This window comes from Leucopleurus acutus, assembly GCF_964270905.1.
Source record: "Leucopleurus acutus genome assembly, chromosome: 3".
Classification (NCBI taxonomy): Eukaryota; Metazoa; Chordata; class Mammalia; order Artiodactyla; family Delphinidae; genus Leucopleurus; species Leucopleurus acutus.
Genome location: NC_139145.1, coordinates 106,615,930 through 106,688,018, shown reverse-complemented (window position 1 = coordinate 106,688,018; position 72,089 = coordinate 106,615,930). Strand labels below are relative to the sequence as shown.

The 72,089-nt window shown below is 36.2% G+C and overlaps 1 pseudogene across 1 annotated transcript; it reads left to right on the top strand.

Moving 5' to 3' along the window:
• The first annotated feature begins 42,400 nt into the window (after window positions 1–42,400).
• LOC309959320 (large ribosomal subunit protein uL30-like) lies at window positions 42,401–43,477 on the top strand (annotated as a pseudogene). Its single transcript has 2 exons — window positions 42,401–42,465; window positions 42,813–43,477. The product of its transcript is annotated as a large ribosomal subunit protein uL30-like (transcript).
• Window positions 43,478–72,089: the final 28,612 nt, after the last annotated feature.

Genomic DNA, 72,089 nt, shown 5'->3' with positions numbered 1-72,089 from the left:
TTTCTAAGAATATGTCCATTTCTTCCCGGTTGTCCATTTTATTGGCATACAGTTGCTTGTGGTAGTCTCTTAGGATGCTTTGTATTTCTGCGGTGTCTGCTGTAACTTCTCCTTTTTCATTTCTACTTTTATTGATTAGAGTCCTCTCCCTCTTTTTCTTGATGAGTTTGGCTAATGGTTTATGCATTTTGTTTATCTTCTCAAAGAACCAGCTTTTAGTTTTATTGATCTTTGCTATTGTTTTCTTTGTTTCTATTTCATTTATTTCTGCTCTGATCTTTATGATTTCTTTCCTTTTGCTAACTTTGGGTTTTGTTTTTTCTTCTTTCTCCAGGTCCTTCAGGTTTAAGGTTAGATTGTTTATTTGAGATTTTTCTTGTTTATTGAGGTAGGCTTGTATTGCTATAAACTTCCCTCTTAGAACTGGTTTTGCTGCATCCCATAGGTTTTGGATCATCATGTTTTCATTGTCATTTGTCTCTAGGTATTTTTTGATTTCCTCTTTGATTTCTTCAGTGATCTCTTGGTTATTTAGTAACGTATTGTTTATCCTCCATGTGTTTGTGTTTTTTATGTTTTTTTCCCTGTAATTGATTTCTAATCTCATAGTGTTGTGGTCAGAAAAGATGCTTGATATGATTTCAATTTTCTTAAATTTACTGAGGCTTGATTTGTGACCCAAGGTGTGATCTATCCTGGAGAATGTTCCGTGTGAACTTGAGGAGAAAGTGTAATCTGCTGTTTTTGACAGGAATGTCCTATAAATATCAATTAAATGTATCTGGTCTACTGTGTCATTTAAAGCTTGTGTTTCCTTATTTATTTTCATTTTGGATGATCTGTCCATTGGTGTAAGTGAGGTGTTAAAGTCCCCCACTATTATTGTGTTACTGTCAATTTCCTCTTTCATAGCTGTTAGCAGTTGCCTTATGTATTGAAGTGCTCCTATGTTGGGAGCATATATGTTTATAATTGTTAAATCTTCTTCTTGGATTGATCCCTTGATCATTATGTAGTGTCTTTCCTTGTCTCTTGTAACATTCTTTATTTTAAAATCTATTTTATCTGATATGAGTATTGCTACTCCAGCTTTCTTTTGATTTCCATTTGCATGGAATATCTTTTCCCATCCCCTCACTTTCAGTCTGTATGTGTCCCTAGGTCTGAGGTGGGTCTCTTGTAGACAGCATATATATAGGTCTTGTTTCTGTATCCATTCAGTGAGCCTGTGTCTTTTCATTGGAGCATTTAATCCATTCACCTTTAAAATAATTATTGATATGTATGTTCCTATTACCATTTTCTTAATTGTTTTGGGTTTGTTTTTCTAGGTCATTTTCTTCTCTTGTGTTTCCCACTTAGAGAAGTTCCTTTAGCATTTGTTGTAGAGCTGGTTTGGTGGTGCTGAATTCTCTTAGCTTTTGCTTGTCTGTAAAGCTTTTGATTTCTCCATCGAATCTGAATGAGATCCTTGCCAGGTAGAGTAATCTTGGTTGTAGGTGATTCCCTTTCATCACTTTAAATATGTCATACCACTCCGTTCTGTCTTGTAGAGTTTCTACTGAGAAATCAGCTGTTAACCTTATGGGAGTTCCCTTATATGTTATTTTTTCCTTGCTGCTTTTAATAAGTTTTCTTTTTCTTAATTTTTGCCAATTTGATCACTATGTGTCTCAGCGTGTTTCTCCTTGGGTTTGTCCTGTATGGGACTCTTTGTGCTTCCTGGACTTGGGTGGCTATTTCCTTCCCATGTTAGGGAAGTTTTCAACTATAATCTCTTCAAATATTTTCTTGGGTTGTTTCTCTCTCTCTTCTCCTTTTGGGACCCCTATAATGTGAATGCCGTTATGTTTAATGTTGTCCCAGAGGTCTCTAAGGCTGTCTTCATGTTTTTTCATTCTTTTTTCTTTATTCTGTTCTGCAGCAGTGAATTCCACCATTCTGTCTTCCAGGTCACCTATCCGTTCTTCTGCCTCAGTTTTTCTGTTATTGATTCCTTCCATTGTATTTTTCATTTCAGTTATTGTATTGTTCATCTCTGTTTGTTTGTTCTTTAATTCTTCTAGATCTTTGTTAAACATTTCTTGCATCTTCTCGATCTTTGCCTCCATTCTTTTTCCGAGGTCCTGGATCATCTTCAGTATCATTATTCTGAATTCTTTTTCTGGAAGGCTGTCTATATCCACTTCATTTAGTTGTTTTTCTGGGGTTTTATCTTCTTCCTTCATCTGGTACATAGCCCTCTGCCTTTTCATCTTGTCTATCTTTCTGTGAATATGGTTTTTGTTCCACAGGCTGCAGGATTGTAGTTCTTCTTGCTTCTGCTGTGTGCCGTCTGGTGGATGAGGCTATCTAAGAGGCTTGAGCAAGTTTCCTGATGGGGTATCCCCATTACCTTTAAATTACAATTTCCCTGCTACTAGAATGAGATATTTCAAACAAAGAAACAAAACAAAATGAAACAAAAACCCAAACAGACAGTATCTAAACTTCCTAGAAGAGTAATGGAAATATTCAAAACTTGAAAACAAAGGTGTAGTATTTCATTAGGCACTACCCTGAAGTGAATGTTAACAGGAAAGATTACAGTGACTTGTTTACATAAACACAATCTCTTTCATTGTGCTGCAGTTATTAAATTGGAAAGGCTCTATACTTACACACATGCTTTGCCAAAGTTTCCCACGAGAGTATTAGGAATTCCTCTCTTGCTTTAGGACAATCTTCTCTCTTCTTCAGGCTCTGCCCCAGTGATCTTAATGTTTTAGGAAAAATAAAGAACATCAGACTGCCTGATCTTAGGAGTAAAGGAAGAGAAGGGCAATTAGGAGGGTGAGCGAGTGGCCAATAAATATGTGTGGGACTGGGAATAATTTTGCAGTCTAATAAAACAAATGATTAAGTTCCCTGATTAATTTATAGTTCTTATTTCTCAAACACATTAGCATACTCATATCCTCATAGTTTTAGTTTTCAGGGCCACAAAGACAAAAAGGGGTGGTAGTGGGAGATGGGAATAAACCACATCTATGCTCACAAAAACATACAATGTCTTTCTTACTTTAAGATCTGACATGAAACTACTCCTTCAGCTACTGACACAGGTTTCTCACATTCTAAATATAGCATTGCAACGATATTCAAAAACAATTAAGCCCCTTGCAGTTCTATTTGATTTATACAATTAGCATTGGCTCTAATAGCCCTTCCTAGTTTTTTTAACCAGTTGTCAGGTTACAACTAAGAGAAGAAAAGGAGTTGCCTGCAGTAAATACCTAGTTTCTCCAAAACAGAGTACTACTAAAGGAAAAGAAGTAAAAAAAGAAGAAATAGCATTTAAAAAATATCCTTGATCTAAATTTAACCTCCCAAAATTGAAACATTTTTTCTTTTATTTTTTAGGACTATTGAAAATTAAGGTGTAAAGACAACATATTGAGCAGCAAATTCTATAAATCCATGTTCAATTCAAAATGTCTTACTAAATCACCACTATACTGAAGACCTGGTACTAATTGTTAGGTGGTGGTGATGATGGCAATGAGGACATGAAAATGGCTATTTCGCAGTCCTACCTCAGGGTCCTTAAAGTGTAGTGGCACGATTATGACATAGACAAATACAGCCCCTTCTCAATGATAGTAACCTTGAGTAGGGCCCAGTAGGGAGCTGGGTAATAATATTTCTTATCCCTGAGTACTGATACCTGGTACTAGTGTATATAAGACCCTTTAGGTGGCTTGAAACCAATGGAAGACCCAGGGTTCATTCAGCCCCAACTAGCTATGGTTTAGTCCAAAGGCTCAGTGTCTCTTCTGCTAGCCAGGGGTATGTGGTAAACATGAAGGTAATTCCTGTGGGGTCTTTTTAAAATCACTGTTAAAACAACAAACAAATGAATAAACAGAGTTGGCCTTAGTTCTGTTACAACCATGACTGGGAGTGATTTGTTACCACCTTATCCCTTTTTTTATACCAATTCATCAAGAGTGAATAGAACTATATTATATAAAGTACCATATGGTCATTTCCAACACAGTTTTACAGCAATTTAACCAGGTGGAAAGATCTCATTTGTGATTCAGTAGATCTAGTGTTTCAGAGCTCAGGTTCTGAAATCAGAATTCTAGCTTTACTGCTTGCTACTGAGTATTCTTGGGAGAGCTACTTCAATCTATTTTACCCTGAGTTTCATCCTTTGAATGGTGAAGAAAGTAGTGTAGCTACCTGATAAGGTGGTTTTGAGGAGTAAATTAGTTACTGCATGTGAAGATTATAGCAGTGTGACTGGCCTCTGCAAATTGTTCAATAAATGTTAGTTATTACTTAACTGACACATGGAATAGGTTAGTTGGGGGATATAACATTTGTATGAACTTGTATTTGTTATTGATACTGAGGGAGGGCACGCTGTAGGTGGATGGGATGTGACTGGGCAAAGTAGAGGAACACAAAGTACAAGGTGTATCCAGAGACCAGAAAAAGAGCATAGCTTGGTTGGCTGGACAAGAAGGTGAATTAACTGAGATATGAATTTGTAAGAAGATTAGCAGAGGGTCTTGAATATCAAGTTGAGTAATCTGTATGTAATAGAGTCAAAACTTTTTGAGTGGGAGAGTAAAATTATCAGAGTTGCATAACTTTAATCTGGAAATTATTTGTGATTATTTTCATAATGAGGACTTTATACGGTCTAAATTAAAATATATTAAAACACAACAAGGGGGTCAATTCTAATAGTGAGGCTCAAATGTCTACTCTTGAGTAGCTACACCAGATTTAAGATTATAAGGGTAAATTCCTCACCATGTTCCCAGATGGACAGATAGCATAGCATGTATATCATATGTATCATATAACATGTTATTTGAGATGTAATACATTTATGTATTACATTTTTCTGTGTAATTCTGGAGCAGGGCCTGGGAACCTGTGTTTTTAAAAATTTGAGGTTTTTCTGACGATTATCATTAGGTTTGGAAGTTTTTGCAAATGTAAAATTTATAGGACTTGGCAAAGGTCTTATAGGCTGGATGGGGTGGTGGGATGAAAGAGAAGCAGCAACTCTATAAAGTAGTGACTTTCAAATATGAATGAGCATAACAATCATCTGGGAGCCTGTTAAAATGCAAACCAGAGATTCCCACTCAATAGGTCTGGAGTAGAAACCCAGGAATCTGGATTCTTATCAATAGTTGTCTTGAGTTTGGCAGTTTTCAAACTTTAATGTTCAACATACCCACTTGGAGAACTTTTAAAACGTAGATTGCTGGGCCCCGTCCTTCCTCCCACCCCACCCCTCCTGTCTGCCCCCACCCCACCTCCCTGTCTTGGGCAGGCCCAAGAATTAGCATTTCTAACTAGTTCCCAGCTAATGCTGGGAACTTGGATAAGCTTCAAGAACTACCATTCCAATTGCTTCAATGGGATTGATTTTTAAAGCCCAAGTAATAGGGAGAATGACAGTGATCTTATCATGGAGAGTCTTTACCTTTTCTGTTAGGTTGATTGAAGGAAACCATATTTATATTCCAGGTTGCCTTTGTGAGAGAAAAAAATGGAAGATGCTTAAATACCCATTCAAAAAAATTAATAACCACATTCCTACTAGCTTAAAAAAAAGGTGAAGAAAAATATTATTCTCCTATTATTGGATTAAATATCCCTGGCTATAGAGTAATAAAAATTATCCTTTGGCTATAGACTAGTAAACACCTCTATAGTTATTATTATTCTATTGTTGTAGAATCTCGAATTTAGACAATAAAAATAATTGAAGGGCTAACTTGTTTTCGGGATCTCTACTATGTTCAGTGTTCTAAGACATAGTTGGCAAACTATGGCTCACAGACCAAATCCATCCAATGTCTGTTTTTGTATGCCCTGCACACTCAGAATGGTTTTTAAATTTTTAAATGGTTGAAAAAAATCAAAAGAAAAATAGTATTTCACGACACATGAAAATTATATGAAATTCAAATTTTGGTGTCCATAACTGTATTAATCAGGGCTCTCCAGAGAAACAGAACCAATAGAATATATATATATATATATATATATATATATATATATATATATACACACACACACCTATATATTATAATAGGATATAATAATATACATTTATTATAAGGAATTGACTCAGGTAATTATGGAGGCTGAAAAGTTCCACAATCAGGTGTCTGCAAACTGGAGACCCAGTAGAAACAATGCTGTAAGTTGCAGTGTGAATACAGGAGAAGATCAACGCCCCAGGCTCTAAGCAGTCAAGCAGAGAGAACAAATTCATCCTTACCTCTCCTTTTGTTCCATTCAGGCCTCCAACAGATTGGAAAGGCCCACTTACATTGAGGAGGGCAATCTGCTTCACTCAGTCTACAAATTCAAATGTTATCTTATCCAGAAACATTCTCACAGACACACCCAGAACAGTGTTTAACCAAATACCTGGGTATCCCCTGTCCTAGTCAAGTTGATACATGAAATTAACTATCACAATAATAAAGTTTTTTTGGAACCCATCCATGCTTTTTCATTTACATGGTGTCATCTGTGCTGCTTTCATGCTAAGTAGCAGAGTAGCCTGCAAAGCCAAAAATATTTACTATCTGACTCTTTACAGAAAAAAGTTTAATGATGATATTCTGAGAGAGTGCTTTAAAATGTTTAATGTCAGTACAAATCACCTAGCATTCTTGCTAAAATGCAAAATTGGATTCAGGAGGCCAAGACCAAGATTCTCTATTTCTAACATGCTCCTGGGTGAGGCCGATGCTGCTTCCCTGCAAACTCTATCCTAGTTCTCAGTTTTTGCTCTTGTCAGTGTCCCTGACTACAATGCCCCAAACTCCTTCTGCCTATAGAAATTTCTTTTAGGTCCATCTAACTTAAACCCTGTTACTTCTATGACTTCTCCTAACCATTCCAGCTGACTGTGATCTCTCCTTCCTCATTGCACTTAGTTTACTTCAGTCTTTTGGCTTTTTTATGTAATCCGTTTGTTTTGACTCCTGGAAGTGTGACTCTCTTACCTCCCTTCAAAGACTTAAACTCTCTTGAAGTAGGGATCCTGTTTTTAGACATCTGTCACCTGTGATGCTCATAGAGTACCTTACATCTGACAGATATTCTAAAAATATTTATTGACTTAATTACTGTCTCACATCTAGAAAAGACATTTTTTGTTAACAGGATGTCATCACAATGAGGCAATATTCTTATCCATTCATGTTTTTAGAACTAATTTATTTTTTTCTTTGATAGATTTAGATACATTTCAGTGGTAAGGATCATGTTTCTTCCAAAACAGAGACAATTTTGAAGTAAAGTATACATCTTTGAATTGATATATTAAACCAGGTTATAAAACTGAAATTTTAAACTTGGTTCAAACCTTGAGATGAAAAGTACAACTTAATTATGAACTGAAAAACTGCTTACTGAGCAAATTGTCTGGAGGCTAGAGAATTAGAAATGCAATGTTAATTTCACTAGTTTAATAATCTCATTTTCAGAATTTGCTTGAAGAGTTATTGATAAATGACAATAGCCAATCATGTATGAAAGTTTACAGACTATGAAGATGTTTTATTTTGCCATTAAGAATCACACATTTCAAGCTTTTAAAGGGAATTATGTGAGTAGTTAAATAAGATGAGAAACTTCCGCAGTCATAAAAATTAATCAATTTATTTTGCTCTTTTTCTAATCACTTTAAAATTTCTACCTGAATTATTTCAGTATATCCCAAGAATAAGAGTGGTATGATTATGAAGCTACTTTCAAGGAATCCTATCAAGATAAAAAGCAGTTATAAATGTTTAGCATTTCAAGTCTTCAACACTCTTTACAAATCTTTTTCCCAAAAACAAATGTGATAATTTCACAATTCAATAGATTTTTAGACTTAATAAATACAAATAAATACCTTTTTCATAAAGGTTGTGCCCAAGGAAAAATTCTAAAGCAATTTCACATGTAAAGCATTATATCATATTTGAATGAAGTACTTGAGTTCTAAATCTTTTCAGGTGACTATACATATTTTTCTTCTAGTCAACACATTATTTTTGGCTTTTTAACTTATTTCTACTAATTTTCTCATGTTATAGCGAGCAGCATCTGAAGGAAAAAAGCAATCAGCTGATTTGATACATCACAGTTCATCCACATGGTGGAGCTATGTGGCTAGATCCTGCAGACACCAGTTTTATTATACTCACCGTTTTGAAATAAGTCATGGTAAATCCAACCAACCAAATTTTTTGTTCCTGCATACAGTTTTCTCTGGTACTATTAATTTAGTTCCTTTTTATCTCTTACTTAGCATAGGGCAGTCTTGTTCCATCCCACTCTTCCGTAGCAGTTGTTCTCCAACTTTGGCTGCACATTAGACTCACCTGGGCTGTTTTTAAAAGCCCTTCTCTTTGGGGCCCTACCTGAGACTAATTGAACAGGAATCTTTGCAGGGTGACGTTTTGCATAGGCAAGTTTCAAGGTTCCACAAGTGATTCAATCTTGAAATCAAGATTGTAAACCAGTGCTCCAAACTACTACTATAAATATCTTTCTAAATTATAAATTTAATCACATCATTCCTCATTAAAATCATTCACTGGCTCCTCAACAACTTTAGGATAAAATCAACTTCCTTAACAAGGCAAACAAGCCCCATCAAAGACTGACCATTGCCTTTCTAAGTGTCATCACCGTCTCCCACCTTCCAACACACAAAGACGTAGCTTGCAGAATTACTTGCAGTCCTCTACAATCACCAGGTTTTTCACTCCTTGAGGCTTGGGCTCATATCCCTGGCAACTAATACAGTAAGCACTAATTAATATTCATTGAATGACTAAATGAATACTGTAAAATGGCTTCATCTTACTTAAGACAGGGATGTTTATTTCTGTCAAACAGCTCCCAAGTGTTTGCTTATTTTTCGTTGCTTGGGCTCCAGAATGTGGCATTGGATTAACCAACAAATGTTAAGTATATTCTAAAGTAGACACTGTGTTCTGCCAACTTATTTGATCCAAAAGGAACATTTGAAAGCTTCCCTAGGAATAGCTGCTTCTACATTGTACTTCTTTTCCATCTAAATTTTTCAACTCTAACATTTGTGTTTAAGTCAACAGCAAAATGGACTGCTTGCCTGTGAGTGATGATGCTTTTCAGTTCTTTTTAAATTAGTGGATCCTTGGACTCATGGCTAGTCATTTAGAATCTTTGGTCTTATGATAGTTCTCACCCCAAAAGTGCCAAGAACCTAACTGAACCAGAGTTTCAAGGTTGGATGTTCTTGAAGAGAAGAGGTGTGGTTTGGGGGAAGACCACCTTATCTACTGGGCATGGTAGGGCACAGTGCCTGGTGGCCACAATGCTTTTAGTGGTCCATGAACATGTTTTAATGTCTTTTAAATCAGAATTTCAGGTCAAAGAAAATGTTTTAATGTGAGATAGTAATATACTCATCTTTATGCCAGCAGAGTGATAAAATACAATACAATACATTCTGGGGCCCCAGAATGTCATGTAGCCCTGATTTCAGGGAAACTAGAGAAGGGGTCTCCAGCCCTCAACTGTCTCCCCATTCGTGCCTGCCAGCTGACATAAATGCTTATAGTGGCTACCAGGGAATCTTGGCCTCTTTCAAGCCATCAATATCTATCCCAATACAATTTTGTTTTGGGGGAGAGAGGTGGAGGTCACTGCTGGCACTCATTATGCCAGACAACTATAAAATGTCCCTCTAGTCATTCCCTTAACCTGCATTTTTACTATGGCATATACCTTTCTTTTGGATAAAAGTGAGGCATTTGGCATGTAGAAACCACTTTTTTTTGAACTGACACATCTCGATGTTACTCTGATAAAAAGGTGCCAATACTAGCAATAGGTGCAAACAGTCATAAAAAAATACAGTCCTGTCATGTTTACTCAGCCTTCAAAAGCAGTCTTCTAAAATGGCCTCTAGTGAAAGAGGTTGCCAAAGTTTTCAAGTTTATGAAAATGTTTTTGAAAGTGTTCGTCATTGCAAAGAGCTCATGTTTAGCTGAGCACCTTTGATATCAGAATCTGTGATTAGAATATGGATGTTTTTGTGTGCAATCCCAAACAAGTGGTTTTGCTTTTCTAATGTAAATTCAAATATGCTGTTGAATCAATTAACTAGTGTGTCTGTGACATTGGATAGGCTTAATATAGTTTTTTATTAAAGATAAATAATAAAACTCTACTGCCTTTATTGGCCTTATCAGGCAATCCCTCTTTGGTAATAGGAATATTTTAGGGTTCATGATCCTTGATAACTACAATGTGTTTAGAATATATTTCTTGGCTATATAGAGCATTATTATTATTTTTAACCTCCTGTATCATGCTCAAAAATATGAGGAGGCTCTTAGCTATTTAGGTTCGGACTTCCCAGATGGCATTCAAGTTACATACTTGAGGAACAGTTGAACTTCTTTCTTTGCAAAAACTAAACCAACGATATTGGTAAGATTAGGTCATAATTTTAAAGTAAAGATAGATCTAATCTATTGTTGTGAATATTTGTTTGCTTGGTTTGCCCAGCATCTTTCTCTTCTGGGATTTAAACTTGCCATTCAGCAAAGGTTGCAAATTATAGTACACTGTGCCAAGGAGTGAGCACCTGATAGATATTGTGCCAATCAGACTCCTTCCTAGTAATTTAAAATAAGTTAGAGAGATAGGCCATTTTATCTCAAGTAGTGAAGACATGAGGATATGAATACAGGAGTTGCCAGTGGTGTTCATTCGGCATGGACTGTGAATTCTAAGCAGAGGAAATAAAAGACAAGAATGAACCAGAGAAAAGAAGGCAAGAAACTGAGTCCTGAGGACGACATTCACATCTCTCCTTCCAATACCTGATGTCTTTGAAAACCTTGGTTTTTGCAGTTCCTGGTCCATTGTTCCAATCTATGAGCGAATCCAATGTCCTCCAAATACATCCACAAGATACACCCCTCTTCGTTAATAACCTCCTTACCCTAAGCTTTAATCTACCCATATCTTTCAGTAGAATATTTAAAAATATTAACTAAGGATGAAACATCAGACATGTTAACTGGTTGAAAAAAATTGAGGATAATAAGATTTTAGGATTAAATGAAATAATATATATCAAACATTTGATCAGTAGCTGAAATATAATTCAATAAAATGTGAGTTATTATTTTTAAATTATTACTTTCCTGGTTACTTACAAATTTTGAGAACTATAATAATTAATCATATGATTATATTATTTTGGAACTCTTAGTTCCACCAGACAAAAAGCTGACTTGGATACATTTTCTACTTATTAGCATAAGTAGCCATTCAAATCATGGAAACCTACCTAGGGCTATCCCTAGGGTGTACAGAGTCCAGGGCAAATATTTTTTTGTTGGGCTTCTATGTGGCTAGTTTGATTTTAAAATGTATTATGAAATTCATAGGCCCATGTGCGTTATAGTGACATATTGATAACAATTTAGGATAATGAGCAGAGAAGAGATTTTTTTTTTATTTGTTTACTGTCCAATCCAGGCACCTGAAAATTCATCTTAGTATCTGCCAAAGCCTGTGAAGGCTATGAGAATTCACCCTCCGTGCAATCTAACATGTTAATTTGTTTCTATTTCAAGGGTGCCAGCAGAAGACGGGAGACTCCTGGTCTAGAGACAAAGGACTTACTGGTTCACAGCATAGAAAACAGCATGATCATCAGCATATTTGTACTGGTTGTTTTGCCAAGTCCCACCAAATGATGCTATGGGCCCAAATGACACCTGCACATGCTGTGGGTTGCATTACAGGAGAGGACCCAAGGGCCAAGAGTGCAGGACTTTTTAAGCAAGTTGCAAATCATTGCAGCAAGCAGCAAACCACTCAGCCCTACCCTCCACCTCCAGTCTTGCTGCAGTCACCTTGACCTACTTAGTATCTATGTGACTAGTTACAGAAACCGATCAGGAGCTGGGTAACCTTGCAATCTAGCACACACAGCAACAACATGCAGGATGGCTCAGGGTCCATTGCCAACGGCCTTTCCCAATAATATCCAGGCATTATTTCTTCCTGTTCAGGTTAGGACCATCTCTTCATGTTCTGTATTGTCAAATGCTTCATTTGTGGCTAATTTCATATCTCTCCTTGAGAAAAAAGGCATTAACGTTGTTATTACTCATGGGTCATAGCTCTTCAGAACCTGCTTATATTGAAAAATATATCTCTTGCCTCTGCAGTTCCGTAATACCATTTATTTAATTCTGGTTACATGATTACTCATGACTGCATCATCTACAGTGCCTTTCATTATTGCTGGCTTCTGAGGACTCTCTCAAATGTTGTCACTATACTTTGATGACTACAATGTAAGCTTTACTCAGCCCATGCAGGAAAATGTGAACAACAATTTACTTTCCACTCATGTTAAATTTACCATTTAGAATGTTATAAACACAGAACAACATGTCTTCCAAACATGTCTTCTCTTGAACTCTTTATGCCACAATCACTGCATTCCTAGAGTGTGATCTCTTTCAATTTTGACTGCCTGTCTTCCTTCCATACACTGCCATTGGCAAATAGGTAAGGGGCTTGAGGGAGGGGAAAGCAGAAGAGTAGTCCAATTTGTGCAAGGAAATTCAATTCAGAAAAGCATGGCATCCATCATCAAAAAATCCACAAATAATAAATGCTGGAGAGGGTGTGGAAAAATGGGAACTCTCCTACACTGTTGGTGGGAATGTAAACTGGTACAGCCGCTATGGAGAACAGCATGGCAGTTCCTTAAAAAACTAAAAACAGAGCTACCATATGATCCAGCAATCCCACTCCTGGGCATATAGCCAGAGAAAACTGTAATTCAAAAAGATACATGCACCCCAATGTTTCTTGCAGCACCATTTACAGTAGCCAGGACATGGAAGCAACCTAAAGGTCCATCAACAGAGGAATGGGTAAAGAAGATGTGGTACAATATATACAATGGAATATTACTTAGCCATAAAAAAGAATGAAATAATGCCATTTGCAGCAACATGGATGGACCTAGAAATTATCATACTAAGTGGAGTAAGCCAGAGAAAGACAAATATCATATATCGCTTATATGTGGAATCTAAAAAAAGGGTACAAATGAACTTATCTACAGAATAGAAATAGAGTTACAGATGTAGAAAACAAACCTATGGTTACCAGGGGGTAAGCGGGGGAGAGATAAATTGGAAGATTGGGATTGACATTTACACACTACTATTAGATAACTAATAAGGACCTACTCTATAGAACAGGGAACTCTACTCAATATGCCATAATGGCCTATTTGGGAAAAGAATCTAAAAAAGAGCAGATATATGTATATGTATAACTGATTCACTTTGCTACACATCTGAAACTAAGACAACATTGTAAATAACTATACCCCAATAAAAATTTTTTAAAAAAGAGCATGGCATTACCTTGATCAAAGGCAAGAGCGATATCCATCTAAATCCCTTGGATAGATAAGTACAACCACCTCCATAGATGTGTCAGACATGTAGCATGGAGTCTGCAGAGGGGACAGGTGACTGCACTAGGGGCCAGTAGCCAGAGGTGCACAGGGTAAAGGGCACCCTTGGATGCTAGACCAGACATGGCATTGTGGTCAGAGCAGAGATGAGTGGGAGCTCATTCACAAGCCCACACACATAGCTCAAGTCCACAGTTTGCCAATGGATCCTTGTTACCCCAGTCTTGAACTTGTCTTATATCTGATGATAGAGTCAACCAACGTCTTCTGTTTGTCACTGCCATTCTGACAACCCAATCTCATGTGATCCTGCAAAAAGAAATGCTGTACTGACCCTTGGGAGTTATCCACTCACCAGGCCACCCTCCTGAAACAGTGACCAACTCTGGGGTGCAGGGCAACTGAATCAGTGTGAGGCCCAGAGCTCCTCAGGGCATTTGGTTGACTTTACACCTTGGGAAGAAGGTTGGAGAGTTCCCCAAAGAAGAGAAATGGGGACTGAAGCCCCTTGTGGTTCATGATTTGAGCTCAGAGAGCACTGTCTTAGTGTTTTAATGTTCTTCTCACTCCTGTTTAAATGCTCATATTTAATATTTGTGTTTTCTAATTTTACATGTGTGTCTCAACTGATTTGTAGTTGCTAATTAAAATAATTCTGTGGTTAATGAGTGGAATTTGGCTATAATAGATGTATTATTTCATTAAACCATTAGACTAACTTGTATTTTTATAATAGTTTGCTGTGATTGTGCCCATTACTTTATTTGCTCCTCACAATAATCATAGGGAATATGATGACCTGCTTCTGACAGATGAGGAAACTAAGGAAAATTACTTAAGGTTGTCCAAGGTTACATGTTTGGTGTCACAGTCATGAGCAGAACTGGGCTTGCTGAACCTCCTCATCTGATGCTCTTGCTCTCTTAGTAACTACCACTTGCTTTCCCCAGGCACACCTGTCATGAGTAAGGTTAGTATTTATTCTGAGTCTTTTCCAGTGTTCACTACATCAAAGAAGATAACATGTCATTTTTCTTTCTTTCTTGATGCCTCTACTGCTTCAAGGGAATATAGTTTTAATATTCAATAGTGAATATTAAATACACCTATTAAACATGATATATGACAAGAAATCTATATCCTACATTAAGAATTTTATTGTTACTCAACATTCTGATATGTATGTCAATGCAATGAACACAGTGGATCCTCCTGCCAGTCACCTATTAACCACCTAAATCTCACAGCTTCTCAGGGCTGCAGGTAGGAGGACCTTGCTGCATGTCAGATTTGATGCCCTCATGCCCCTTTCTTAATTCTGCATAAAGAACAAAGAGTATTAGTATCCTTATGGGCTTGGTAACTGATAAGCAGAGCTCTGCTCCACATTTTCAAAAGAAGTGATGCTGTCACACCTGCCCTCCGGGTTCCAGCACAGCTTCTTGTCACTGTATAAGATCCTAGGGAACTGATAGGTTCATGATGATCTCCTAGGTGTGCAGGCCGACTTTATACAGTTAGGGGGTGGTACAGCATAGTGGGGTACAGCAAGAGTTCTGGAATTGACAAAACTGAGCAGACTCTTACTTTATTTCCTAATTGTGGGTTATGGTCAAGTCATGTGTTTAACATCCATTTGTACTCACATCAACATGTATTTTTCCAACAGAATTTCCCAAATGAAAACCATTTCGCTTTCCTCTTGAAATGACTTGAAACACTGGCTTCTTTGGCATCAAAATCTCCAAGGTTCTAACAGTGGTTTTAGGATAGCCCATGTTCCTCAGCAGAAGGTTGGGACAGAAGTAAGATCAGTGAGTTCTGGGAACAAAAGTTCAACGTTCTACACTATTTCTTTCTAGTTCTTTTTTCCCCTCCCCTTTTTGATGATAAAAGTTCAGTTTTAAAAACATTTTTTTCATTAATAATTAGTGATGTTGAGCATCTTCCTCACACCAGTCAGAATGGCCATCATCAAAAAGTCTACAAACAATACTTGCTGGAGTGGGTGTGGAGAAAAGGGAACCCTCCTACACTATTGGTGGGAATGCAAACTGATCGAGCCAATATGGAGAACAGTATGGAGGTTCCTTAAAAAACTAAAAATAGAGCTACCATATGATCCAGCAATCCCACTCCTGGGCATATAGCCAGAGAAAACTGTAATTCAAAAAGATACATGCACCCCAATGTTCCTTGCAGCACCATTTACAATAGCCAGGACATGGAAGCAACCTAAACGTCTATCAACAGAGGAATGGATAAAGAAGATGTGGTACATATATACAATGGAATATTATTCAGCCATAAAAGAGAATGAAATAATGCCATTTGCAGCAACATGGATGGACCTAGAGATTGTCATACTGAATGAAGTCAGACAGAGAAAGACAAATATCATATGACATCATTCTTTTGTGGAATCTAAAAAAAGGGTACAAATGAACTTATCTACAAAGCAGAAATAGAGTTACAGATGTACAAAACAAATCTATGGTTACCGGGGGTAAGCGGGGGAGGGATAAATTGGGGGGAGGGATAAATTGGAAGATTGAAATTGACATATACACACTATTCTATATAAAATAGATAACTAATAAGGACCTATTGTATAGCACAGCAAACTCTACTTAATACACTGTAATGGCCTATATGGGAAAAGAATAAAAAACAGAGTGCATATATGTATAACCGATTCACTTTGCTGTACACCTGAAACTAACACAACATTGTAAATTAACCAAACTCCAATAAAAATTTAAAAAAACATTTTTTTTCCATGATACCTAATGTAGTATATAGAAAGAAGAGGCATGGCCGGCAATGATGTACATTAGAAAAGACAGATGCAAGACTTTACTTTGACATGTTTTTTATCATGTTGATGCACTTTAGGTCCCCCTCAGGAAAATGATGCTACTTGCTAATGTCCTTTGCAGAAGATGTGTGTGAGAAAAGTGGTGCATGCCAATTGTCTTTATGATCCTACTTTTTCCTTACTTCTATATCACAACCAAAGTGATTAAGTCAATCTGAATTATTAAAGGGTTAACAAAAACTAAAAGTAATGGAGAAAGAATTGTAAATGAGTATGTTAGATATGGCTTTCCCTTAGTCCAAAGGGAAAGCACCCAAGAATTTTCACCTTTCCTGAGGGTCCTCTTGGGAAGGTATCCCAGTTCCCAACCTCATTCTATCCCCAGATTTTTAAGAGTTTCTCCTTGGCAATCTCTCCAATCACTGTTAGAAACTCTATATATTATCCACAAGGGCTAGTTTTACTCCAGAAACTATTTCCTTCACTTCCAGAAGGAAACAGATTCTGGAGTATTCTTCCCAGTGTGAGTTAGAATAATCCCATGGGAGCTCAGGAAGGAAGTTCCAATTTGGCATTCACAGCCCACATCTCATAGAAAGGTCCAAGCTTTGTCTCTAAGAGTCTCCTAAATGGTGTGAGTTGAAGATGGCCATCTTCACTCAATGTTCAGTGAGTAGCTGTTGAATCATACAAACACACACACACACACACACACACACACACACACACACACACACACACACACTCACTCTCTCTCTCTCTCTCTCTCTCTCTCTCTCTCACTCAATCACATATGCATATACCCCTGTCCAAAGGCAAATATTAATGTTCATGGATAGGAAAGACCAAACCCATAAAGAGGAAGAGGATTGATTTCCTTCCCTATAATTTTTCCCATTAACCAAAATTTTTCTTAGCATTAATTCTTTTCATTTGCCTCGCATTTTCATTTAACTCCCATTTCCAAATTGTGTCTCCAAAAGCTACTAGAGATTAGTAAGTAACTGATTCATGTTTCTTATGGCTGCTTCCTTAGCTGTGTATGACAAAATCAAAACACGGACATTATTGCTCGTAAATAATGTACCATTCCTCTCTCTGGTCTGGGGGCGGGGTGGCGGGTAGATGTAGTGAAGAGGCAAGAAGTGGGATGAGAGGTTTCATTTTTTCTAGTTAATAACTGTAGAACCGAATTGTTTTGGCTAATGAACTTACAGGGATGATGTTTGAAGTAACAGCCAAATAAAATTTGTTTTTTAGGAATACTGGAAACTAAACTCTTTGGGTACCTAACAGTATAAGGTAAGCACTAAACTCGATACTGAATTTTAGCTATGCAACTGTAACTCTTTTAACACAAATGTAGTTAAGGGGCAGAACCAATTATTTGCATTTTGTTAAAGGATAAACTTCTCTTAAATGATAAATTTAATTACTGAAATAACAATGAAGAAGTAATGTCATTTGAGACTAGAAGAACTCAGAGAGTGTCTGTGAATCTGCTATATTGAAGAGTATTTTCTGGGACTTCCCTGGTGGTCCAGTGGTTAAGAATCCACCTTCCATTGGTAGTCTGATAGGGATTGCATTGAGTAGTACAGTCATTTTCACAATGTTGATTCTTCCAATCCAAGAACATGGTATATCTCTCCATCTGTTTGTATCATCATTAATTTTTTTCATCAGTGTCTTATAGTTTTCTGCATACAGGTCTTTTGTCTCCTTAGGTAGGTTTATTCCTAGGTATTCTATTCTTTTTGTTGCAGTGGTAAATGGGAGTGTTTCCTTAATTTCTCTTTCAGATTTTTCATCATTAGTGTATAGGAATGCAAGAGATTTCTGTGCATTACTTTTGTATCCTAATACTCTACCAAATTCATTGATTAGCTCTAGTAGTTTTCTGGTAGCATCTTTAGGATTCTCTATGTATAGTATCATGTCATCTGCAAACAGTGACAGTTTTACTTCTTTTCCAATTTGGATTCCTTTTATTTATTTTTCTTCTCTGATTGCTGTGGCTAAAACTTCCAAAACTATGTTGAATAATAGTGGTGCGAGTGGGCAACCTTCAACAGATGAATAGATAAAGAAGATGTGGCATATATATACAATGGAATATTACTCAGCCATAAAAAGAAACAAAATTGAGTTATTTGTACTGAGGTAGATGGACCTAGAGTCTGTCATACAGAGTGAAGTCAGAAAGAGAAAACCAAATACCATATGCTAACATATATATATGGAATCTAAAAAGAAAAAAATGGGTTCTAATGAACCTAGGGGCAGGACAGGAATAAAGATGCAGATGCTGAGAATGGACTTGATGACATGGGGAGGGGGAAGGGTAAGCTGGGACGAAGTGAGAGAGTAGCATTGACATATATACACTACCAAATGTAGAACAGATAGCTAGTGGGAAGCAGCTGCATAGCACAGGGAGATCAGCTTGGTGCTTTGTGACCACCTAGAGGGGTGAGATAGGGAGAATGAGAGGGAGGTACAAGAGGGAGGGGATATGGAGATATATGTATACATATAGCTGATTCACTTTGCTATACAGCAAAAACTAACACAACATTGTAAAGCAATTGTACTCCAATAAAGATGTTAAAAAAAAAAAAAAAGAATCTGCCTTCTTATGCAGGGGACACAGGTTCGATCCCAGGTCAGGAAACTAAGATCCCACATGCTGCTGGGCAACTAAGCCTGCGTGCTGCAACCACAGAGCGCATGCACTCTGGAGCCCTCCGGCCACAACTACAGAGCCCACGTATTCAGGAGCTCGCGCGCCAGAACTAGAGAGCCCATGCATGGCAACCAAGAGCCCGAACACCACAATGAAAGATCCTGCATGCAGCAACTAAGACCCAACACAGCCAAAAATAGATAAATTTTAAAAGTAGAGTATTTTCTATTTTTCATGTGACTTTCCCTTATATAGAAACATTGCTGTTAATTTAATTTTTGACACGCAAAATCATAGAAAGAGCAAGGAATTGACTAGCTAGCTGACAAACATCAGGGCAAAAAACAAGAGATGTAATTATAGCTCAAGGTGATGTCTAATTTTCCCATAGCAGGTAACATAACTTCCTGAAATCAGGGCCAAATGAAATCTAAATGTTATACTTGGCCAGGGAGATATAAAGTTCCTCTGATATTATATCATCCTTTAAACATTTTAGAAATGTAACATAAAATAGTAACTGAACTTAAGATTTTCACCTTAACTCTTATTCTGGGTGAAGGTCAGATATAAAGGTTGATTTTTTTTTACTAAGTTATTGATTTCAGAAATTTATATTTCTATCACTCTGTGTTTGGGATAACTGTGTACATATTTTATCATCTCTTTTCTTGCACTAATATATTTTTATGTGAAAAACTCTTGCCCTTTCACTGATATATATCATGACTGCATAAAATTTTGAGTGTTTTTCACACAAGCTTCTCAGATTTTAACTATCTGTCCTGGACGTTTATATATTCCAGGCAGATACTCTTTTAAATGGTTTGGTCCTATTTATGGGATGGAATGGTTTGGGTTTCTGGTGCAAAGTAAATAACGTAGAGATATATCTTGTAAAAATGAACAACAGGCCAAAATCAAATATCTATTCAAGCCTATCCTCTGTGTTATTAATTAATCTAGCCAGTTAATATATGTTAAGCACTTATAAAAGTGGCATGTAGTCAGAGCCCAAGAACTGCTAGGCTCAAGCAGCTGTAATCCCCCACCCCTGACATAACTGTAAAATAATATTTTTGAACCACTGCAGTGGTTTTCGACTTAAGCATTATCTGGTGATCTTCAAAATTCTCCAGGTTAGGCTTCACCCCAATCGATTAAATTAAAAATTTGGCTGGTAGGACTAAGACGTCAATTTTTTGCCAACACTTTATTTCAAAATAAAATATGTCAAGCCTACATAATATCCACTAGAATAGTAAATTAACGTCCACATTCCCTTGCAACGTTTGCTTTAGCTGTCTAGGTAACTATTAATATATATATTTTTACTCTTGAAACATGTGAGAGTAACTTACTCTCAAATTATGAAATTTTACCTGCAAATGTTTTCTCATGTAACTTGAAGAATAGGACATTTTTCTATATAAGCACAACACAGTGATTACACTCAGGAAATCTAACAATAATATATCATTTTCTGATATATGGTCCATATTCAAAATTCTCCTTTATAGCATTTTTTTCTTTTTAAATCAGGCCCCAGTCAAAGATCTTACATTATATTAATTTGCCTTGTCTTTTTTTTCTCCTTTAATCTAGAACAGTTCTCCAGCCTGTTACTGACCTTCATGAAATTCAGTTTGTCCTTCAACTTGGATTTGTATGGTTTATCTTCATGATTAGATCTGGTTAAACATTTTTGGCAAGAAGACTATTTCCCTATATGAGGTCACGTGATGTTGCTTGTCCTATTATTGGTGATATCAACTCTGATCCCTTGGTTGAAAGTTTCTACAATAAAATGTACCCTTTTTACTTTGTGATTTATAACTTGATAAATGGGGTGACACTTTGAGACTGGATCAACATCCTGTTTCCCAAAAACCTGATGGTTTTAGCACCCATTGCTAATTCTCACCTGAATCAGTTATTACAATGGTGTTGGTAAAAATGATGATTTTCAAAATGCTTATTATGCCTTCTACATTTATAAGTTGGTATTCTAAAGAAATCTAAAGAACTGCTTTCCTTAAGAAACAAGTGAGATCCTCAGGACTGGAGATGGAAGGTGCAGAGACAGATGATTTATTTTCTCCTCTGGTAGCTTAAGTTTCTCTTTTTTTTTTTTTGCGGTACGCAGAAATGATGAAATGATGAAATGATGACCTCACTTTTTTGGCCAGTGAACTTCTACCCAGTCTCCCAAATGCAGTTCCTCTATGAACCCTCTTTTTTGACATCCCCTTCACCAAGCAGAGCCGATCATTCCTCCCTTTTTATCCCTTTACAACTGACCCTTCAATAGATGTCCTTCTATTAGAGCACTTACACTGGGTTTTTTGTTTTTTTTTTCCATGGTCCCTGCCCTTTGCGATTGTGGGCTCTTTGAGGTAAGAAACTTTCTTAATCACGTTATTTCTCTAGTTTTGAGCCCAGAGCTTTAAACATAGCAGTGCTTCATAAATATCTAACAAATGAATGAACGCTCACAAACCCAATTATTAATTCCGTAGTGGTGAGGACCTAGGTAGTGTTCAATACATTTCAGTTCTCTAAAATAATGTTTCTTGAGCTTTAGTCATGCTTGTGGCCATATCTGATATCCCATGTTATAATATTTTAGTTTAAAATTATTATTTTTATTTTATTTTATTTTGCAGTACGCGGGCCTCTCACCCTTGCAGCCTCTCCCGCTGCGGAGCACGGGCTCCGGACGTGCAGGCTCAGCAGCCATGGCTCACCGGTCCAGCCGCTCCGCGGCATGTGGGATCTTCCCAGGCCGGGGCACGAACCCGTGTCCCCTGCATCGGCAGGCGGACTCTCAACCACTGTGCCACCAGGGAAGCCCTAAAATTATTATTTTTAAAACAGAAATGCTTGTTTTTCAACCCTATCCAAAGCAACATTAACTATGGCATGGTTTTGATGTGATAGTTTATTTTTTCTAATGTACATTATAATGTGTTCATAACAATTAAAGATTTGTTTTATGGCTGCGTCGCATGGCTTTCAGGATCCTAGTTCCCTGACCAGGGATTGTACTTGGGCCACGGCAGTGAAAGTGCAAAGTCCTCACCACTGGACCGCCAGGGAATTCCCACAATTAAAGATTTTTAAACAGCCTGTCTCTATAGCACCTAAAATCAACTTTTCTGCCTGCAATGGTACACATATTATTCTTTTGGAAAATTTCTTTAGTATAAAGCTTAGGCAAGTCTTAAAAACACACAGCACAGCACATTTTGTAGCTATGAAGTAGGTTTTATGACATTTGAGTTTAGAAAACCGACAAAAATTTATAGGCCAAATGAGTCTCCTATTCTTGATACTTAAAGTTAGATTCAAGAGATATATTGCCTAACAAACATTTCTACTGGGCCATCACATTTTCATTAGCTTCATCCACTCTTCCTAATATCGCAACAGTTGCTCTAGTGGTAGGAAAAATCATCCAGATTTGCCAGATCAGTCAATCAAATCATTGCACATACACTTATACACATATGTGTATGTTAGGTGATGTACAGAATACTTAAAAGCATAAACTCAACAGTTGCCTTCAAGGAATGTGGCATTTAATTGGCTATATTAGTATATTAAAGATATTTAATCAGATGATTACATACTAAGTGTAGTATAGAAGAAGAATACAGGATTTTATAATAAGACACAGAAGTATTTCCACCTAGGTAAGTCAAGGAAGTCTTGATGGAGTTGACATTTGATCTGAGAATTAAAAGGATGGATAAGATTTAGATAGGCAACTCTGAGATACAGTTCCACAATAGAAAAAAGTGTGTCCAGTGGATTGTGAATAGACTCATTTGATTGATTCATTTATTCACTCAATCATTTAATTATGCATTAAACAACTACATATTGAGCACTAGGTGTGTGCCAGGTGTTCAAGCAGACTCTGAGACAAAATGGTAAAGAAAATGGGCACAGTATCTGCCAACTTGGAGTTAGAGTAGGGCATGGTGAGGGGAATAGGAAATAAGGCTGGAGCTTGACCACAGGGACTTGCTGTATTAAAGACTTTTGTCTTTATTGTAAGAGCAACGGGAAAGAACAGAAGGATTTTAAGCCAGATGGTGACATGATCAGATTTGTGTTTGGAAAATAATTCTGGCTGTAGTATGGAGAATGATGGATTGGTTGGCAACTACAGTGGCTACAGGTCTTTGGAGACTAATAGAATAAAATCAAGAGATGATGGTATTCTAGACCAAGACTACTGTGGTAGAGCTAGAGAGAAACAGAAGGAGGAGTGTATTTAGGAAGTAAGACCAACATGATTTGATGATGAATTGGATATGTGGGATGGGCAGGAAAAATGTCAAGGACAAACTGGTTTCTGGCTGGCACAACCAAATGGATGCTAGGACTATCCACTGATATGGAACATTGGAACAGAAAAAAATTTAGGAGAAAGTTATGAGTTCAGGTTCCACTTAAGGTGTCTTTGAGACATCCGGGAGATTACTTAATAGTTGTATATATATATAGGTTTGGAAATCCAAGGAGGTGTAAATTTGTGAGTTAACTGGTATGTCATCTTGGTTTCTCTGAGAATCAGATGCTGATTTGGAGTTACAAAGAAGGATTTATTGATCAGAGACGTGGAGGGTTGATAATGCCTATGAAAGGTAAAGGAGTGAAGAAAAAAATAAATGGTCATGGAACACTTTCACACCATGATGTTGATCTGACACCAGGCAGGATAGAGGAAGAATTGGGCAGTGAGAGCCTTGGGATGACAAAGTCCTGGCCAACTCAATGCTGAGCCCCAGATTAAAGACTGAGCACTAGAAGAGTCCCTCATAGGGCAGAAGGCCCTCATCACAGGCTGGGTGCTCCCCAAGAAAAGCATGGCCTTGGCTCAGATACTGTGGTGAGTTCTGAAAGGACTGCAGCTGGAGGCTCTCACGTAACAGTCCTCCTCACTGCTGAATGACAGGCTCTTTCTTGAACAGAGACCTGAGCGTCGCACCTTCCTGAATTTCACATCTAGCATAGGTGCTGGCTGGAGACATGTATGTGGTAAAGATGCCCTATCAAGACAACTGAATGTGAGAAAATAAAGAAGGGTTTATTGAAGAATGATTGTATTTAGGTGAAAAGTGGAAAAGTTAGGTGAAAACCATGTTCTGAAGTATTATAATGACAAATAAGAGGTTTGATTGATGCATTTATACACTTATATACTTTTCAAATTGTTCAAGAGTAATTAAGTCTGTTTCTACAAATATGTTCAGTATAATAATAAAATAAAATTTAAATTTTAATGAAGAAAACAGGACAAAAAGAATAATGAGAGTAGGTGAAAACAATGCAGCATGAGTAAGTTCTTTCAAAAATCACGTCATAAAATTCTATACACTGAATAGAAGTGAAAACATGGCTCTGAAACTTCTAGTTGCCAACAAACAAGGAAAATATAATCAGCTATGATTCACAGTGTACATGAGGCAAAAACAAATCAATTGCTTAAGAGAAACCCTTTTTTTTTTTTCTGATACCAAGATGAGGAAGGACCTATGGGTCTTCATAAAGAGCACACCACATAAGGAACTGAGCAACGTCGTCACAATAATTTTTGCAACAAACACATAACCCTGATTCTTAAATTTCCTTCCAGGATGACTAACACAATTCTATGTGGGGGCCTAATGACTAATTCAGAAAGAGATTTAACAGAATTTAGAGGGGGAAAAAATAGACTGAACGTCCTAGAGACAATCCAAAATGGATTAGGATTGAAATAATCTCATAAAAATCTGAGGACCCTGGTCAGAAGAATAAGTCACCCTACTTCCTATAGAATTGCCTTGAGGGGCTATCTGTGAACCAAACCAATAATTTAATCAAGAAGTAGATTTTGTTTCTTTGAGTTACACAAACAAGAACAGCTTGCCCTAAACATTGCCTGCCTTTGACCATGGTTGCAGAAATATCAGCATTAAAAAAAAGTAAAACAGTGAGCTAAATATTTATCTCTTTTTTAAAAGAAAATATTTAAAAAGAAACCCCCCTACTCTCAATAAAGTGTTCGTAGGACATATAACCCATGGTATTTTTAGCTCCACTTCATGAAATCCTCATATGAAACCATCTATATTTAAGATTTTCTCCTGATTAAAATTTTTTCTGTAGTGGTTTTAAATTGTGTCAACAAATTCTATGATTCTCCCTTCAGGATGTGGAGCTTAATTCCTCTTCTTATTTAGTGACTCCCTTCTAATGGATACAATACAGCCCAAGTGATGATTTGTTTTAGGGAATATTCTTCTTAAATATATTTAGTAAATATGATGTGTTCTCTTTAAATTTTAGTCAATAGATATATCCTTCCTAGCAGTATATTAAGAAATATTTAAACCTTTGAAAGCAGAGAGTAACAACTGATTTGATCTCCTTATATTTTGATATATTGAATACATTCTTAAATAAAATCATTAATATAATTCTGTGGATGTCATTTTATGAGCCAGAATGGCATAGTATGTCCAACTCTGCAGCTTTGGCTGTGTAACCTTGGGAACATTATTCAACGGGACTGTGCCTCTGTTTTCTTCTCTAAAAATGGGGATAATAATAGAATATAATTTATAGGATAGTTGTGAAGAGTATATAAATTAATTTATATTAAGTAATCAAAATACTGCCTGACAAATTGTAAGTCCTCCATAAATGTTAGGGGGAAAAAAGATTGATTCAGTAGATGTATAAAAAATTCATTTTCATTAAATATATTCTAAAAGAATATTTCTTAAAGCAAGTTTTTGGTAAAATTGATCGACTGAACAGTCAATTTTGCCAGTCAGGAATTGGTTATTCAGTAACTGATTTTTCTTTTTTAATTTTATTTTATGGTATGCGGGCCTCTCACTGTTGTGGCCTCTCCCGTTGCGGAGCACAGGCTCCAGACGCGCGGGCTCAGCGGCCATGGCTCACGGGCCCAGCCACTCCACGGCATGTGGGATCCTCCCGGACCGGGGCATAAACCCGCATCCCCTGCATCGGCAGGCGGACTCTCAACCACTGCGCCACCAGGGAAGCCCTCAGTAACTGATTTTTATCGTTTAATTTTATATTAATTTCTATGCTATCTGTTGATGATGATTATTTATGTATTTATTGTTTGTGAGTGTGCTTTAAAATTTTATTTCTCCAAAAATCATGCCGTAGATGCCATACATGATTAAATATGTAATCACTATTTTAAAAGGCAGTAATCAGTATAAAAAGTCCTTGAAGATTTCAAGAACTGGTATTCAGAGCATATATGGTTAGAAATCTGATTCATCGACCAACCAGAGAAGGTTTCTCTGATATTTTACATCCCTGACTGAAAAATGAAATATTAAGAACATTTTATTATATTATTTTCACACTTGAATATAAAGTTGCCGAAATAGATATGGAAGGTATGAGTTATAAGTAAAGTACAGGAGTTTGCTGAAGAAAAAATTTAAGACTCAGACACCCTGAGTCTGCTAGATGACAAGTAATCCAGGGTCACAAAAACATCTTCATCTTTGCAGTACTGTACAATGTTTCCTAATTGCATTTAATGGAAAATTTTTATCAGATCATTCTTTAAGGGAATGAGAATACAAATCTCTGCCTTATTTGATTTTGTTGGTAGCCCAGTGCACACTGGACATTAATTAATAGTCAATAGCTGAACAATTCAGGCAGCCTGTTTTGGATCCAAAAATATTCTTAAAGATGGGAAAGCCATATTAACGACAGTAAGCTGTAATATCCAGCTGGTTCTGCTGATCCCAAATCACAGGATTTTTGCTTTGCAAGGGGCTCTGTAAATCATCTAGCCCAAACCTTCAATTGAGGCTATTTAAGGGAAGTTTTTAGAGACTTCAAAGACTTCATAAGACCATATGTTTGCTAGGACTACTTATTACAGCTAAATGCTCCAAGGCTTTTGAATGTACCCATGTACTGAAGAAATTATTCAGATCGTTGAAGGTCACTTATTAAAATGTGGCTCTGGGCTACTTGGAGAGAAAGAAAAGTGTAAAAGGCAAGGAGAGGCTGGTGGAAACTCTCATGTCAGGTAACTGCGGCTGCTGCCCAGGCTGTGGTTGGGTGTGCGAGGATGATTTTAGACACAATACACAGGCTTCCAGTTCACCAGGAGACAAGGCATACTTGATTGTCACACATGAACATGATGCTACTACAGTCTTCCAAGTTATGGAATTGTTTTATCATTTTCTTTAGCCTTTTTTCCCCCAAAGGAAACACTGGGTTTGAGAAACTTCATCTAAAGAAATTGATGACCTGAATATCATGGATATTTACTGTTACATAATACTTGGAAAACTGAGACCCAAAGGGTCTACTCTTGCATTGGTGTAGCATTTCAAGAACATCCTAAACAGGGATTCCAATCTTCTTACACATCCCTTCTCCCCTCCAGCCTCTTATGCTCCCTGAGTTTACTATCCATCCTACTGTGCTTTCCTACAAGGAACCCACCAGACACTTCACTACCTCCCACCACTGTCAGCTTCCTGTGAAAGGTAGTTTGTCTTTTACTGTTTCCCTCAAGGCTTGACTGAGTGGATTTAGACCTCTTTCTCTCGGAGAGCAGGGAGCAGGGGAAGCTAAATGGAATGTGACCAAATGCATTTTCACTGGGGATTGGCGTGGGGCACGAGACAGTGAAGGAAAGGGTACACATTTCACTCATAAGTGCTTGTCCCACTGGAGGTTATGTAAACTATCAAACATTATGTAATCACATATGCTGACTCTGTGATTAGCTCTGTTTTAGGCATTGGTGACTGACTTTTGAACCAATCAAACAAACCACAAAGGTAATTCAACCCTTTGCAACTTGTCAATGCCCTGATTGGTCAAGCACAGAGTTGATGCCTTATGATGGACGGTTATCAGAACAAAGTTCCTAACTTTTATTTGTGGTTTGTGCCTAACATTAAAATGATAAGATTATACTCATATTAGGAATATTATGGGTAGGAGGAAGACATCATCACAAAGGGCTGTACACTTGCATCAGATTATGGATTAAAATAAAGGCAGACAACTTTGTAGCTTGTGTTGCATATGGCTCTCTCTTTGGTGCTGTGATATTAAAGCTACATTTTGGGGAGCAGAAACAGGTCAGATTTAGACAGACACTTTTGAATGTTACCTGCCTCTTTTTTTCTCTCTCTCTCTATTGGCATGCCTGACTAAGTAGCTCCTACATTACATGGGAATTGGGTATTTATTACATTTGCAACTAATTTCTCAGATTTTCAGGAAGGGAATCCTGTATTTAGTACTGGGTTACCGGGAAGATAATCTTTATCTAGAAAAAAAAGGGAATTAAAATTAGTACAGTCAATAGAAATTTATTATTTTCCTGTTCATAATCATTTAAAAATAAATTTGGATTTATCTCTCGGAGACCTCAAGTATATCTAAAACTCTCAAAGATGATGAGAAAAACATGTAAAAAGGGAGTTCCAGAAGATAATTTGGAGATGTCTACAGGAGGAAACTTTGAGGGCACCTCTGTTTTGTGAGACTGCCTATAAGAGCAGTCAAGAAACTGATGGATGAATTTTGGTTCTGACTGGGCTGACAAAGATTTGGAGACAACTTACTTCTGTTTTTGTAAATTTGATAGGTTACTATTACATCTTGGGATGTAGGTTTGCATAGAAGGTCACTCTTGAGAGCCTAAGCGAAACAAACTTTAAGTTAGTATGGTTATCTGGGGAGGTTTTCTAAGGTACTCTGCATAGTAGCAATGTTCAGGGACCACTGTCTATTATCATTCAAGAAGACACAAGTATATATATATATATATATGTTATAAGGCAGTAAGTGCAGTATAAGATGAAGTTCCAGGTTTATAAAAGAATAAAGGAATCTGACTGACTGAATAGTGTCTTTTACCAAGCTGTACCCATGACTACATCTGGTTCACATAAGCAACTTTTGGTTTTTATGGTTCTTTCAGATTAAAATTTTTTTTTGAATCCTGTAGGTGAGCTACTTGCATAATTATTTACTATGGCTACAGCTTTTTTATAGCACCACTGACTTCAGAATTTGGTAAACATTGCTTGCCCTCTGCCATACTAATTTTGTACATTCAATTCAATTTAATGGATGTTTGCAGAACACAGCAATAAATGCTAGAAAACCAGAGTAAAACAAAAACGAAAAACAGTAGAGGAATTGATTATTTGGCGTCTTATAGATGCACAGGTGATAACAGAACTGTGCTTTTAACTGTATTCATCCAAAGTAGTTACTGTGTATTATCATTTTTTAGAGTTTTGGTTTTTGTTTGTTTCGTAGAACCAGTTTGGGTCTTTGAGTGTGTTACTAAGGGGTCCAAGAGGAAGCCAATATTGGATTTATAATAATAGTTACCTTCATGACGTATGGTTCTTTTACTAGCACATATCAGCTTTCTTTTTATTTACTCACGATGCTCTCGTTTGGCTAGCTGGCTTGTTTCATAACTCAGCCTGACCCCAGGACCCAAGGAATCTCAATACTTCTTATACTGGTTTTTAGAGTCTACTCCCATAAAGTCCCTTCACTGATCACACTGCCTGCCAGGGACTCTGCCTCTCAGAGAGATCACAGGGCTCCATACTGACCCAGAAAGCCCTGGGACTCTGATCTGCCAAGCCCTGTCCTGTCCGGGCCTGACACATGATATTCTCTTCTTCAATCACAAGTCTGACTTGGAAATTGGTGTTTTTGCATGCTTGAATGTGTGAATGTGGTAACTTGTAGCCACTAGCACATGTACATATAGCAGCTTCAGAGGACTGATTCTGTTTTTCGTTTCCCAGAAGTCACTACCATGCAGATTTTCTGAGAAACATTTGTGTGTAGCAGGATAATGTACCGGTTTCTGTCCTTTTTGTTTCCTGTTCTTATGCCATGCTGTGATGTTGCCCTTCTTGAGAGGCAATGATGCCAGATACTGGGATGGACAGGCCGAACACAAGGATTAGAAGAAAGTGGTTTCCCTGGCAACAATAACCATGCGAGGGGAGCCACACTACCTACCCACTACGCATGTCTCTTTTCCCCTGCTTTAAATAACACAGAGGACCTGAATGCTATGTATCTGATTCTGAATCATTTCTAGTGGATGGAACTACAGCAAACCAGCACAGTTTAAAAAGAATTTGGATATTTGACCAGTGTGCCATATACTTTCTCTATGTTAATAGACACCTCCCAAAGTATCTCCTTTCTATTAGCGTGTCATTGCTTTTGCGCTTTTCATGACGTGAAGCTGAGAAATAGTTTTCTCTTTCAAAGACAAAGCAGGTAAAGAATTTGCAAAAATACCAGATTTTAAAAAATTATAAGAGAACTCTAATTATATCTCTTAACATTCCAAAATTATCCTTTCTACACCAGTGGCCAAAAACAATCTGTAGATGAAATGATATGATAAGAAAGGCAAGAAAGTCACTCTAAATTAATAACTTCATTCTAGTTCTTTATAGTGCTTTTTTAAAAAAAGTCTTTAAATTATTCTTTTCTGAATTCTGCATTTATTTTATTGGTATCTTGACATTAGTTTATTAACATTTTGATGTGATTATTAGTCATTGCTGATTAAATATTAATTAAATGGGAAGGAGTGTGCTGAATAATGCTTTCCGTATTTGCTGGTCAGCACTTTACATTTACCTGTCTATCTATCTATCTATCTATCTATCTATCTATCTATCTAGTATCATCCCACACAACCAGGTATAATTTTGGTATCAGAGTATTGCACACAGCCTAAAGTCAAAAAACTGTCATTATATCTAAAAACAACTAACTATTGTTGAAAGAAATGGTCACTTTTTAAAATACTACCTCTCAAACGCTGACCCATCTTGGAAAAATCAGTCGTTATCCATTACTTTCTTAAATTTCCTGACTTATTATTAATAACTGGTAACATCTGAAGTACTGAATAGTTATACATTCCTGAAAACAATTCTAATTTGAGCTAAACTGGGTAAAAGTATAGGACAATACTACCAATGCTTGGGTTATATTTCTATACTATACAGAAATATAACCCAAGTCACAAATACAAGCTACATGTGAAATTTTAAACTTTCTAATAGTTGCTTTTATAAAAAGGGAGAACAGATGAGATTAATGTTAATAATATATTATTTAAGCAAACATCTAAAATACTATAATCTCCATATAAAACCAATATAAACGTTACTAGTGAGATTTTACATTATATTTTTCATCCTCAGTCTTCAACATCTGACTTGTATTTTACATTTAAGCACATCTCAGTTTGGCCCAGCCGTATTTCTAGTGTTCAACAGCCACATGTGGCTAGTGGTTACCATATGGGACAGCACAGGTCTAGAACATAAAATATCACCCAAGTCATTTGAGGTTCAGTTCCTTGAAAGTTAAAATGCTGATCCTATAAGTAAGATTAAAAAAATCTATCTCTTGAGCTGTTTGGAAAAGTTAATAGATTGACAGTGTTTTCTGGATTCAAATACTAGGTGCTCCTGAAAAAATGTTTAAATAATCAATAATCATAAGAACTTTTCCAAGGTTCTTCCCAGAGACATTAATTAAGTTGATGATAATATGATTTCAGAGATTAGAAAGCACTGACAAATTTAGCTAATTCTGTTAATCCCATAAGATATTCTTGGAAAAAAATTCTTTGCAGATTTAGTATATCAGCTTGTTGTATTAGAATAATTGAACTGAGAATATCTTACAGAAACCAGCTCTTTGCTGAATTTCATTATAACCAAAATTTGGGGGATGTAAATATATACACTGTGGACTGAGTGACTAAACTGAGGAAACCATGAGGTTTTCTAAAGGAGGTTTCATTCCAGTCTCCTAAATTACAGAGATATACTTGCCTTCTTCTGGATGACATTACAGAGAAGAAATAGAGAAAGAAAGGGTATGAATGGTTTATCTCTGCCAATGGGCTAAGTGAAGAAAATGTCCTTTTCTCCCAATTTGCTGTAATATTTAGAAATCATTTTTAGAAAGACTGGCTAGCAGGAATTACAAGTCAATTTTTAATAATTTCCATGGATATCATAATTACAAAGATATTTGGAATAAATAAGGAACTATTATGTGAGCTCACAAACTCATTTATAAGCTTTCTATTTTCAAAAAAATTCGAGACAAGTGTTTCATTTGGCGATTCTGCCTCTTACCATTTATTAATTCTATCAACAGCCCAATGAGATTTCTGAGAACCTATTCTCATTAGACAACTTGAACAAGTAAAATTGTCAACAATTAACAGTAACCAATTTGTGAGTTCAAGTGAAAAATTATCTATTATAAAATGGATCAGACTAATAGAAGAACTAGATTTCTACAGGGATGAAAGTGGCTTATGAGATATAGAAGCAAGAGCAACAAATAACTGGTGGTACATTACCGGTATACCATCATTTATTTAACTTACTGAGCCAATAGATATTTTTTAGAACTCCTACTATAAGCAAATTGCTTGTCTTAGATGAAGTAGGAACTCAAAGACAAATCCGATGTGAATTCTACATTTAAGGATTTATAATGTAGTGGGTGGAAAAAGACCATAAATAGCTATAATGGAGGCCCAAGAATTTTGAGAGATCTGAAGAAGGGAGATCAGCTTCAAGGGTAGGAGCTGGTATTGTCAGGTAAGTAGACAGAGCAACTTCCCAGGGGAAGTAGATTTGAGCTGGGCCTTGATGAATGGAACGAATTTAGTCTTACAAAAAAGGAGGAGGCATTTAGGTAGAGAAAATGCTAGCAAAGGCAAGACTCTTACGAGAACACAGGAAAAATTTGATCTAGAAGTAGTGATATATGTCTATGCATTTTCAAAGATCCTGTTCTGCATGGAAAAAAGTTCTACCACATTAAGGTTTAGCCAGCAAAAGGAAAATAATTTATTTATATCAAATGGGAAAGGAGCTTAGTTAAAATAATATGAATTAGAATTTGATGTTATTGTCAGTAACAAATACAGGCAATTTTTTATCCAGTAAATTTTGGCTTTATATTTTATTGCTGATACTTTGTTTTTATGTTATCTATATCAGATCTATAGATAATTTTCTTAGAGATTTCTTATATTACTTATAAGTTTAGCTTGAACTCGCTCTACCCCTCTCCCAAAATTCGGTGAGTATTCAATTGGTCTTATTCTAATTATTCTATGGCTTGATTATACCTAATTTATAACTTGTGAGCTTTTTGCATCTTTACTGCATCTTGGCTAGACAGCAGGCAGGTAGGTATTGATTTATTTTTATAATTCATCTTCCTTGCTGGTATCATGGCCCTAATATTTGGGATTCTTTTTTGCTCCCACAATAATGTCATTTTCCCTGCAATAGGCTAAGACACTTCTTGCCACAGCATACTTTTTTTCTTTTCTCTTTTTTTTCTCCCTCCCTCCCTCCCTCCCTCCCTCCCTTTCTATTGAAATATAGTTGATTTGCAATATTATATTAGTTTCAGGTGTACAGCACAGTGATTCAGTATTTTTACAGATTATACTCCATAAAAGTTAATACAAGATAATAGCTATGATTCCCTGTACTGCACAATATATCCTTGCTGCTTATCTATCTTATACATAGTAGTTCGTATCTCTTAATCCCATAACCCTAACTTGCCCCTCTCCCCTTCCCTCTCACCTTTGGTAACCACTAGTTTGTTTCTATATCTGTGAATCTGTTTCTGTTTTGCTATATACATTCGTTCGTATTATATTTAGATTCCACATATAAGTGATATAATAGTTGTCTTTCTCTGTCTGACTTATTTCACTTAGCATAATATTCTCTAGGTCCATTGATGTTGCTACAAATGGCAGAACTTCATTCTTTTTTATGGCTGAGTAATATCCCATAGTATTTATGTATATATATATGTGTGTGCATATATATATTTATATACCACATCTTTTTATCCATTTGTCTATTGATGGACACTTGATGGACACTTCCATATCCTCGCTTTTGTAAGTAGTGTTGCTATGAACATAGGGGTGCATGTATCTTTTCAAATCATGTATGTTTTCATTTTTTCTGGATATATACCCAGAAGTAGAACTGCTGGGTCATATGGTTGTTCTATTTTTAGTTTTTTGAGAAACCTCCATATTGTTTTCCACAGTGGCTGCCTCAATTTACATTCCCACCAACCCGTACAAGGGTTCCCTTTTCTCAATATCCTCTCCAATGTTTGTGATTTGTAGACTTTTTGATGATAGCCATTCTGACAAGTGTGAGATGACATCTCATTGTTGTTTTGATTAGAATTTCTCTGATAATTAGCAACAGTGAGCATATTTTCATGTAACTGGGAACCTAGCCATCATTGTGATGTGTTTCCAGCTGTTAGCCAGCTGTATGTCTTTTTTGGAAAAATGTCTATTTAGGTCTTCTGCCCATTTTTTGATTAGGCTTTTTGGTTGTTGTTATTGAGTTGTATGAGCTGTTTATATATTTTGGATATTAGTCCCTTGTTGGTCATATCATTTGCAAATATTTTCTCCCATTCAGTAGGTTGTCTTTTCATTTCGTGGATGATTTCCTTTGTTGTGCAAAAGCTTTTAATTTTAATTAGGTCCCATTTGTTTATTTTTGCTTTTATTTATTTTGCCTTAGGAGACAGATCCAAAAAATATTGCTACAATTTATATCTAAGAGTGTTCTTCCTATGTTCTCTTCTATGAGTTTTATGGTCTCAGGACAGACACTGGTTTTAGATTGTTGAGATATGTATTGGTAACGGATGCCTTTTGTGCCCCCAAGTCACATCCCCTCAGCCTGCCTCTAACTTAAGAAACAAGCTATGGTGGATAGTTTCTATGCATAGCACCACAGCCCTACCTCAAGTGCCTACCAGGTCTCTCTGCTTTTATAGTTTAGGATTTTTGCAAGCAAAGGACCATTCAGCCAGGAGCAGGGCAGTGTAGAATTGCAGGGGAATTAACACCTCTGGGAGCAAACCTCGACTAGTGGAGAATGGGAGGTGATGGACAAGCCTCAGCCATCATCTTCCCTCCATCATATGTGGAGGGAAGTTCTAAGGTCATGGGGGCTCAGAGAGTCCCTAACTGTACAGAACCACAGCTGTCCACAACATTAATAGCTCACTACCGCACCCTTTACTGGCTTTGTCTTTTTCCCTGTCTCACTCTCCAGCCCCCTCACTCCTGCTTCTGGGTATCACCTCCCAAATAAATCATCTGTACCCAAGTCCTTGTTTGGGGCTCAGTTTTGTGAAAGAACCAAATATCACCATTCCCATAAAAAAGTAGGTACTTTTTAAAGAAAATCAAGGTTGAGTAACAAAATGACTAAAGAATTTAGCCCCTCAGAAGAAAGCTGAGATGAGAAAGCCTGAGTCCCCCACTGCGTGAATGGATTGTAACTAAAGGGCTAATTTATAAATCAGTTGTTTTAAACCTGGAATATATTTCCTAATGGAAACACATCACAATGATGACTCGTTTCCCAGTTAACAGAAATGAATTAAGCTTGTGAATAACTTAAAATATTAAGTAGTAGATGTAATTTAATTTATCCTGTTTTCTGGAATCACACTGTACTAGTTAGCTGAGGCTACTATAACAAAATACCAAAGACTGTGTGACTTAAACAACAGAAATGTATTTTTGGGGGCTCTGGCCAAGACCAAGACCAAGGTGTCGGCATTGTTGGTGTCTTCTGAACCCTCTCTCCTTGGCTCATAGATCTGCCTTTCCCCCGTGTATTCACATGTTCTTCCCTCTGTACATGTCTGTGTCCAAATCTCCTTTTCCTATAAGGACACCAGGCATATTAGATTAGGGCTCCAAATGATCTCATTTGATTTAATTATCTCTTTTACAACCCCATCTCCAAATATATTCACATTCTGAGGTACTTGGGGTTAGGATTTCAACACATGAATTTGGGGGTAGGGACACATTTCAGCCCATAACACATATTTATCTTTAAATTTTTAGTTACAAAGTATTTGATACATGTAAATAAATAAACAGCAATGAAATCACAATTCAGCTTAAAAATTAGAGCATTATAGATACCTTTACAACCACCTGCGTTCTCCTTCTCCTATCTTCCTCTTTCCCCTCAAGAAGTAAATACTATCCTGAATTTTGTTTACCAACTACTTGCTTTTTAACAGATTTATCACATATAAATGTATAATTAAGCAATACATTGTGCTTTTTTGAGCTTTATAAAAATAGCATCACTTGGTATATAGTTTTATATGACTTTTCCCTCTAAACAGTATGTGTCTAAGATTTATCCATACTGAAGCAAGTAGGTAAGGTTCATTCATTTCACTACGGCATAATATTCCACTAAGTGACTATACATATACATATCTATTCATTCTCCTATTGAGAGCATTTAACTTGTTTCCAGGTCTTTTGTTATTAATTATGCTGCTCTTGTACGTATTTCTTTCATGTGTGTAAGACAGATGCTCTGTACCCAGGAGTGGAATTGCTGGGTTATAAGGAATGTGATTACTCACCAGAACAAGAGAGTTACCAAATTGTTTTCAGAGTAGTAGTGCCAATTTATGTTCACACCAACAGTGTCTAAGATCTCTTTGATGATTTGTACTGTGGCCAATACATGACATTGTCAGGCTTGTAAATTTATGCCAATGATGTTATGATGTCAAATGATAGCAAATTATTTATAATTTACATTTTCCTAACAACTAATAATTGTTATGAACCTCTTTTATTATGTTTATGAGATATACATGTTTTCTCTTCTATGAAATACCTGTTTTCTTTTTTTTTTGGTCCATTTTTCTTCTGAATCTTCTTTTGTCTTTATTTACAAGAGTTTTTCTGTACCTATTTTCTAATCCTTTTCTGCCTACTTGTTGAAAATATCTTATTTCAGTTTGTAGTATCGTTTTATTTCCTTTATGTGTATTTTGATGAACAGAGATTCTTAATTTTAATGTGGTTAAACTTAGCAGTCTCTTCCTTTATAATTATTATTTTTTGTGCATTGCTTGAAAAATTCTTCCCTATCCTGAGGTCATAGTTTTCTCCTAAACTTTTTATCTTATGGATATTTCTTTTTATGTCTTAAGAAATTATTTCCTATGATGTCACAAATATATTTTCTCTAAAATGTTTATGGTTTATCCTTCACACTTACGTTTATTTCTTCAGTAATGGACTTCTGCATATGGCATAAGGTAGAAACCTAATTGCATTTTCCTTCCACATGGATAATCAATTATTCTATCAATGTTAGAATAAAGACACCACTAAGTTTTTGTACCTATTGCTAAGTATTCCTGTTAAATCTGAAACTTTAGAAAGAGAAGGAGGTATATATGCAGTCATAAGCATAAAAATATATCAACAGTCAGAAGCTATTCAGTCTTTTTGTTAGCTGAACAGCTAGTGGAGGTTATGAAAAAGAAGGAAGAATGATTTCCACTGCAGAGAACTTTCAATGCTATATTGCAAGGGAGAGGGTAGAAGAAAGGAAAAAACAAAAAGGAAATGGGTGTCCAGTTAGGGTGAAGACAGTGAGATGTATCCTAACTAGGAATCATTTATAATGTACAGGATATTCATAAGCCTGAATGTGGAATCAGAAACCATCTGACCTTAACTTTAAAATATATATGTTTTTAAGAAGACCTTTATTTACTGTCTACTTTAATTCCTTCATCTTGTCAGATATACATGGAAGAAACAGAGATATGAAGTGACTACCCAAAAGATACACGGTGGGTTAGGGGCAAAGCTGTGATTATAGTTTAAGTCAGACTTGTGAGGGTAGTAGCCCTATAGCCAAATAAAAATGACAGGGATATACATTATTTGTTTTTATCCATCAACACAGTTTGAAAACTTTTTTGACTTTTCTTTATTTGCTAAATGTATAGAAATGCAAACCCTAGCATAATGTAAAAGATACATTTTGAAAATTTTATTCTTTATGCCTCTACCAAGAAGGAACTTTAAGCCTAAAGATAATTTCTATCATATTCTTAGCATGAGTGGATTTCGTCTTTTAAAGCTTATCAGTTGGCTTCAGTGTGGAAAACATAAGCAATAAAATATTTCTCTCTTGATAAACAAGTTGAACATTCTCACTGCTGGTTAGCATGAATAGTTTTGTTTGGCTACTGACAGATAATAGTTTGAGGATACCATAAAAGAGTAACCAAAAAACACATGTTTAGCTTCACTAGACTTCTTTTATAGCTGATAAAACGTTACAAAGCTCACAAGCTATGATCCATGTATTTATGACTTGAGGTTCTATAACTTTATTTTCTCTTGTGGACAAAACACACAATAGCTATAATAATTTTTCTTATAGATAGAATTTTCATTCTTTGACAAAGATGTACCATTGTGGGTTATAGCACTTGACTGCCCGGAAATTATTTCTCAGCCTACTATCTACAAAAGCAACTTTTACTTTATAGATATGCATCAGGAAATTGGAACTCTGGAGGGAGGTTCTTCCTTTCTTCTTTAAAACAAAATTGTTCTGCAAATAGCTAGTGAGTCATCAACTTCTTAGGTTTATGAAGTACTGTTCAAGTTATTTCTTAATTTTTTGCATCCTTAAAACTTGACTCTATCTTAACATTGTCGCTATATCAAAAGATGGACCAAAACCACAAAGTGAGACCAGATTATTTTATAGGAAAGTGAAATACAGCAAAGGGAATGTTATTGGTAAGAATTTATCTTTAAATAAAGATTATAATAAGAGCTTTAAATACAAATTTAAAATAGTCTCATAGGTGCCTGGCAAGATGGCAGAGCAGGAAGACCTTGAGCTCACCTCCTCTCATAGTCACACCAAAATTACAACTATTTACAGAGCAACTGTTGATGAATGATACTGGAATCTAGCAGAAAAGATCTTCTATTATACAACTAAAGATATAAAGAAGGAAACACAATGATGAGACAGGTAGGGGTTAAGACCCATACCCTCGAGTGGGCGATACACAAACAGGAGGATAATCAAAACTGCAGATGTTTTCCCCAAGGAGCAATGGGTCTCTGCAGCCCAGGGGTGCTTCACCAGGACGACAAGCCCCCAGAACGTTTGGCTTTGAAGACCAGATGGACTTATTTTTGGAGACATAGAGGGCTGTGGGAAATAGAGAAATCTCACGTGCTCCAGGATCCAAGGTAGAAGCAGTAATTTGAAAGGATCCTGGGTCAGACCTACCTTTTCATCATGGAGAGCCTTCCAGACAGGCAGGAGGCAACTGGAGCTCACCTTGGGGACATGACACCGGTGGCAGCTATTTTTGGGAGCTTGTTCCACCATGTGGACTCTCTTGCTGGTAAGCGTCATTTTGGAATCCTCCCTCTAGGTTAATACTAGGACCCAACTCTGCCCACCAGCCTGTTGGCACCAGTACTCAGATGCCTCAGGCCAAGCAGCTAGAAACACAGCACCATCTACCAACAGGCCTTCTGCCTTAAGACCCCCTGAGCCCACAGCTGCCCCAGGACATAGCCCTGTTCACCATAGGGACCAAGACCCAGCAGCACATACCAGTGCAACAGCACTAGCCCCAGAACCCCCAGGGCCCTGCAGCCAGAGACCTCAGGACCCAGCTCTGCCCACCAGTGGGCAGGCACCACCCCTAGGACCCCCTGCTCCCTGGCCATATCCACCAGCGAGCTGGCACTAGCCTCAGGACCAGCCTCACCCACCAGTGGATAGAAATTAGCCCTAGGACCCCCTGGGCCCCAGCCCCACCAATGAGCAGGTGGACACCAGCCCCAGGAAAACTGCAACCCCACAGCCTGTCATGACAGGACTCAGCCCATCCACCAGCAGGGTGGCATCAACCCTGGGACCACCTAGGCTCCAGTCCTGCTCACCATCAGGCCAACACCAACTCTGAGATACCTTGGACCCCTCAGCCAGCCATCCCAGGATTCAGCCTCAACCCCTAACAGGCTGACACAAGCTTTGGAACACCCTGCACCCTGCAGCCAGCCATGTCAGGAATAGGTCTCACCCACAAGAGGGCCAACACCAGCTCTAGGACCCCCAGGGCCTGCAGCCAGAGACCCTAGGATCCAGCTCTGCCTGCCAGTGGGCTGGCACTAACACCAGGACTTGGCTTCGCCCATTGGTGGTCAGGTACCAGGCCCAGGATCTCCTGGGCCCTGACACCACCCATCAGCAGGTAGACAGCGACCCCAGGACAACCACAGCCCTTCACCCTCCCTTGTCAGGACCCAGCCAACCCACCAGCAAGCTGGCACCAGACCCAGGATGCCATGGGTCCTGGCCCTACCAAACAGCAGGCCAACACTAGCTCTGAGATACCTTTGACCCCTCAGCCAGCTGCCTAGGATCCCGCCCTATTTACCAGTGGGCCAGTACCAGCTTTGGGACACGCTAGAACCTGTAGCTAGTCATATTAGGAATTGACCCCATGTACCAGCAGGCCGACACTAGATCTGGGAATCCTGGCCTCACAACCACCCACCCCAGAACCTGATTCTGCCTACCAGTGGGCCAGCACTAGTCCTGGGTTCCCCCAGGGTTCCATAGCCAGCTACCTCATGACCCAGCCCTGCCAACCAGTGGCCAGTAGCCTCTGCACAAGGCAGGGCTAGCTACCAACTGGACCAGGGACCAGCCATGCCTACCAGACTGCAAACAGTAGTCAGCCAGCCACAACAGAGGGACCCACACATTCCAAATAGGGAGTACCACTAGAGAATATAGCTCTGATGACCAGAGGAGAATGCACTGCTAAGATGCATAGGATGTCTCCTACAAAAGGCCACTTCTCCAAGTTGGGAAATGTAACCAACCTACGAGATACATAGGAATAAAGTCAGCAAATTAGGTAAAAAGAGATGACAGAGGAACATATTTCAAAGGAAGGAATAAGACAAACCCCCAGAAGAACTACATAAAATGGAGATGGTAATGATTATAAAGATTATCAGAGACTCAGAGAAGAATGAATACAGTGAGAAGTTTGACAAAAAGTTAGAAAATATAAAGAAGAAGCAAAAAGAGCTGCGGAATACAAAATTGAAATGAAAAACTACACTAGAAGGAATCAATATAGATTATAAGATACAGAGGAATAAGAATGGATCATTAAGCTGGAAGGCAGAGTAGTAGAAATCACTGAAGCTGAACAGAAAAAAAGAAAAAAACAACAAAAAGAAATTAGGACAGTTTAAGAGATCTCTGGGACATCAAGCATACTAACATTCACATTATAGGGATCCCAGAAGAGAGAAAGAAAGGGGCAGAGAACATATTTGAACATAATAGCTGAAAACTTCCCTAACCTGCGAAAGAAAACAGATATCCAGGTCCAGGAAGCACAGAGAGTCCCACACAGGATCAACCCAAAGAGGACCAAACCAAGACATACTGTAATTAAAGTGGCAAAAGTTAAAGAGAGGATATTAAAAACATCAAGGAAAAGCAACAAATTACATACAAGGGAACTCTCATAAGGCTATGATCTGACTTTTCAGCAGAAACTCTGAAGGCTAGAAGTGGATGGCACAATATATTTAAAGCAATTAAAGGGAAAAATCTAAAACCAAGAATACTCTATCTGGAAAGGCTTTCATTCAGATTTGATGGAGAGATCAAAAGTTTTACAGACAAGCAAAATTTAAGAGTTCAGCACCACCAAACCAGCTTTATAAGAAATATTGCAGGAACTTTTGTAAGTGAAAAAGGAAAGGACACAACTACAGATGTGAAAATTACAAAAGGAAAAAGCTCATCAGTAAAGGCAAATGTACAGTAAAGGTAGTAAATCAACCACATATAAAGTTAGTAGGAAGGTTAAAAGACAAAGGTAGTAAAATCATCTATAGCTGCAATAAGTAGTTAAGGGATACACAAAACACAAATGTATAAAATATGATGTCAAAAACAGCAATCATGGGTGAGGGGAGTAAAAATGTAGGTTTGTTGAAATGAGTTTCAAATTAAGAGATAATCAACTTAAAATAATCATATATATATATATATATATATATACACACACACAGAGATTGCTATATATAAACCTTATGGTAACTACAAACCAAAAATCTATAAAAGATACACACACAAAAAAGAGAAAATAATCCAAACATAAACTAAAGATAGTCATCAAATCAGAAGGGAAGAGAACAAAAGAAGAAAGGAACAAAAAGAACTACAAGACAACCCCCAAATAATTAACAAATTGGCAATAAGTACATACCTAACAATAATTACTTTAAATGTAAATGGACTAGACACTCCAATCAAAAGTCATACGGTGCTCTTTCCTGGCTGGAACCATGGAGGGTGCAGAAGAGAAGAAAAAGAAGGTTCCTGCTGTGCCAGAAACCCTTAAGAAAAAGTGAAAGATGGGACTTCCCTGGTGGTCCAGTGGTTAAGAATGCCTTCCAATGCAGGGGACACAGGTTCAATCCCTGGTTGGGGAACTAAGATCGTACATGCCACAGGGCAACTAAGCCTGCACACTCTACAGCCTGTGCACCACAACTAGAGAGCCCATGTGTTGCAACTACTGAGCCCATGTGCTCTGGAGCCCGCATGCCACAACTAGAGAGAAGGCTGTGCGCCACAATGAAAGATCCCACATGCCGCAATGGAGATCCCACATGCTGCAACTGAGACCCGATCCAGCCAAATAAATAAATAAATAAATACATGAATAAATATTTTTTTTAAAAAAAGAAAAAGTGAAAGAATTTCACAGAGCTTAAGATCAAGAGCCTAAGAAAGAAATCTGCCCAAAAGATGTTTTGAAAGGCAAGGAGGAAGCTTATCCATGAAAAAGCTAAGCACTATCACAAGGAATACAGGCAGACTGAAATTTGAATGGCTAGGATGGCAAGAAAAGCCGGCAACTTCCAGGTACCCACAGAATCAAAATTGGCATTTGTCATCGGTATCAATGGTGTGAGCCCAAAGGTTTGAAAGGTGTTGCAGCTCTTTCACCTCTGTCAGATCTTCAATGGCACCTTTGTAAAGCTCAACAAGGCTTCAATTAACATGCTGAGAATTGTGGAACCATACATTGCATGGGGGTACACAAAACTGAAGTCAGTAAATGAATTGATCTACAAGCATGGTTTTGGTAAAATCAACAAGAAGCAAATTGCCCTGATGTATAATGTGTTGATTGCTTGATCTCTTGGCAAACATGGCATCATCTGCATGGAGGATCTGATTCATAAGATCTATACTGTTGGAAAACTTTTCAAAGAAGTAAACAACTTCTGTGGCCCTTCAAATTGTCTTCTCCATGAGGCAGAATGAAGAAAAAGACTACCCGTTTTGTAGAAGGTGGAGATGCTGGCAACAGGAAAGACCAGATCAACAGGCTTATTAGAAGGATGAACTAAGGTATCTACCATGATTATTTTTGTAATCTAGTCAGTTAATAAACAGTGACTGTTTTCAAATTGAAAAAAAATTTCACAGAGTGGCTGAATGGATACAAAAACATGATCCATATATATGCTGCCTACAAGAGACTCACTTCACATCTAAAAATACACACAGGCTGAAAGTAGTGGATGGAAAAGGTATTCCATGCAAATGAAAATGAAAAGAAAGCCAGGGTAGCAATATTTATATTAGAGAAAATGACTTTAAAACAAAGACTGTAACAAGAGATAAAGAAGGATATTACCTAATAATCAAGTGATCAATCCAAGAAGAAAACATAACAATTTAAAATATACATGCACTCAACATAAGAGCACCTAAATACATAAAGCATATATTAACAGACACAAAGGGAGAAATTGACAGCAACACAATAATAGTAAGGGCCTTTAAGAGCCCCACTTAAATCAATGGACAAATCATCCAAATAGAAAATTAATAAGGAAACACTGGCCTCAAATAACACATTAGACCAAATGGATTTTATACACATATATAGACCATTCTATCAAAAAGCAGTAGAGTACACATTCATTTCAAGTGCACATGGAACATTCTCCAGGATAGATTACATGTTAGGCAACAAAACAAACTCTCACTAAATTTAAGAAAACTGAAGTTATATCAAGTATCTTTTCTGACCACAAGTCTATGAGACTAGAAATCAACTACAATGAAAAAACTGCAAAAAACACAAACACGTGGAGCTAAACAATATGCTACTAAACAACCAATGGATTACTGAAGAAATTTAAAAATACCTGGAGACAAATGAAAATGGAAGCACAAAGATCCAAATCCATGGGAAGCAGCAAAAGCAGTTCTAAGAGGGAAGTGTATAGAAATATAAGCCTAAGAAATCTCAAGTAAACAACCTAACCTCACAACTAAAGGAACCAGAAAAAAGAAAACACAAAACCCAAAGTTAGAAGATATAGAAGAAATCTAAGTGTCCATTAATAGATGAATGGATAAAGAAGATGTGGAATATGGAATGGAATACTACTCAGCCATTAAAAAAATGAAATGTCATTTGCAGCAGCATGGATGGACTTGAAAGGTATTATGCTAAGTGAAATAAGTCAGAGAGAGAAAGACAAATACTGTATGATATCACTTATATGTAGAATCTAAAAAAACACAACCAACTAGTGAATATAACAAAAAAGAAACAGGCTCACAGATATAGATATCAAATTAGTGGTTACCAGTGGGGAGAGGCAAGAGGGAAGGGGCAATACAGGGGTAAGGGATTAAGAGGTACAAACTATTATGTATAAAATAAACTACAATGATATATTGTACAATACATGGAATATAGCCAATATTTTATAACTACAAATAGAGTAAAATCTTTAAAAATTTTGAATCACTACACTGTTCATGTGTAACTTATCTAATATTGTATATTAACTATACTTCAATTAAAAAATAGGATTAAAAAAGGGGGTCCTTGTTTGTGGAAGTTTCAGTGCTCCAATAAAATGCAATACAACTTTGATTAAAAGATCTGAAATGATGTCCTGTCCCCATTGGCCATAAATTGAGCTTTGAGGTTAGAGTCACAACATTTCCCTGGCAAATCCTTCATATACCTAGTCACCATTTGAAAGAAAAACTGTTCTAAATGTAATGTTATACATTATGGTAATATTAAACCTTCCTTCTGTTAAAAACAAAACAAAAAACCCAAAGTTAGTAGAACAACAACAGCAATAAAATTAAAGATCAAGGCAGAAATAAATGAAATAGAGACTAAAAAAATTAGAAAAGATCAATGAAACTGAGATCTGGTTCTTCAAAAAGATAAGCAAAATTTATAAATATTCAGTCAGTCTAAACAAGAAAAAGGAGAGCCCATATCAATAAAATTAGAAATGAAAAAGAAGTTACAACTGATGCTCAAGAAATACAAAGGATTATAAGAGATTACTATGAACAATTATATGCCAATAAAATGGACAACCTAGAAGACATGAACAAATTCCTAGAAATGTATAATCTCTCAAGACTGAACCAGGAAGAAATAGAAAATACAAACAGACTAATTACCAGTAATGAAAATGTCAGTAAAAAAACAAACAAACAAACAAAAAACCCTCCCAACAAACATAAATCCAGGAAGAGTTTCACAGGTGAATTATACCAAACATTTGAGAAGAGTTAACACCTATCCTTCTCAAACTATTTCAAAGAATAGAAGAGGAAGGAATGTTTCTTAACTCATTATATGAGGCCAGCATCACCTGATACCAAAATCAGACAAAGATATCACAAAAAAGGAAATGACAGGCTAATACCACTGATCAATATAGACTCAAAAATACTCAACAAAATGTTAGAAAACTGAATTCAACAATATATTAAAAGGATCATACATCATGATTAAGTGGGATTTATCCCAGGGATACAAGGATGATTCAACATCCACAAATCAATGTGACACATCACATTAACAAAATGAAGAATAAAAATCGTATGATCTCAACAGATGCAGAAAAAAAACATCTGACAAAATTCAACATTCATTTATGATAAAACCCTCCAGAAAGTGGGTATAGAGGGAACATGCCCAACATAATAAAGGCCATTATGATAAGCCCATAGCTAACATCATACTCAAGATGAAAAGCTGAAAGCATTTTCTCTAAGATTGGGAGCAAGACAAGGATGCCCATTCTCACCACTGTAATTCAACATAGTATAGGAAGTTCTAGTCACAGCAATCAGATGAGAAAAAGAAATAAAAGGAATCCAAACTGGAAGGGAAGAAGTAAAACACCCACTGTTTGCAGAAGACATGATATTATACATAGGAAATCCTAAAGATGCCACCAAAAAACTATGAGAGCTTGTCAATGAATTTGGTGTAGTTGCAGGATACACAATTAATATACAGAAATCTGTTGCATTTCTATACACTAACAATGAACTAGAAGAAAGAGAAATTAAGAAAATAATCCAGTTTACCATCACATCAAAAAGAATTAAAGAACCTAGAAATAAATCTAAGGAAGTAAAAAACCTGTACTCAGAAAACTATGAGACACTGATGAAAGAAATTGAAGATGACACAAACAGATGGCAAATTACACTGTATTCATGGATTAGAAGAATTACTATTGTTAAAATAACCATACTACCGAAGGCGATCTACAAGTTCAATGCAATCCTTATCAAAATATCAATGTCTTTTTTCACAGAACTAGAACAAATAATTTAAAATTTTATATGGAAACACGAAAGAGCCCAAATAGCTACAACAATCTTGAGAAAAAAGAATAGAGCTGGAGGAATCCTGTCCCTGACTTCAGACTATACCACAAAGCTACAGTAATCAAAACAGTATGGTATTGGCACAAAAGCAGATATATAGCTCAATGGGACAGAATTGAGAGCCTGTAAATAAACTCATATACTTATGGTCAATTAATCTATGACAAAGGAGGCATGAATATACAGTAAGGAAATGACAGTCTCTTCAATAAATGGTGCTGGGAAAACTGGACAGCTACATGTAAAAGAATGAAATTGGAACATTTTCTTACACATATACAAAAATAAACTCAAAATGGATTAAAGACCTAAATATAATACCAGAAACTTTAAAACTCCTAGAATTCAACATAGGCAGAAGAGTCTTTGACATGAACTGTAGCAATATTTTTTTTGGATCTGTCTCCTAAGGCAAAACATATAAAAGCAAAAATACACAAATGGGACCTAATGAAACTTAAAAGCTTTTGCACAGCATAGGAAACTATCCACAAAATGAAAAGACAACCTACTGAATGGGAGAAAATATTTGCAAATGATATGACCAACAAGCAGTTAATAGCCAAAATATATAAACAGCCCATACAACTCAATATCAAAAAAACAAACAACCTGATTAAAAAAATGGGTAGAAGAACTGAATAGACATTTTTCCGAAGAAGACATACATATGGCCAACTGGCACATGAAAAGATGCGCAACATTGCTAATTATTAGAGAAATGTAAATCAAAACCACAATGAGATACCGTGTCACATCTGTCAGAATGGCCATCACCAAACAGCCCACAAATAACAAATGTTGGTGAGGATGTGAAGAAAAGGGAACTCTTGTACACTGTTGATGGGAATGTAAATTGGTGCTTCTGCTATGGAAAACTTTATGGAAGTTTCTCAAAAAACTAAAAATAGAGCTGCCATATAACCCAGCAATTCCACTCCTAGAATATATATCCCCCAAAAAAAGAAAACACTGATTTGAAAAGATACATGCACTCCAATATTCATAGCAGTATTATTTACAATTGCCAAGATATGGAAGCAAGCTGATTGTCCATCAACAGACAAATGGATAAAGAAGATGTGGTACATATATACAATGGAATATTACTTAGCCGTAAAAAAGAATGAAAATTTTGCCATTTTTAACAATATGGATGAATTTGGAGCGCATTATGCTAAATGAAATAAGTCAGAGAAAGACAAATACTATATGTTATCACTTATATGTGGAATATAAAAAACAAAACAAATGAATATAATGAAACAGAAACAGACTCACAGATATAAATTAGTGATTACAGTGGGGAAAGGGAAGGGGGAGGGGCAAGATAGGGATTAAGAGGTACAAACTACTATGTGTAAAATAAATAAGCTACAAGGATATATTGTACCACACAGGGAATATAGCCAATATTTTATAATAGCTTTAAATGAAGCATAACTTATAAAAATTTTGAGTCATTATGTTGCACACCTAAAACTATTATAATACTGTAAATCAACTATAATTCAATAAAAACTAAAATAAAATGCAAAAAAAGAAGTCTTGTAATCCTACTTAAAATTTTTTTGTTCTCACTAAGTTAAAAAAAATGTCCTAAACTTCACTGAAGTGTAATTTACATACAATAAATGCATTCATTCTAAGTGAACAGTTTGGTGAGTTTTGACAAATAAGTACAACCATGTAACAACCACAATCAAGATACAGAACATTTCCAACATCCCCAAAAGATTCCCTTGTGTTTTTCTTTAGGTTGTCCCTCCCCTCCTCACTAGACCCAGACAACCAGTGATCTTTCTATCACTACAGATTAAATTTGTCTCTTTTATTGTTTCATATATATGAATCAAAAGGTTTATACTCTTTTGTATCTAAAGTCTTTCACTCAGCATAATGTTTTTGATATTTATTCAGTTGTTGAATGTAGCAGACGTTCAGTCCTTGTTATTGCTAACGAGTATCTCATTGTATGGATATCATTATTTGTCCATTTACCTGGGGATGGACAGTGGGTTGTTCTGATTTGGAGCTATTAAAACTGTGTACAAGCCCCTGTGTCCTTGCCTTTTAAAGTAAAAAGCTGACTCAAGAATTAATGATTTGGAAACGTGAAGATGTAGAAGCAAAGAATAGCTGTTGGGCTGGGGAACTGGTCACAATTTAGACCATAAATACGCCACAGAGCAGAATCACCGAACTCACACTTCCCTGAGAGATATAAAGGCCTGACACATATTCCTAAATTGTTTTAACAGGAAGCAGACACCCACCAGATGAAAACTGCTGACTGCAAGAACACAGACCCTAGACTGGTTGGAAGCAGAAGGTTGACGATGCTGATTCCCAATTACCTCACCACCAACTAATCAGAAGAATGTCTTCAAGCCGATCATGCCCAGCCCTTGAACCACTACTATCACACTCCCCTCACTACCTGCTTCAGGATGGGGACACACAGTCTTGAGGACATTAGCCTGCTGTGGCCCCCTTTGCCTGGCAAAGCAATAAAAGCTATCCTTTTCTGCTTCACCCAAAACTCTGTCTCCAAGATTTGATTTGGTGCCAGTGTACAGAGGCCAGGTTTGGCAACACTATTATGAATAAATCTATGAAACTTCATAAACAAGTCTTTGTGTGGACCTGTTTTTATTGCTGTTGGGTGAATATCTAAGGATGGAATTGCTGGGTCATTTGGTAAATGGATGTTTAACTTTATAAGAAACTGCCCAAGTGTTTCCTACAGTGATTATACCACTGTACATCCCCACCAACAATGTATGAGAATTCCTATTCCATATATTTGCTTATACTTAGTATTATTAGTTTAAAATTATTTTACCTATTCTGATGGGCTTGTGCTATGTCTCACTGTGGTTTTAATTTGCATTTCACTAATAATTAAGAGCATTTTTTTATTTCCTTATTTGCTATCTATTTTCTTTTATGAAATTTCTGTTAAAATATTTGCCTAATTTTAACTAGATTGCATATGTTCTTATTATTCAGTTTTAAGAGTTCTATATATTCTGAATATAGTCCTTAGTTAGAGATACTTATTACAAATATTTTCTCTCTGTTTGTGGTATTTTATTTTTTTATTGGTATCTGTCATTGAGCAGAAGTTTAAATGTTGATAATGTCCAATATACCATTTTTTTTGTCTTTTATGGTTTGTACTTTTTTTGTCCTAAGAAATTTTCAACAACCTTAAGGTTGCAAAGTTTTTTCTTACATTTTCTTCCAGAAGTTTCATCATGTAGAGTTCATATTTAGTACTATGGTTCATTTCAAACTATTGCTGTGTATCACATGATGATCAAGACTCAGTTTTTCTCAATATAGCTGTCTAGTTGTTCCAATACTATTTGTTGAAAAGACTATCCTTTCCTCATTGAATTACCTTCATGCCGTGTAGAAAATTAATTCAGGTTATATTATGTGAGTCAATTATTGTACTCCATTTTGTTCCACTGATTTATTTCTCTATCCTTATGCCAAATATCACATTGTCTTGACTACTGCAGCTTTATAATAAGTCTTGAAACCAGATAGTATAAGTTCTTCAACGTTGTTCTTTTTAAAAAATTCTTTTGGTTATTTTTAGTTCTTTGCATTTCAATATGAATTTTATATGAGTCTGTCAATTTTCAACAAAAGCCTGGGGGGTTCTGATTGGAACTGCATTAAATCTATTGATCAATGTTGACCAATGGGATACAATGTTTCTTAGTCCATTAAGGCTACTATAAAAAAATAGCACAAACTGGGTGTCTTATAAACAGCAAAAATCTGTTTCTCACTGTTCTGGAGGTTGGAAGTTTGAGATCAAGTTGCCTGCATATTTAGGTTCTGTGTTTGTTGAGGGTCTGCATCTGGTTTATAAAAAGTAGTATTCTAGCTGTAACTTCACATGTCAGAACAGGCAAGGAAGCTTTCTCAAGCTACTTTTATAAGGGCACTAATCTCATTCATAAGGGCAGAGCCCTCATGACCTAATCACCTTGAAAGGCCCCACTTCTTAATGCCATCACATTAGGGGATAGGTTTCAACCTATGAATTGGGGGAAACACAAACATTCAGATCATAGTACCATCCAAGACAAAATATGAGGCACATACATAATTTAAATTTTTCTGGTAGCAACACCAAAAAAGTGAAAATAAAACACCTGACTGGAAACATGGCTCTAGACAACTCCAGACCAAAACTCTTTCATCTATATAACTCAAAAATCAAAAGGAGATCCTGACAATTTACAATTAGACCCTACTAAGAGGTCCTCTAGTCCAGCTTAAGTCACCAATTTGTGTTGGGACAATCACTGTAGCCCCAGGGATGGGGCAGTATGTTGGGCTCAGTATGCATCAGGGACCCACCCAGCTTTTGGCTAGGGAAGTGGTATACTAATGGCAGTTCCCACTAGAAACATATGGATGGATTAGGGAAGGAGAAATTCCACAAAAGAAGGGGATATTTCTATTAGGATAATGTAATACAGGGCAGGGTATTAGCTTAACAAATCAGCTGCTGTACAGTATGTCATGCAAGCATTTCTAGAAACTGGGATTTTTGGGGTTCCTCTTTTTTTAAAAAGGAAGCTTTAGGGGCAAATTGGTGTTGATTTGAAGGGTTATCCACTTTCCCTTTAGGCTTAAGAGAACTGACTTCTTCAACTATGCAAGATATAGAATTAGAAGCACTTTCAATTCTACAGCCAAACTCATTCCCATAGAGGTAGAAGATCTGGTTCAGTTCTCAATGAACAAATACTCAAGCCAAAGATTATTTAAATAACAACAATCATATTTCAGATACACCACATGAACTGTTATGTACTCATAAGCTACCCATTTCTAGAAATAATTCTCAATTTGAATTTGCGTTTTAAAAATGCCACAAGACCTTATAATGTTACAACAGGGTTTAGTTCTTCAGAGAAACTCATATCACCCAAAGGCTGCCAAGCTCCAGGTCAAAGAATATATGACTTTGAAGACTGAACTCTTAATTTAAAATTCCTCTTTAATTCATGTTAGATTACACCATAATACAAGAAAAGAGAGAGGCTGCGTATGTTGTCAAATTTAATGGCAAAAGTTACATAGATTTGGCTAATTAAATAATAAGTGGATTCTGACTTATATTGAGGTGAATGTCAGAATTCATCAGTGTGAGTGTTATTTGACAGGGGTGATAAATCCTGTTCTCTAGGGTTGATATTTTTCATTACCCTTGTGCATCCTAGGGCATTTCAAATATACTGAGAGGGCTGAATTAGCAGCAGCCTGATTTACTGATACCTTTAGGGTGGCCACTCTAATTAGCACATATCTGAGATCTTTAAAGAGCTTAGACTGGATTCACGCAAAGTGAAAAGAGATGGCAAAGATAACAGTATGTGATTATATGCATATATAGAATATTATAGATGCTTCATATAAAAGGAGATGCTGATGGAGGCTGGAGTGGGATAAGAGAGCAAAATGGTTATATTGAGAGAGTTTCTAAAAATGAGGAAAATTGAGACAAACTATTTTCAGGTCTTACAATTCACTGCCAAAACCTCAAATAACTGAATTTCAACTAGCCAATGAAAACATTTTACAGTAAATCATTGATTTGGAACCTAAATTTCCCAAGGAAGTGAACATACAGAGATATTTTATATTTATGGAGTTCTGATCATTCTTTTGTTTTTTTTTTTTTTTTTGCGGTATGTGGGCCTCTCACTGTTGTGGCCTCTCCCGTTGCGGAGCACAGGCTCCGGACACACAGGCAGGCTCAGCGGCCATGGCTCACAGGCCCAGCTGCTCCACAGCATGTGGGATCTTCCCGGACCGGGGCACGAACCCGTGTCCCCTGCATCGGCAGGTGGACTTTCAACCACTGCGCCACCAGGGAAGCCCCTGATCATTCTTGTAGTTCCCCATTTCCTCCCTCTATGATATTTTCCTACTGTCATCACCTCCACTTTCCTCCAGACCCCACATCCTGAATCTGCTGTGATAGACCACATACTAGCCTGCAGGAAATGTTATAAGCTCATTTATTCTTAATACAAAAATGCAGAAATTTAAGATAAGAGAAGAAGAAATACCATGTTATTAGTGTTGGGGCCCTCTGCTCATGTAACCTTGGCCTTTATGAAGTCACAGGGCCAATCCAGTAAAGACTAACTAATCTGATTTACAGAATCCAAGGAAACCTACTGATCTCATGGTGTACAATGGAATCATGGTAAATATGATGTAACACATCATGCTGAGCTCTCAGAAATTTCACAAAACTTTATATATTCTCTTTCCCCATTGAAACAGTTTTCACTTTGCCACACTGTTTAGCCTTCTTCTCAACATTATCAAGAATGGAAGAAGAAGCTTGCAAGTAAGAACTTCACTTGCAATTGGAAGGTGATTGTCTTTAGTAGCCCCATTTGCTGAAGATTTGCAGATGGTGACCTCTGATAATTCCAGCCAATCCACACTTAAAGGCTGAAGGACTCCAGTAACTGGGGTCCAGTGATACCATTCAGGTCATATGTGTTTTGCCTATTATCCAGCACAAATAAATAAAGTGAAGATCAAGAATATATTGGTACTCTATAGCAGATATGCGAAATCATAAAGAATATAGGTTGTTAATGAAAATGCAGCATGTTTAAATGCCAGCAGTAATTGACATTATCTGTAAAGGGCAAAGGACTGAGGACATTATTTAGAGTATAAGAATGGAGAGAAATTTAGGCCAGAGTAATAAGGGGATGTGAGTTACCCACTGTAAGATCTTTGTCCGTGGCCTGGGCACACAAGATTGCTTACCTCAATTCAATTAGACCAATTTCTAAAGCCTTGCCAAAAATCTTACCAAGGGCTAAGGCTTAGATGTTTTGTTTTACTACTCAATATTTGTTGAACTCTATTTTGGAGTTAACTTAAATATATATTAACTTTCCCAAGTTATTGAGGAGCAATACAGTGAAGCAGAAATCAAGATAATTTTCTTATCAATTTTATCAACAAGAGTAGAAGCAGCAGTGGCAGCAACAAACAAACTTTTTTTGTGTGTTTGGCACTGAGGATGAAGAGAAGCATATACTTTAGCCCCTTAATGGGTTTATAGTTAATTTCGAAATATCCTTTGTAAAAGGAAGTATTTGAGTAAATTAGATGCAAAACAAAAAAAATTACTATCAACTTATGAATGGTACTTTTAAAAATTTTACATATACTGTAGTCTTAAATAATTTTTAGCATCAGCATTTAGGATTACATTCCTAAGTATGTCTTTGAAAAATAAAAGAAAACAAGCTTCTGTATACATTAGCTCAACCCAGCTTCTTCATGGACTCTTAACTTTCTTAATATTAGAGTCTAATAATTAAAAAACAACTAAGAGGCCTTTCACCTTTTAAAAGGTCACATTTATTACGAGTTTAATCCACTAGTGCACAAATTCTTATCAATTACTTAAAAGAAGAAATATATCATTAAAAATAACTAAGCAAAATTCAAGGAGCAATTTCAATATCTGTAAGAAACACAGTCATTATTCTAGGCATGGGATGCTAATATATTACAGTTATTATTATACCTATGTAGAAATCCAATTTAAAGATATGCAAAGCACCAGTACATTTAAAAGTTTTGTAAGATATATGTAGTATGGAAAGTAGTCTACAAAAAATCAGATGTATAATATGATCTTGATTTTGGTGGGCTGTATGTATATATTTATGAAGAGATATACATTGAAATGTAAAGTTTGTGGTAGGCTTAGAGATGAGCATTATAAATTCTTTATACTTTGTTTTCCAAAATTTCCACAATAAACAATTATTATGTTAAAAGTCATTAAAGATAAAATTGTTCCGGTATTATGAGTACATGTGGGTTGATTAGCTGATAAATGATTCAGGAAAATTGTGGGTGGAGTCTGAACTCTGTGCACTAGGCTATCCTATGTTCATTATGAAATGTGGCACTAGCAGTACATGGGAATTTTCAGCCATAGTTGCACTTCCAAATCATAATATATTATTTCATAGTGTCATAAACAAAGAATAACAGCAAAAGATGTATATAGAAATATTAAGAATATAAGTATCAGCAAGGAATTCAATAGGACTTAAAACCAGTATTTTTTAAAGCTATTAAGTATATACGTAGGTGACGACAGACAGAGTTGGCTATAACTGATAGTGTATTTTCATTTTAAAATTTAAAATCAGATAATTTGAGCATCATATAACTATGTAAGCAAAATTTCCTACTTATTTCTTGTCATGGGTTCCTAGTGTAATTACAGAATAGTTTTAGTTCTCTTCTTTGTCAAAAGATGAACATCCTAAGAAAATAAAAACAGGCATTTAAAAACTCTAAGACAGATCAACAAAGCACAGAGAAATCATGTACTACTATCCATAGCAACTTCCTAAATTGTTACTTACTCATCTGTCTTTAGCTGGTGAAAAACTGTGCTAGGTGAATGGTGACAAATGAGTGGCTTCTGAATCTACTGTAAGCAAAACAGTGAAACTGCTATGGGTTTAACATGTATTTGCAGGCATGATTTGAGATAATTTAAAACTTATTGCTCCCAAGAAGTATATGAGTTATGAGAAATATGTCTTTTATATTTTGCTGTGGTTGATCAGTAAAATATTGTAGGTTGCAAGAGGGAACGTTGGAACATTAACTTACTGTTTGTAATTTTGAAAACTGGAGAAAAATACTTTTAGAGAAAAATATCCTTTGCAATGGATATTTTTGGAAGTATGTGGGGAAAGTCTCTTCAACATATACTGCTGAGACTGGCTGGCTGGGGAGCCTGGCAGCAGGTGCGTGTCCCTGTGGGAAAAATCACAGCCCAGTCCTTGGGTGCCTGTGAGGGTCTGCACTTGCCCAGAAGGACTGCCATCTCCAGAGGGCATGACAGGTCAAAGAAGAGACTGTGGGAAAAAGGAAAACTTTTAATATTTTACTTCCTTTCATGGTACATTTTTCCTGCATTTTGCATAAGGGACCCCAAGTTTTCATTTTGCTCTTGGCCCCACAAATTATGTAGCTGATCCTGGTGTCAGGAAACACAATACAAAGGGTCTATAATTTATGATTGTGAACAGAGCATAATCAAATTTCATCTTATTTGGGACCATGGGTTTACTCAGATAATGCTTTATTTCCAAGTTCATAGACTTGTAACTATTTTCTATTTTTCTTTTCAGGATAGAGAAAGGCTGCTTATAGCAAAGCTTCTGAATAAACAAAAGGTTTATTAGATTTTTTTTATTGTGCAAGACACCTGGCCCATATCACACTGTGATTTGCTGTTTCCTACAAATTAAAGCTGTACAAAAGGCTCAAAGGAGATTTTTGAATAATAAAAATGAAGGAACCATACTTAAATATGGTAAAGATTATTTGTGCAAAATTAACAGCAAATATCACTCTAAAGGGTGAAAAGCTAAAAATTAAAATTAGTGATAATATACATCATCATTATAATATAATTTGTTTTGGGGGTTGTAGAGAATGGAGTAAATCAGAAAAGTGAGTCAGAATAGAGATCCTAGTATATATGGGATCAGTATATATGGCACTTGAATATCTCAAAGATAAGTTTATCAATTCTTTGGGGGAGGGGTACATTTTAAATAAGTGGCAGCATAGGCTATCTATTTGGAAGAAAATAGAATCATCCTTTAACTTTTGTAAAAAGCAGAACATAATTCCAGACGCAGTTAAAACTTGAATTTGAGAACAATACAAATTTTAAAAGAAAACTTAGGAGAGTACAGGCTGAAATACTGGTAACATTTTAATCAAGAAAAAACCATTATAGAAAAGTAATAAACACTTAACCATACAAAATGTTTTAAAGTAGCAAGATATCAAAATCAAAGTAAATAAAAATGAAAATATTAAAAGATATTTTCAAATTAAAGATTTACCTACAATATACAAAGAGCTCATAAATTATTAACAAAATAATTTAAAATAGAAAAACAAAGGCTACTGAAGGCAGTTCACCAAAAGTAAATTCAAAATTGCTAATAAACAAATGAACATACACTCAACCACTTTTATGAAAGGAAATGCAAAATAATGTAAGAATAGGTTATTATTTCATATCTGTTTGGCCAAGTTTACAAAGAGAGGTGACATCTACCGGTGAATGGGATTCAGGGGAAAGGGTATTCTACCTGCTGGTAGAAATAGGAATTATTTTGAGGAAAACTTGATCAATAGCTATTAAAATTGAAAATAGCCCTTGCCCTTTGGCCCCCAAATCCCATCCCTATGCCATAGGGAAAAAAAGCACTACACATGCAAGGAAATATATATAGAGGCTCAAATATGTACAAAATATATAATATTTAGTGACCAAGAAAGTACATAAAATAAATCAACAGGAGAATGGATGAATAATTTCTGAGCATCTTTATTATAGAATATTATGTAGCTATTATAAATACTGAGGTAGGCCTATAACAGTTGACTTGGAGGGTTTCTGTGATGTGTATAAAAAAGCAGATGCAGGGTGGCGCAGTGGTTAAGAATCCACCTGCCAATGCAGGGGACACGGGCTCGATCCCTGGTCCAGGAAGATCCCACATGCTGCGGAGCAACTAAGCCCATGCGCCACAACTACTGAGCCTGCGCTCTAGAGTCTACGAGCCACAACTACTGAGCCTGCGAGCTACAACTACTGTGCCTGCGTGCCACAAGTACTGAAACCCTAGAGCCCATGCTCTGCAACAAGAGAAGCCACTGCAATGAGAAGCCCGTGCACTGCAATGAAGAGTAGTCCCCACTCGCCACACTAGAGAAAGCCCACATGCAACAACGAAGACCCAAAGTAGCCAAAAATAAATAAATTAATTTTTTAAAAAAGAAAAAAAAGCAGATGCACAGAAAAATGTGTCTATTACCTGCTTAACATATATAATGCACATAACACATCATATATATGATTATATGGCATTTGTTTATTGAGAAGGCGATTTTTAAAATTATAGTCCTTTCTCTTGCCACTTTTATTCAACATAGTTTTGGAAGTCCTAATCATGTCAATCAAAGAAGAAAAAGAAATAAAAGGGGCTTCCCTGGTGGCACAGTGGTTGAGAGTCTGCCTGCCGATTCAGGGGACATGGGTTTGTGCCCCGGTCTGGGAGGATCCCACATGCCGCGGAGCGGCTGGGCCCATGAGCCATGGCCGCTGAGCCTGCGCATCTGGAGCCTGTGCTCTGCAACGGGAGAGGCCACAGCAGTGAGATGCCTGCGTACCACAAAAAAAAAAAAAAAAGAAAGAAAGAAATAAAAGGAATCCAAACTAGAAAAGAAGTAAAACTGTCACTGTTTGCAGATGAAATGATACTATATGTAGAAAATCCTAAAGATGCTACCAGAAAACTATTAGAGCTTATCAATGAATTCAGTAAAGTGGCAGGATACAAAATTAATACACAGAAGTCTGTTGCATTTCTATACACTAACAACAAAAGATCATAAAGAGAAATTAAGGAAACAATCCCATTTACCATCACATCAAAAAGAATAAAAATGCCTAGGAATAAACCTACCTAAGGGGGCAAAAGATCTGTACTCAGAAAACTATAAGACGCTGATGAAAGAAATCAAAGATGACACAAACAGATGGAAAGATATACCATGTTCTTGGATTAGAGGAATCAAAATCGTCAAAATGACTGTACTACCCAAGGTAATCTACAGATTCAATGCAATTCCTATCAAATTACCAATGGCATTTTTTGCAGATCTAGAACAAAAAAAATCTTAAAATTTGTATGTAAGCACAAAAGACCCTGAATAGCCACAGCAATCTTGAGAAAGAAAAATGGAGCTGGAGGAATCAGGCTCCCTTCTTCAGACTATACTATAAAGCTACAGTAATCAAAACAGTATGGTTCTGGCACATAAACAGACACATAGATCAATGGAACAGGATAGGAAGCCCAGAAATAAATCCATGCACCTCTGGTCAATTAATCTATGAAAAAGGAGGCAAGACTATACAATGGAGAAGAGACAGTCTCTTCAATAAGTGGTACTGGAAAAACTGGACAGCTACATGCACAAGAATGAAATTAGAAATTCTCTAAACCATACACAAAAACAAACTCAAAATGGATTAAAGACATAAATATAAGACCGGATACTATAAAACTCTTAGAGGAAAACACAGGCAAAACACTCTTCGACATAAATCGCAGCAATATATTTTTGGATCCACTTCTGAGAGTAATGAAAATAAAACCAAAAATAAACAAATAGGACACAATTAAACTTAAAAGCTTTCGCACAGTAAAGGAAACCATAAACAAAGTGAAAAGACAACCTGCAGAATGGGAGAACATATTTGCAGATGATGCAACCAACAAGGGATTAATTTCCCAAACATACAATCTGCTCATGCAGCTCAATATCAGAAAAACAAACAACCCAACAAAAAAAATGGGCAGAAGATCTAAACAGACATTTCTCCAAAGAAGACATACAGATGGCCAAAAAGCTCATGAAAAGATGCTCAACATTGCTAATTATTAGAGAAATATGAATCAAACTACAATGAGATATCACTTTACACAGGTCAAAAAATGGTCATCATCAAAAAGTCTACAAACAATAAATGCTGGAGAGGGTGTGGAGAAAAGGGAATCCTCTTACACTGTTGGTGGGAATGGAATTTGGTACAGTCAATACGGAGAACAGTATGGAGGTTCCTTAAGAAACTAAAAATAGAGCTACCATGTGATCCAGCAAGCCCACTCCTGGGCATAGATCCAGAGATAACTATAATTCAAAAACATATATGCACCCCAATGTTCACTGAAGCACTATTTACAATAGCCAAGACACGGAAGCAACCTAAATGCCCATCAACAGATGAATGAATAAAGAAGAGGTGGTACATACATACAATGGAATATTACTCAGCTATATAAAGAATGAAATAATGCCATTTGTAGCAACATGGATGGACCTCCAGATTATCATACTAAGTGAAGTAAGCCAGAGAAAGACAAATATCATATGATATCACTTATATGTGGAATCTAAAAAAATGATACAAATGAACTTATTTACAAACTAGAAACAGACTCACAGACTTTGAAGACAAACTTACGGTTACCAAAGAGGAAATGTGGGCGGGGGGGGGGGAATAAATTAGGAGGTTGTGATTAACATATACACACAAATATATATAAAATAGATAATCAGAAAGGACCTATGTATAGCACAGGGAATTCTATTCAATACTCTAATAACCCATATAGGAAAAAAAAGTGAAAAAGAATAGATATATGTATATGTATAACTAAACCACTTTGCTGTACATCTGAAACTAACACAACACTGTAAATCAAATACACTCCAATATAAAAAGAGAATTAAAAAATAAAGTTAAATAATAAAAATTATAGTCTTTTCTAAAAATTACAAAATTATAAAACGTTGTCAAAATTAAAACAACATAGATATGCATAAAGTGAAATATGAAAACTTCTTTTTACCCCTTCCCCATGGCACTGTTAAGAGTTTGATGTGCATTCTTCCAGAACTTTTTCTGTATATACACACACACACACAGATTTTTTTCTTTAAATATAGAATAGTATCAAATTTTTTGTGATTTTTTTTAACTTGCTAGACCTTTTCCTCCCAAATAACAGCATATTTTAGAGATTTTTTTCCCCAGTCTAATAACTATGCATCTAACTTACTCTTCAAGGGCTATTTCATAAAATGAATGTACTATAACTTATCGAATCATATTCATATTTCTGAATAGGTTGTCTCCAATTTTTGCTATTACAAATATTGCTGTGAACAACATTCTTTCTCTAAGAACTGTTTCTGCCCTCCCGCCAAAGACCCCCAGAAAGTAAGTAGGGCTTATTTCTTGTGGCAGAAAGGGAGACCATGCATAATGGAGAACCACGAGGGATCTCAGTAAGAGGATGTTAGAAAACACACAATTGGGGTTTTGGTTTGGCCATTTTTGGTAAGGTTCCAGGGAGCTGCCTTTTTTATTTTGTTTGTTTTGCTTTAGTCTCACTCTATCAGAGTCACCAAGTGATCTTGTCCAATGTTAGTGTTCTAGGAGATTCTTTTTTCTTTTCTTTTTTTTTTTTTTTTTTGCGGTACGCGGGCCTCTCACTGTTGTGGCCTCTCCCGTTGTGGAGCACAGGCTCCGGTCGCGCAGGCTCAGCGGCCATGGCTCACGGGCCCAGGTGCTCCGCGGCATGTGGGATCTTCCCGGACCGGGGCACGAACCCGTGTCCCCTGCATGGGCAGGCAGACTCTCAACTACTGCGCCACCAGGGAAGACCATCTAGGAGATTTTTTTAATGTCCAGGAGAAGAACAGCTCCTTCTAGCTTTGGGTGCCAGGTAAGCAACTAGCACCATCAAGACCCTGCTGTGTAAGACCAGTTCCTGGGTGTTAGGGGCTGCTTTTCTCTTTCTCAAAATCAATCCTTCGGAAATATTCATACAGTGTCAGGATCAAGGTGTATGTGTATTTTAATTTTTAAAGCTATTTCCAAAAGGTTGTACCAACACATATCCTACCAACAAAGGAGGGGTGGTGAAAGGAGAGATGGAAGCCCCAGTGGGAAATTTCTCCTAATGAGTAACTTTGATCAGAGGTGATGCATATAGCCAGGATGCTCTCTCATCTGCTATTCTGTGAAGGGAAAGTAAGTGGGAGGAAATCCAGAAAAAGTCTTTACTACCTAGAACCTGAATCAAAGCTTTTTATCTCTGTCTTCAGTCTTGGGTCCGCATGTCACTAAGATGCAAAGAGCAGAACCTCATGGTTTTTTCATACCTTTGTCTTTTATTGATATATTCTACAAAATGGGGAAGAAAATATTTTGTTATAAATAATTTTATTCGAAGTGGAGCCTCGGTCTGCCTTTTTCTTTTTCCTGAGGAAACAGACCTGCTGCTTTTACAACTATCTGGCAGTTGGTAGTTTCTTATCATTTTTAGTTTTTAATTGATGATGTCTTGCTTGATATTTCAGAGACCAAGCAAGACGAAAGGGTTGTTTCTGGCAGAGAACAATGAATGGAAAGAAAGAGCATGAGATGGGCATTGAAGAGCAGCATAGAGAGCTATCATAGGCCCATTAAGTAGTCCATAAGTGTGAATTTAGCTGAATTAATTCCCTTACTGCATACATCTGTTGGTAAAGAAATGTAACATGTTGGTTTGTACTGTATAAGGATTTCTGAATTTCCTCAGCATTGGAAGGTCAATTGAAAGGGAAAAAAAAAAAGAAAATATTTTATTAAATGTGATTTTGATGCCATCTGGTCTCTTGAAAAACACCATTCTCTACAGGGGCATGGAGATCTTAGCTTATTTGAGAGTCATCCTAACCATAGTTTTAACATATCAGGGATTATTTTGCTTAATTCTTTGATGTGTCAACAACTTTTCTTTTCTTTCTTCTTTTTTTTTTTTTAAATGAATTAATAGTCCTCATATCACTGCAGTTATAGCAAAGCAATCACTTATACTCAAGGCTTCTGAATGTTTAAAAATTAATTTTTTCCGCTCTTAATTATCACTTGTCTCCTCTTCTTTTTACTTGGTCATTTGTTTAATCTCTCCATAATGGTAATAAAGACCTCAAAAATAAGATGGGTTGAGGACCAAGCTTGTTTTATTTAAAATACATTCCTAAGATAACACTAACCGATTTTCAAGGCCTGCCTTACTCTGATCTTATCCAATCCATTTGTTTTAGAAAACCTGGATCAGAGATGTCTCTTGCTCCATTCAGATCCTAATTAAGTAATTAGTTATTTCCACAAACAACTGGCTCACAAAACTCATAATTTTAAGAGGCATAAACAATCAAAAGATTTTTCTTTTTTTTAACAAAGCTTTTTATTTTTAACTTGACTTAATTTTTAAAATTATAGTATGTAACATAAAATTTACCACTTTAAGTGTACAATTTGATGGTCTTAATATCTAAAGAGTTAATTTTAGGTAATAATTTGATAGTATATACATTGGGTCTTGGCTCTTTGCCTCTTTTTTGTTTGGTTGTTTCAAATTTTCTGTAAGTTAAGATTCATCATCAGTGTTATGTGGGTCTACCAAAAAGAATCTTTTGTCCACAGCCCAAACTCAGAGGAAATGATTTGTTGACTACTTTAAAAGAAGGTGAGCTGGTGGGATTCTCTCTTTTATGAATATGATTAAGAGTGATACCACCCAAATATAACTGTTCTTATTTAGGGCACCAAGAAGTGGTTTTCTATAAACTCTAATAGAAATGTTATAAAGTAGGAAGTAGATATAATTTCCCCAAACAGAAGCCAGGACTTGCAGAATAGTCCATGCCTGTTTCCTCTCACTGTTATAGTTTGTGTAAATTGTCTTTGGGAGGAAAGGTCAAGGCCCTGTAGTCTCCTATTCTAAGCTTAGTGCAAGTTTTTCAAATTAAGTGTAGAGATATTTTTTCATGATAAATAGTCTCAAAGCCAGATATTCCAAGTTTCTTGGCCTAGTATTTCATCTATTTCCTGTTCATTTCAACACATGACCTCTATTCTGTAGTCAAGACAGTTTCTCTGTCCCACACTTTACTTATTCATCTATTTAATTCTTCACTTTTTTCCAGAAAATATATTTTTTCTAGTTTTAGTTTTAGGGGTTTTTTTTTGTTTTTTTTTTCCATTATATTGAAAACTTAAAGTGCCTTTGTAGTATCTCTTGTCATCATCAGTGGAAACAAGCCCTTTGATGTACTCTTGCAGGGAGTACACATGACTAAATATCCCTTTTGTGGCAGTCTGTCTCCTCTTTTGCTTCTTCAGTATCTGGGCTTTAGGAGTTCTGTGGGGCTGATGTTTGTGTAATTACCTTGATACTTCCAGTGTCCTTGGGCCTCTGGTCAGTCTCTTTCAGGCATTGATAATCTGATTTCCTTTTTATAATAAAGGACATGGAATTCCCTGGCAGTCCAGCGGTTGGGAATTTGCAGTTCCACTGCAGGGGGTGGGGGTTCAATCCCTGGTCAGGGAACTAGGGTCCCCCATGCTGTGCGGTGTGGCCTGCACTGTTGCTAAGGATATAAATCAGTACAGCCACTATTGAAAACATTATGGAGGGTTCTGAAAACATTAAAAAATAAAACATCTTTGTTGGAATTCTTTTCTGCAAAGCCGTAGGGCCAGGAACTTGTCACTGACCATTAGTTGAAAAAAACAAAACTAGACTGCTGTAAGGTTAATTAAAGGGGGACTGGTGGTTAGAGTGGATGTCTGGGTCTGAACCAGTGCTGGGCCTGCAAGGTTGGTCTGGAAACACACCTGAGGACTGGTCAGTCTTTCAGGCTTACATCGTATCTTCTCTTTGCTCTGCATTTCTACATCATTCTCCACTCTACAGATTGGAGTCCTTAAACAGCAAAGGAAACCATAAACAAAACAAAAAGACAACCCACAGAATGGGAGAACATATTTACAAACGATGCAACCAACAAGGGATTAGTGTCCAAAATCTACAAACAGCTCATGTGGCTCAATATCGAGAAAAAGAAAACCACCCAATCAAAAAATGGGCAGAAGACCTAAATAGACATTTTTCCAAAGAAGACATACAGATGGCCAAGATGCATGTGAAAAGATGCTCAACATCGCTAATTATTAGAGAAATGCAAATCAAAACTACAATTAGATATCACCTCACACCAGTCAGAATGGCCATCATCAAAAAATATACAAACAATGCTGGAGAGGGTATGGAGAAAAGGGAACCCTCCTACACTGTTGATGGGAGTGTAAATGGATATAGCCACTATGGAGAACAGTATAGAGGTTCCTTAAGAAACTAAAAATAGAGCTACCATATGATCCAGCAATCCTACTCCTGGGCATATATCTGGAGAAAAACATGGTTTGAAAGGAAACATACACCCCAGTGTTCATTGCAGTGCTATTTACAATAGGCAAGACATGGAAGCAACCTAAATGTCTATCCACAGATGAATGCATAAAGAAGATGTGGTACATGTATACAATGGAATATTACTCAGCCATTAAAAAGAATGAAATAATGCCATCTGCAGCAACATGGATGGACCTGGAGATTATCATACTAGTGAAATAAGTCAGACACAGAAAGACAAATATGATATCACTTGCATGCGGAGTCTTAAAAAACATGATACAAATGAACTTACAAAACAGAAACAGACTCACAAACTTAGAGAAGGAACTTATGTTTACCAGGGGAAGGGTGGGGGGGATAGATTGGGAGTTTGGGATTGACATTTGCACACTGCTAATTTAAAATACATAACCAACAAGGACCTACTGTATAGCACAGGGAATGCTGCTCAATATTCTGTAATAACCTAAGTAGGAAAAAATTTGAAAAAGAATAGATACATGTATATGTATAACTGAATCACTTTGCTGTATACCTGAAACTAACACAACATTGTTAATCAACTATGCTCCAATATAAAATAAAAATTTTTAAAAATTAAAAAAGAAAAATAGGTTAAAGAAAGATAGAAGGATAAGAAATAAATATGTGATGAAATACATGTGATAAATGTAAAATCTAGGTAGTAGGTATGCATGTGTTCACTGTCAAATTCTTTCATTGTTCCTCTATATTTGAAAATGTCCATAATAAACTGCTAAGAGGATTAAAAAAAAAAAAGTCAGTGCTCCCTCACAACCTTGCTTGGCTCATAACCTAGTTTATGGCACCTTTACACAGCCTATAGGCTGCCACGTAGTTCTGGTGTTAATTTCAGCCTCCCCAAAATGAGTGGCTGATTAGACTTGTCTTTTCACAGACCCAAGGAACTGAAAAAAATTATAGTGCAAAATCACAAACTTAGATGTATGCATTGTGTTCACAATCTCTGGGCACATTGATATGCTCTGAATAACTGTGAGATCATTTCTGCTTGGGGTGAGAGTACAAGGGAGGTAACCCTGTATGACAATTTTTGCAGTTTTAATTCGTCTTCATGTGGCTTGTTTGGGGCTCAGACTAACTTTAGTGTTCCTTTCATTGACTGAGGTGCTTCCTGCAACCCTAAGAGATGATAGGAAACTCACCCAATACCAGAGGCTCTCTTCTTCACCCACCTGTTCCAGAATGTCTGTGAGTCTTGGTACTGAATGGTGTTAAGAGTTAATGTTATTTTAAAAGGGTTAAAAAATGGTAAAATGTGTTCACAATCCTCAGAGCAAGATATTTTCTTCTTTATATGTTAAAAAAAATCAAAAGGAATTGGCTTTACTAAATAAGAGGAAGATGGCTTTAAGTGGTGTGGTCTGACAGTAATTTGTATTAGAGTCTAGAAGAGCACATTTGTAATGTCTTGTGGTAGTACATTTATCTCTTGGTGACAGAAGGAATAATTGCTTTAGAGAGCATATCAGTAGCTGTTTAAAAATTTAACTCTTTATTTCCTCACACCTAAGGTTACAAAATTGAGAAGAGAAAAATATTATGAGAAATACAACCTAGGTAGAACAGTTATAAAATTTTGGTTACCAGTAAAATATATACATTGTCCATTTTCAAGGAATGGTGAAAAGTCTGGAAAAATAATGCAAATACTTTTCATTGTAGATAGGTATATATTATTTACTTACAGGTATTACTATCATGTCCTATTATCATTTCTGCCTGTTTTGCCTCTGGAACCTGGTTTTCAAGTTAAAGATATATATCTAAAGCGGTTTTTACTCAAAGATGAACTGTCTGGTAAGTTGTTAATTAGACTTTGCTGTCCTATGTTCTCAAATTTGGCAGCTCTAATGGCTTCTTGACTACTAGCTCCTTTTTATCCATACTTTATGTAAAGTCTGTTCATTCTTCAGGTCCTTGATTTCCCCTGAAAAGATCTGTTGATATTTATGTCTCTCCTGGTGTCCAGCCAACTCCCCAAGGGCAGGAATGACATCTTATTTGACCCCATCACAAGGCACACTGCTCGGGTACAGGCAAAGAGACATCTCAAGGTAGGGGGATCACATAATTTATTTTTTAAGTGGATCACTTCTGAGAGTGAAAGAGATTAATAATTATGCTGAAAAAGCAGGTGTAAACTGTCCCAATCAAACTAGGATGCATGATTACTCTTCTTCAAGGCAGCCAGGGGGGAAACAAAGGCGGAATACTACTGGAATCAAATTTTTTAAAGTGAATTGACTACATTTTGGCAGACAAAGATTTAACCAGTAAAATATCTTTTTAATTATTTTTATTATAACCTATTGTAACCCAAAGTTAAACATTAAATATGACATTGTCTCCTCAAAGTGACCCACAAAGTTTAAAATGAACGAAGATTGTATAGTCTGTATACTATATAAATATACATACATATACACACACAATGCATACATATAATGTATATATATATATAGTATATATGGTATTCCTTGATCTGTTTGTATTTTTTTCCCTTAAGTCTGTTGGTTTTGCATAATGCAGGAATATACAATTTTGAGAGAGATTGATTTCCTAAAAGGACCAGTCACTGAAGGAGGGGTCAGATTTCCAAACTAAAATTAACCAATATTCAGCTTGTGGCTGGCACATAGTAGGCATTCAATAAATATTTGATGAATGAATAAATAAATCAGTAATGAATTCTAGCTTAGATTTTTCCCCCCTTGTAAGACCTGCGGCAAGCCAGTATTTTCATCTGGTTCATGCTGTTTCTTCAATTTATCGAGGTCACTTTGAATTCTGATCTTTTCTTTTGAAGTTGTTAGCAACCCCTTCTAACTTGGTGTCATCTGAAAAATACTACCTGTGTGAAAAGTGTGACTGAGTTAAGCTAGGAGTGTCATGTTGGACATTTTCTTAAACTAGAACACAGTTGGAAATTATTACACAACCAAAAGCATACTTCATTTCAGTCTTATCATGCCCGCCTTGTCCACATTTGACTGATTTTTCCTTCTATCATCCATAACCGATCAATCAGCTTCTTCACTAAATAGAAAGTAAGATGCACAATGGAGCCTCATGAAAATTAGAGTACAAGAAAGGTAATAGGGAAGGGGTGAGGGCATGATAAAAATACCCTGTAAGCATACTTTATAAATTATACTCTAGTGCATACCTGCTGTATTTGCCTCAATAGGCAAGTCTTGACATATAATGTATAGAAACAATCTACTACAGATAGTCCCATAGGGCAGACGTAAATTCTCTAATACATTCACATGTCCTCTTTCAAAAATTTGGTAGAAAAATATCTTTTTGCTGAGAACTTAATTCTCAAGTTCCACAAGCAATTCACTATTTTGTTATCAATTAAGCTTTTACTTAAATCAAGAAATAATAATAATCTCTCATTATGTTAAATTCAAAATGCTTAGTCTTCTAAACTGCACAGAGCAAAATTTTTAGGGTTTTTTTTAATAAAGATGAATAGTATGAAATAAGCCAATCAGTGACTATATATGCAATATGAAGGAAATAACTGAGATAATTATCCCAGTAATTTAAAATAAATTCTCTTTTGCCTATTTATTTCTTTGATAAATGAGGTAAAAGTTGCCTCATTTGAGTTTATATTTGTGGACTCATGTGACCATGGAAACTACTAAGAGCCACTGCTCAAAAATTAGTGGATTGTATCTACATTTTGATCTTTTCTTTCTTATTCTTAAATTTAAAGAAGACTTTTACACTTTCTTCCTTTTATAGAAAAAAATACAAAGCATTGTTTACTAACATATCAAATAATTAAAATTTTAATTTTGTACTATATGCCTTTTTTCATTTGCGGAAACTATGACAATGTAGGTAAAAGATCAATATTTCCATGGAATAAGTTTCTAAGAGAATTCCTTTTGTTTACATAACAAAGGAAAACATCCTTCTAATGATAAAGACCCCACGACTAAAACATGTTTAAAATTCCAGGAGCGTGATGTGTTTTAATAGCTCAGGACTGCAGTCGCAACACTCCCTTTGATCCATAAGTGGCAGTATGTGTTTGTATGAGGAGGTACAGTTGGCAGTGTGAATTCCCAATGTTGATGATGATCTGTATGTCACAGGCTTCATCTCCAACAATGCTATATGCAAATTAGTGATAGCTTCATGCCAGGGTAGAATACCATTCACAGAGTAATTGCTAGCATTTTTCCTGGTCATTCTACACATGGAATGACAATAATAACTATTTAGGGACCTATTTCTATAAATTAGCAGAATAAAAGCATTATGTTGTACACATTTTTCACATTATTTTTATCACAATTAGAGATGTTCTTTTGGTTACATATTTAATATTATATAAAATGGAATTTTAATACACTTTCAATATTTAATCTACTCTGCATTTTTTAAACCCTTAGTGATTTAACATAGTTTAGTGTACGAGCACTATTGAAAATAAAATAAATTCGGTTGCAAATTATTTGAAAGTCTTTAAATGCCATAAATAAAATACATGATGATTAGATGTGTGAGAAATTACTCTCAGTTGCTGTGCTAGTACACGGAGCACAAATGTTTAAATTAATTTTTGCTTCACCTAAAAGTGTTTGCTGTTTCTGAGCTTTTCTTTTTGATTGCTAAGAGGAATAGTACACGTGGAACTAAGGACAAATAATGGAAGGGATAATTGTTTCTAATGACAAGAGCTTAAAATTCTTAGGAAGGGAAATTCAGCAACAGATTTTGAAAGTCTATGAAGTGAGGAAAAAGGTACTAATAGGTGAATTAGAAACCTAGGAAATTTCTATTATAGCATCTGTGGGCTTTCCTCATTGCATTTAAATTTTCTCTCATTTTAGAATTGTAGTGATATGTACTCCTCCTTTTCAGTTTCACATGCAAAAAGTAAGGCAACTGCTTCCTCCATACGTAAAATGATTTGTAAATGCATTCTGTGAATAAAACACATTAAATGCCATTTGCATATAGTACATTAACACATGTGAAAAATGGTTCACACAGTACATTAGGAAAGGAATAAACAGAAATGACTTTAAAATGCCTGCTATATTCATAACAATTTAAAAGATAACAGAGCAATGAATTTCAGGTGCATTGGACTTAATTCCATGACAGTGTTTGCTTTAGAAGCCCTTGTTTATTAATTTTTTTTTTTTTTAAACTCTCCTTTGCCAATTGCAGTGTTAAGCTGCCAAGATTTTCAGAGCTGACCAGGAGGTGGAGAGCTCATGCAAATGAGCTCTTCTCTGCTGGCAGCCTACAATGACTGATTCAAAAGAGCACTTTAACCCAGAAGATGAGTCTGAGCTGAATATCACCAGCCAGAAACCACTCCAGTGTCCCACGTTAGATGGGAGGTTGCTTTCCAAATAATATTTTACCTTCCAAAATTCACTGGCTCTGTTTCCAATGATGGAAGAGTTCATTTCCTCCATTTTTTAAAAGTGGAAATCCCCATACACTTAAAACCTCTCAATATTTAAATAAAATTTCTAGGCACTGTTTCTATTTCCCTCAACTTATATAACACCCATTAACAGGAATATATATGTACATCTTTACTCCCAGGCTGTCTGAATTATATATGGCTAAGTTTCAGTGTTTAATAATATACTGAATCTGAAAGAAATGTTGAAAAATATATAATGTGTGTAAGCCTCAAAGTTTATTAGGTTTCCTAGTGTGAACTGGCACATGATGTAATTTTCAAGAACAGTATAACGGGGGTATGTTGAACTGGCGAGATTCAAGTCCAGCAGTATATTATAACGTCGTCACTTTACCTCAGATTCTGGTTTCATATACACTTCCGCCTTTGGTAATTTACATAAACATGCATAGTCTATGAATTATGCATAAACCTTATTTTAAATGCAGAGCTTTCAACTCTCACAGTGCACTAGTATACACACCCATTTGATTGGCTCTGCCCTGTTTTCATTACTCGCAATTTCTTGGAACACAAAAGAGGTTGAAAAGGCTGACAGGAATGGACAGTATTTTTTCTTGTGTGTGGGGGAAATATTTGTTTCCTTTTCAAGGCAATTGGTGTTGCAAAGTTTTGCCTGTGATTATTGTTCCTAGTTGTTGTTATTTTTTTCCAAGGAAGAATGCATTAAAGGTCTGAACCTACAAAACAGCAATCACAGTCAGTTACTTTATTTACTTTTTTATTTTTAAAGGATGCTGCAGAAATTGTTCTCTATTTGAATAAATCTGAGCACACGGCTATAATAAAGAAGCAACCATTAGATTTTTTTGGATGCCCAAATTATACTTGAAATAAGTGGGTAATCCTAAGTCATTGATGGAATAGTTAGGCATCCAGAAAATATAAAAATTTTAGTATTATAATTGTGTTTTTATCCAAGTAGAATTGAATATTCTGATTAATGGACACACATAGTGAGTCCTCTGCATTTGAGACATTGTGTGATTACTCTGTTTTCATATGAACTCAACATGAAATAATCTGTCCAATGATATAAGGAAAGAGATTATAGACGGTTTTACTACAATGGTAGTACATTAAATAAAAAACAATACAGTGGCATGTAAACAGAATTTTAATAAAATATTTTATCTCTGTTTACTAATCACCCTGTAGTTTAATATTTTTAATATTATTAGTAAAATAATAATGCTATGTTTTAAAAAATGGTGGGAACTTTCCATTCTTTTTCAAAATTTACTTCTCATTGCTGTCTTTCATTCCTTTCTTCACTTTCTCCTTATACACCTCTGGAACTTTGTTCCTTTTTCGCTTCTCTGCTTTTTTTCTCCTCTTTGCATAACTTTTCTTTTACTTCCAATTTTAACACTTTGGTAGACATTATTCATCAAAATATGCCTGCTATTATCTTCTCTTTTATTAATTCTTTCTTTTAGCTTATTTCTCTTAACATCTAATTAAGCTTTCATGAGAATTTCTTTCTCTTGATAAATTTTCTATTAATGCTACAGGAAAATGGATATTTGGTTTAAGTGAAAAAGGAGAAATCTGTGCTGCTAGATTTACTTGCGGGAGTATTACCTTTGAGGACCATACAATTTTGATTTCATTCTGTTGCAGGGAATTACCAAGTTCTTCCTTTGTGGGTTTACATTAGAGAGGGACACTTACAGATTAATGACCAAAAGGAACCTTTGAGGTCATTTATTATGATTTAATGCATAGCTTTAACGTAGGGAGCATCTATTCCACAGCAAGAAAGACTTAAATACCAGGAAAAGAGGAGTGAAGCTGAAAACTTAGGTTCACATTTAGTGACTAGAACTCAAAGGGGCC